The 72,089-nt window shown below is 44.5% G+C and overlaps 2 long non-coding RNA genes across 6 annotated transcripts; one reads left to right on the forward strand and one right to left on the reverse strand.

Annotated features, from left to right (window-relative positions):
* Positions 1-2,456: 2,456 nt before the first annotated feature.
* Positions 2,457-37,188, forward strand: LOC116994640. Of its 2 annotated transcripts, none has more exons than XR_004417538.1 (4): positions 2,457-2,694; positions 12,251-12,314; positions 18,305-18,366; positions 36,469-37,188. It is a non-coding gene; the product is annotated as an uncharacterized LOC116994640 (long non-coding RNA). The 2 variants fall into 2 exon arrangements; XR_004417539.1 differs by lacking the exon at positions 36,469-37,188 and adding an exon at positions 22,889-23,106.
* LOC116994641 lies at positions 19,486-53,304 on the reverse strand. Of its 4 annotated transcripts, XR_004417541.1 has the most exons (6): positions 53,216-53,304; positions 39,403-39,545; positions 37,183-37,374; positions 34,830-34,964; positions 25,455-25,527; positions 19,486-21,286 (listed from the first exon to the last, which is right to left on the reverse strand). It is a non-coding gene; the product is annotated as an uncharacterized LOC116994641 (long non-coding RNA). The 4 variants fall into 4 exon arrangements; XR_004417540.1 differs by lacking the exon at positions 53,216-53,304 and having other exon boundaries at positions 39,403-39,683; XR_004417542.1 differs by lacking the exons at positions 39,403-39,545; positions 53,216-53,304 and adding an exon at positions 38,188-38,362.
* Between the last annotated feature and the right edge of the window lie 18,785 nt (positions 53,305-72,089).

The following is a 72,089-nucleotide window of genomic DNA, read 5'->3' on the forward strand; positions in this document are numbered from 1 at the left end:
TCCACACTGCATCCATAAATGAGAACCTGATTCCTCTCTGCCACCAAGACAAATGCTGTTTTGTGTCCCTTCTTGCCCACGAAATTGCTGCATTCCCTGAGCCCCATGGAGACAGCAGCCAGAACTCCTCCTAAACCCTGTGCAAAGGTGGAGGCACTGTCCCTTTGGGTCTGCAGAGGTAAACGCCAAATGCCCCTCACCAGCCTGCACCAGCTCTGTCACTGCAGCCCAAAATTCCTGGAGCCCTAATAACTTTTCAAAGTGACCACACTTTCTCACAGTGTAGAAAAGGCTTTTCCATGATAAATGTAGGAAATGAAAACACAAAACAGGTGAGACTTGTCCATGATACAGCCTCCAGTGCAGAAAGTCCTGGCCTGCCAAGAATTTGGAGAGCCCACATCAGTACACATGCCCTGCTTCTCCCACCACTTCTGAGCACAGCATCAGGTGTGGAAGAAAGGTGGAAAAAAAGAACAGGGAAAAGCAGTTATTTAGGGAAGCACAGCTTGCATTTCATCTATGGTCATCCAGCGGCACACACTGCTCACTGGGAACAGCTTTGCCAGGAGAGAGCTGAGCCAGCTCCTGAACACTGTCTTTAGTTTCTGAAGTGGCCCTCATGAGCCAGGACAGCTGCACAGTTAATTCTTCTACACAAACCATTCCCACATTCATGCACATGATGCTGCCCTGTGGTTGGAGGTGAGAAGTTGCCTGTGGTTTGCTTCTGTCCCTTAGACGGCACACCCAGTGCAGGCAAAGAGAACACTCAGCACATCCAATGTGGACAAGGGACACTGAATTCAGCCTGCAAATAGCTCCCAAACACCCCAAGGCCGGGGTATTTGAAACCACAGCTGTGAAGGATGATAGCTTTAACTGTTCCAAAAGGAATGTCCCCTCTCAGCACTGAAATCCAGCATACAGCATCTCTGGGCTACATCCAGAGCAGTCCAGCCAGGATATGTATTTCTGCTTGTGTGCTTACAGCTGGGATTGAATCCTTACCCATGAAAAGCATTTTTGGGTTCTCTCTGGCTGTTTTGAAAGGACCATCTCACAGTGCCTCTGCAGTCAGGGGCTGCTGGCAGAGGCAGGCACATCTTTCTGCTCTCCTGTGGCTCACAGCAAGGCAGATCAAGGGACTCAAAACCTCAGACAGAGGTTTTGTAGTTTGTGGCTGGCTGAACTGGAGTCAAAGGCAGCCTTTCACTTGTCAAATTAGATCTCTCTGTGATGCTATCAAGCATTATGGCTCCTGAAGAAAGAATGGAGCTCTGGTGACATGCACAGAACCATTACGTTGGTTTTCACGTAGAAAGGCAAAGACAAGACAGATTTCTTAATTCCCATTCTTTTAAACCATTCTGAAGAGCAGAGTAAAGCTCTACCCCTCTTTTAAAAGACAAACACAACACCTCCATGATTTCTTGCTCCAAAGTGCACCTCTCTGGTGATGTACACCTTGCTTGGGAATTGCCTTGCCGGGTGGATGTCCTGTTGTGGTTTCTTTAATCAGCAAATAACACCACCCACAAACAATACCCCTTTAAACAGTCTAAGGCTACCAAAACAAAGTCTACAAAACAAGTGCAACACCAGAATTATGACAAGCCCATATGGGTTTAACCAGTAAGGACATGCCACCACTTCCATTCTTGGCCCCAGATTTCCCCACTCACCTCCCCAGGTGCAGCAGGATTAGGAAATACCACACAGCTGCTCTCCCCATGTCCAGTACCATGTTTTCGTTCTCCTGTGCTCACCCTCAGCCTGCTTCCCTTCCTCACCCATGCAGGAGTAAAAGTAAATAACTCTTACAATCAATTCACTACAAAGACAGAGGGTGCCCTCTCCTCCTTATCTTGATCTTTGGAGATGCATCTGTCTGCCATCTCCAAAGAGCTCTCCAAAGAGCAAAATTATTTCCAAAGAGCTCAGCCCCAGGCAGATTTTAGGCATGGAAAATGCCAGGTCAGACATGGAGAGCTGCAAAGAGCACTGAAGTCCAAGGCAGAGACAGCTAACTCCCACGTAAGACAGGAGATATCAAACTTAGCTACTCCTTACATGAAATAATAAATATTGGAAGGAAGTGTGCTTGTTTGACCAAATGTTGCCATTTTGCAGTTGATTTAAGAGCACCAAATTGAATTTGAAAATGCTATTATGAGAAAGGTTAAAAAAATAAATAAATTTGAGTAGATTAGCCTGAGGGGCTATTTTAATTTTCTCTGGGCTAGCTTGCTCACTCCTCAGAGTCAATGTAGATCAAAAGAATAATTTATAAGCCTTAATGAGAATATTGATTTTTAAGGTTCATTCTGTTCATGAGCAGGGAGGGAAGAAGCCCTGCAGGCTGTGCTCAGAGCCTTGTTGGAGGCTACAAACCTTCCTGGGACACATGCTGGGATGGGGAAGGTGCTCGGTGCTCAAGGCAGCACAGATAAACTCCCAGCAAAGATAGGAATCAGTGTTTCCAAACAGCCCACCGTCTAATTTGTACTTATGCAAAAGAGCCATCCCATAACACAAATCATGGAGCAATTAACATGCAGCACTCCAGCACAACTCTCCTTGCTCCTTTTTGAACTACCCTCAATGCCATTAATGAGAGCTAATTAAATCAATCGAGTCCCTGCCATACTGGAAGATGACTGGAGCAGTATCAGATCAGCTTTCTCAGGAACTGTAAGTATCAAGATGCACATTTATCATGCTGTCCTTCCAGCATACATCTGCTCTCACTGCTGCGTGTTCCATTTATCATATGTTGTCACCATCCCTACCCCCAATACATCTAGGTGTCAATTAATTCTTCCCTGTGCAGCTCCAGGAAAAATCCCTGTCTTAATATCCATCCAAGAGCTGTCCTTAGCCAGGAGCAGCAGTGCTCAGCCATGTCCCCCAAATTATGGCTGTGGCCATAACCTCTCTGTTTCTTTATTGCAAGTTATTAAACCCCCAAACCACCTCCATGCACTTGGGTAATTTTCAGGGGAAGCAGTAGAGGTTTGGATTCCTCTCTGCCTCTCTTCCCCCAGGCTTGACAGGATATTTGCAATGCAATTCACCAAAAGAAACTTTTCCGAGAAGAGTTTCCAGGAAAACCTCTCGAGTGAATGATTGCTGTGGACCTTTAAAATGCTTTTTATAATTGATGAATATTCAAATAACAGATTTATCTCCATGTTTTCAGTACTAGGCAATGGCATTTCTGCTATACCAGCAGCCCATGTGCCTCCTGCTCTATTACCATGAGTGTGCAAGGGAAGGAAAATCTTTTTCTGAACAGGAGCATCGTCTCTCATTATATTTTAACATTTGGTGTCTATTTATATTTCTGCTGTGTCTGGCTAACTCTCCTTTTTATTTACAAATCAGCTATATTAATGTGCTTTAATTTCAACACTCGTTGTTTATTTTAGAGATGAATCAGCTGGCAAAGGGAAGAAACCCTGCCTGAACAGAAAGCAGCTCCAGCTCCAACACCATAGACACACTTGTCCTTATTCAACAGCAGACTTAAAATTAGTGGGTTTTTGACTTCACAGATGTACCCCGTGGCATTTTTAATGTTTTAATTATAAAAATAATGACTTGCAGGTCAGAGAAGGAACAGATAACTAATGCAGTGTTAATTTAATGCCAGTCCTTGGCCATGGAAGTGCATCCCCTGCCTGGTCACCATGGAGAAGAGAGGTGGGGCAAAGGCTCAGGCAGAAGGACATGGAGAGAACACATGCATGAAAGCAGAGCCACACTGAGAATCTGTGTGGAATCCCACTCCAAAACCAAAACAATTACAAAAAGAACGTCTCACAAAAGTGAGTCACAAGCCCGAAATCTCCTCAAGAAGTATAAATGCCCAGGTGAATTTGCAGGTGACTTTATCCTGGCTCTATATCCACACAAGGAGTAAAAGGCATATGAATAACTCTTATGGCTTAATTTCTCCAAACCCAGCATTTTGAGGAAAAAAAAATTCAAAGTAATGCTCCAAATAAACTGCCTTACACTGGCATGAGACAGGCTGAACAGAGGATCAGTTCTTACCCCTCTGTGCAAAGGGCTTTCAGAGCCTCATCAGAACACAGCCAGGAATAATAATTTGGGTCATTACTATTAATTATTAGAGCTGTATGCAGGCTCCCAGCAGAGATGAATGCCTGGGGATCCCTTTTCACCCATCATCCAGCTGTAGAAGGACCCAAGAGAGGAAATCAAGGCTTTCTATGGCAGAAGAGATGACAGCATATAATTAGGCATCACCATACAGGAAAGCAAGCAGTTTTCAGTCTCTGTGACCTCTCTGGGCTCAAAGAATGACAGGGTTTTTAAATTCCCTTCCTCCATACCTAATTCCATCCACCACTGAGCACACAAAGGTGCTGCAGAAGAGACAAACAGAGCATTTCCCTGCTTTAGCATTGCTGCTCACAGAGCAGCAGCCAAGCCTGCCCTACGAAAACATTCAAGAGAGCTGATCATGAAGCAGAAAATCTTAAAAAAAAAAGGTGGAAACACCAATACATTTGCAGTATTTGCTTATTCTGATTTTTGCATGTTGGCACTCTCCTTCTTGCACCTGAAAAAATTTAACTTTTTGCCAATCTCAGGTTTTCTATTGTGAGAGTCATGGAGACCAAAGCCTCATTTCTTGTGGTGATGATCACCAAGACCTGATATGCAAAAACCAAGTTCCCTGTGGTGCAACATCTCACAGACAAACTTCAGTCCTGATCCCACCACATCAGTTTGCTCATCTAACACATCCCTACCTCTCTGTGCTCTGCTGCAGCAATTTTAAGGCCATGGCAGACTTGCTATCAAATAAATGCATTTGACTGCACAGGTCTGTCCAACTTCAGAGAGGATCAATGAAATTCTTTCCTTAGAGGAAGGACTTTGATGAAATTCTTGGTTCAATCCTTCTAATATCATTTCGTTGAGTAAATTTATGTGACTAAAAGGATTCTGTCAGTTGAAGGCATTTCATCAGGCACATGCACATAATTCTAGTGACAAAGTGATTTTTTGTCAACAAAATACTGCCTGGCACACGTACAGTTTGTTTAGCAGTGAGTGAGTACACAGTAAAGGCAGGAATCAGATCAGGAAGATTATGCTGTTATAAAGAGACAAGAAGGAGAGGGAAATTATCTGTTTGGTGCCAGACTGTGGGAAGTAGTTCACATTAAAGGAAAACGAGTTTACAAGGCACCTTCAGCTTCCTATGGGCCTTTACCATTGGCATAAATCACATCACTGACACAAAGCCTTGGTCACATCACATGGGGGTTTCATTTCCTACTCTGCTTTTGATCCTGCAGTCAGTAGATCTCTTTAATGTGTTAATTGCAAACTCCTCTGGTCTTTATCCAACATTTTTTTCTGTTTATTGGTGTGTCTGGCATTGGAAACATGTGCATAAGGCGATGGAATTCTTTTGCCTTTTGTGCAGCATCACACCTTCATCTAGTCAGCTTTGAAAAAGCACCAGAAGTTGAACTTTAGCCCCCAGACTGAAAACCTGAGGATATTGAAAGTAAAACACTCCTGGGTCAGCAGTCACAGCATCACAGAATGGTCTCGATTAGAAGGGACCTTTCAAGGCCCTCCAGTCCAATAGGTAGGGACATTTTCCACTGGATCAGGCTGGACAGAGCCCTGCAGCCTGGTCTGCAGAGTTTCCAGGGATTGGGCATCTAGCAGAAAACTGGCTGAGGTCTATGGAGCAGACAGGGAGCAGGGAGCTGGGTGCTGCAGCAAGTAAATCAGAAGTATAGGGAAAAGAAGAAAAAACAGGGAGGGAGAACACAGGTGCTCAGTTCTAAGGAAGTGGAGATGTGAGGGGAGCAAGGAAAGGAGTTTCTTGCAGCAAAAATGGAGTCCACAAAAAAAACCACCAAAAAACCCAAAAACAAAAACAAACCAAAAAAACCCCAAAAAACCAAAAACCAAACCAAACCAAAACACAGACCAAAACCCCACAAAAGAAGCAGTGAAGTCAACAGCAGAGAACAGAGCTATTAAGCATCACCTGTACTTAAGATGCTGGCAGGTAGAGGAAGAAGGAAATCTCAGAACAGAATGATTTATTTATTTGGTGGAAGTGATGTTGATTTCCAGCCATGCAGGAGCACCAGTAGGAACCCCCAGCTGGGGAGAGACCAGGCAGTGCACATCAGTGTTTGCACACCCAGGGTGAAGCAGCTTCTCCTGAGCCTTCAGGGTGCTACCAAAACATTTTCCTTTCCAGATCCTCCTGCTGAGGCTTCTTGTGTCCCTCAGCACTCGCCATTTCCTCACAGTGCCACACAGCAGTTCTAACTCATCTCTTTTCAGCACACCCTCTCTTCAAGTTACCCAGTAAAGCTCTTCACTCCTACAGTAATTCTGAATCCTTTGAGCAGTACTTGGGAGTTTTCAAGGGGAGCTGAAGTTTTCTGATAGGAGGAGCTTAACCAAAAAGCCCTGTTTTTCACATCTGGCAAGGAGGCTTTACATATCTGGGGAGAAATTAAATTAGTTGCATCCTTCTCCCTCCACAGCAGCACTTCAGCTGAAGCAGTAATGAAGAAAAATCTCACCAACTAGCCACTGGCAACCAGAATCATTCGTCTGCCATTGATCCACAGTGTGATTTACTGGGGTGGAAAATCAGGCAGAGGTCCCTCTGTAGGTTAGGGAAATCTCATCTCGTTCTTAGAGGTTCTGCTGGCCCTATCCTGCTTCCATGCCACCCTGGTGCATCCCCAGCTGCCCTGAGAGTGTGGCTATACCTTCTGAGCCAGAACTACTCACCAGAGAGGAAAATCCTCAGGGCTTGAGAGAAGGGGAGATTGTTCAGTTCTGTGCTCAGCTGCTGAGCCCAAGAGTCTGCAGGTTTAATCTCAGCCTGCCACAAAATGGGAAGAGATTCAGAATTCATCAAGCAATTTTTACAGACTCTCACACCCAAACATTTGCTTTGGAGAAGGATTTGCTCTCGCTCTGCTTGCTGACATTTGCATCTCTACACCAATAATTGAAAGCTGCAGCCTCACCAAAAAACGCCTTGAAATTTATGACTATTGTCATCAACAGGAACTGTAAAATTAAAACCCAAGACCCTCCCTCTCATCAGTTTTTCCATCCACAAGCCCAGCTCTGCCTAAATCATGCAAAAGCCATAAAAAGGAGCCACATACACCAACCCATAAATCCCAGCTGTCCTGTCTCCCCAGCTTAATGCCAAGTGATAAAGATGCCCCAGAGTTTATGTGGCTGCCACTGCCCCCCTCCTCCCCGCTTTGTTGATTGTATACATGAATAAAACCACAATGATCTCATTTGATTCCCTTAACCAGCAAAAGCAGGAGCTGGGACCCCCAGCCAGTGTAGCTGGATTGGCTCTCAGTGATTTTTAGATTGAAGCTCACTATTAGTGGATACAATTAAGATGCTGCTTCAGTTTAAAGATGAATTGGCCATGCAGCAACAAATTGTGAATGCTTACTGCTGCCATGCTGAGACAGGTAATCAGGGAATGAAGTTGTAATTGTGGCACCTCTTGTTTTGCTCCTGCTGGAGCACAGAATGAGAGATTCAATTTAACAAACAATTTGCCACACGGCTCATCCCTGCTGGGTGGGAAAGCAAAGCTTGCTGGCTAGGTTGTGTTCTGCTCCTTTTTAAACCTGTTACAAGCAAAACTGACCCTTGCTTGAACCTTTGCACCACAGCAGAAAGGAAGAGGAGAAGCCCAAGAGTATTGCTGATGGTGTATTTGAGAATATATCTTGGGCTTCATCCAGAGGTGATAAAAAAATAAACCCACATACTGGAAAGTATCTTCATCCTTTTGATACTTTTTGGGTCTTCAAGTTGAAGCTCCTGGATGATCTTGATCCCAATCATCCTGGCTTTGCAAGGCAAGGAATGCAGAGATGCTCTGCTAGACTCAAGGGGTTGGTATTTAAAGGACTCAAGAAAGAATTAGAACCAGAGATCTCCTGGATCAGACTCATAGAGCAGAGCTTCCTTAGCTTTGTTTACCTCTCTTTAGGATCCATCCTTGCACACAACCACTGTCTCAGAGTTTCTAGCTCAATCTTTGCTTCTCCAACAAGGTCAGTTCCATGGAGGAGATACAGCCAGGGCTTACAAACCCTCCCTGTTTCACTGTTGTTAGTGGTTCATGACCACACAGCTAACTCATTTAAACCCCCAAATCTCAGGGATTTTATTGTGTTTCTTTAAGGTTAAACATATATTTATGTGTTTTGAAATCTCAGAGCCAACCAGGACCAGCTGCTCTTGCCACTTTAGGATGTGGACATTGGCATCACCTCTTTTGTCAAAGGAAGGGCAAAGAAAGTTGTTCTCTAATAGTCTGACATAGAAAATGAGGGTATCAGCTGTACAGACAGGCCCCTCTGTTTGTAAGTTGCACAGTTTTTTCTCCTCACAACCATACAGGGATCACAGAAATCAGAGAGCACAGAGGAATGCTCAGTGGTTGGCAACTGCAGAGGTTCTGATAGAAACCTTATAGAAAAAAAAATAAATTAAAAAGAGCATCTTCTGTTTTCCTTCTGTCTTTTCTCTAAGTACTCCTACTCATGGTGTACAGAGAAGACATTTTCTTGCCTACAAGCATTATATGGGACCCAACATCAGCTGGATCCTGCTCTTCACCCCTTATCATCCTTGGAAAAGCCCCAAGGCATTCAACAGCACAATTTGATGGTACTTCAGGCAGGTGCAAATCAAAGGAGTGAAAAACTCAGCTAATTAAAATTTAGTGTTTGTATAGAGGCAAAAGCTGTGTGCTCTGACAAAACAGGAAGCAGAGAAGCACAAATGTTTTGCAATTTGTATGTGAGCAGTGCTGGGTACTTGGGGAAGGACGAGGGTGATTTTCTTTTAAGGGAATGATCTGGACTTTGAGAATGCTCCTGTCCAACATCTCCCAGGCAGCAGCCAGCCTGGCCTTATTACAGAACTTTCCCTTGCCCAAATATCTTGCAAGAGACCAAGCACTGGCCCAGATGTGGTATCCATAAGAGACCAGGAACTCTGAGGCAAGATGATGCCTCCTTATCAACGCTTATTAAATTGACACCATTGCAGGTAGCTACGAGGTTTCATTTCTTGCCCTTTTGTTACAAAAAAACCTTATTTTTTTAAACTTACTCTTAAGTAGCTAGCTCACCTCTCCAGGTGATAATTAACACATTTGACTTTTTAATAAAAACTATCCACAGGTTTCTGTTTAAAGGAGCAGAGAATGAACAGCAAGCCAGCGTTAGGATCCAACCCAGCACATATATTGAATATAAAGCTTTTGGGCTATTCAAATGAGTGTTTCAGGTGTGCTGATTTTGGTGTGAAGGCTGTACTTTGAAGCAGCCCCAAAGCTCAAGCCCTGAGCACAAAGGGGGTTGCAGAAAAAGTTTCTGAAGTTATTTAGCAGCTGGTACTTGGTTTGTAATCCCTGCTTGGCCCTTGACAGCAGGACCTGCTCTCTGGGCAAAGCTTGAGAGCTGAGTTTAGGTCAGCAAAAGGGCACAGACAGGGCAACTCATAATTTCTCCTTCAGGCTGCCACAGGTACCTAATTCAGGTGCAGGTTACAAGAAAAAAGTGACCTCTGTGTCCCAAAAGGCACCCATCTCTGATCCCCGAGCTGGCAAGAGACGAGACTGCAAATCTCCTTCCTTTCTGACACAGCTGGGTCATGTTCCTCTCTGCTCTACAGCCGGGCAGGGAAATCAGGCACAGTAAGGTCAAACACTCACCTTGCAAATGCTGGCACGAATACTTAATCTCTCTCCTGTGAGCAGTCTCTCCAGCTTCAATACAGCTGTAGATAAGATATTTAATCAAGGAGAGGAAAGATCTTTAACCCACTGCCTGCCTCCAAGGGGACTTGGGGGTGGGAGGCAGAGAGCACAATCCTCCACCGGCAGCACAGCTCCGGCACCAACCTGAACGTCACCACCACAATGATTTTAGTTGCACAAAGCCCTGGTAGAGCTGAGTCTTTCTGCTTTTCACACACAGGAGGTTGCAATCATATTTCCCAGCAAAGCACTCCTATTCCCCCAAGCCCCAGACACAGCGGTTAATGTTCTGCAGTTCAAGAAGCCATCAATTCTACCACCACAAAGGGAAAAACTCTAAAAATACCCCCTCAAAACAATCACACACAGTAAAAAGCAAAAAAAACCAAAACCAAACAAACAAAAAAACAAACAAAAAAAACCCCACTAAAAAACTCCTACCTCTCCAGGCTTGCTCTCTGCAACATAGGTGAGTTTCCAGGTTCTGCAGAGATGCCATGTGTCTCCCACCCAGGGAAAAACTCACCTGAGGCCACTGCAGATTGGGCAAGTCCATGCCCACCTCCAGTTCCCCCCAGCCTGGGCCAGTTACTGAGTGATTTAGGAACCCCTCCTTTTCTTCCTCATCCTCATCAGTGAGTGGAGCAGACACTTGAGAGGTACTGCCCCAAACCAGCCATTGCTTCTGGAAGCAGCAGGTGACCTCTTTTAGGACACCTCCTGTGCTGCCCCTTCCAGACACAGAGGGCTGAGCTTCCAAAAAATTACTAAAAATGGAATTTGTGCCCTAGTTAGAGCTGAGGAAAACCAGCTCCTAAGCCAAGCTGTTCAAGTTCATCATATTGTGGGAACACAAGCCCTGCTAATTTATAATCCTCTGGTTTTATCTTCTTGGGGCAGAAGACAAAGTTATACTGAAAACAGTACATCTCGGTTTGGAAACAAATGCATACGTTACTGCACTGAATTGTCTCAGCTAAAGGAGATGGAAATGAGATCATTTAAAAGCAGAGAGCTCTCCCCTATTGTTTCAGCAGAGTCATCTCTTCTACATAGCCAGGCAAGGGGCTCATTTTTGGGGAAAACAAGCACGTCTTTTACAATTATGGCCATTCAAAGCTGCTTCCTGCACACTAAATTGTTGCACATGAAGGATTCTCAGATGATGATTTAATTAAAAACACCTCCTTTCTTCAAGTTGAGATGTGCAAAACCTCTGTGAATGGCTGATGGATGATTTGCTGTTACCTTGCCGCTCGCTCTCGTTGTAATACCTTTTTTTTTTCAGAATTTTAATTGCTACCATTTGAGGATTATTGATTACTTGCAATTGCTCCTTTTCTCAGGCATCTCCCCAGTTATCTGCAGCTAAGTGATCTCTGCAAAAGACAAAAGCAGAGTGCTTCAGAACCTAATGGTTTTCCTTGGCTAAATGAACACTGATAGGCTGATACCTGGATGCTGCAGTGGCCTGAACTTTGAAAGAGAATGAGCCTGAAAATTTCTTTTCCTTAAGAAAAAACACAAAAATCACCAAAAAACCTTTTTATACACCAGTCACATTAAATAGAAACGAGACCAATGAAGCCTTTACAGCCTTTACTCCTGAGTGCAAAGAAAAATCCCCCCTCTGCCTTCCAGAGCAGGCATTCACTTCACACTGGTGCCATTCCCACAGCTTATAGCATAGAGGGATCCACAGCCACTAGATCCAGAGGAGCTGGACCAAAGGGGATTTTATTTTTTAAGCTCCTAATTCTGTCTGCTCTAATCAGCCCATTAGACAAAGAGTTTTGCTCAATTTACCAGAGCTCAGCTCACAAACTGTTTAGAGCTCGGACTTGGTTCTGGATTCTGGAGGAGCTGGAGACACACAGGGATTCTTTCCCACCCCTTTGTCTTATTTACAATCCAAATTCCACGGAAATATTTAAAACATGCAGGAGAATCACCCAGTGCAAAGCTCATTTTCCTCCTTAGGTCTTTTTCTTTGCATTTCAGGTACATTTAAAAGCTCACACATTTCAAAATACAGGGTCAAAAATGTTGTTACACAGGGACCATCAAGGGCAGCAAGCATGAAGCTGCCCTTTGCTGAAGGTTTAAGGTAATGCTTTCAGTTTAGTCTGAGAATTATGATCTCAGACTACAGCAAATGATCCTGTTAGAGTTCATCTGATAATTCTGGTACTTTGGTATAAAGATAGCATGATTAAACAAAAAAACATGCATCATTAGTTTCAGAGCAATTATTTTTAGAAACTGATCATCAGCTAAGTGGGAGCTCATTACCAGATTTTGTCTAGAAATAAGTTTTCCATAGTGAGTGCCTGCCCACAAGACTTAAATAACAAAAAGCTATGAAACATGGTGGTAAGACATTTGAGAAATTTTTTCCCTTCATTTTTTTCCCCCCAGTGTGTCCTTACACTGACCTGCAGCCCAGCGGGGAAGACAACACCACACTCAGCTCTGCAACCAGGTACCACTGTGCCATGGGAAATCCTTCTCATCCACAGACTGCACGAGCATCCCTCTGCCCTGGAAAATTGGAGACAAGAAGCTGGAGCAGCCAGAGGTTGCAGAAGTTAGAGAAGAGGTTCCAGCTGGGCAGTGGAGAGGAAAAAAAATAACAAAGGGTTCATGAGTTGAGATAAGGACTGGGAGAAAACAATTCAAGGGCAAAACAGGGGCAGCTTTAGTCACAAAGTGGATTTATTACTAACAGAATCAGAGGAGGATAATGAGAAGCAAAATATGCCCTTAAAACACCTTCTCCACCCCAGCTTTTCCCTCCTTCCCACCAACAGCTTAGGGAGACAGGGACTGGGGTTTGGTCAGTTCATCACTGAGATTTTCTTCTGCTGGTCCAGGAGAGATCTTCCCCTGTCAGACTGTAGGGTCCCTTCCCATGGGAGGCAGTTCTCCATGAACTTCCCTGGTGTGGTTCCACTCTCATGAGCAGCAGCCAAACTGCACCTGCTGGAACATGAGCCCATGGATCCATGGGCTGTGGGTGGATCTCTGCATCCCCCATGGATCCCATGGTCTGTGGGTGGATCTCTGCATCCCTGTGGATCTGCATGGGCCATGGGTGGATCTCTGCATCCTCCATGGATCCCCATGGGCTGCAGGGGCACAGCTGCCTCACCATGGTCTCACCACAGCCTGCAGAGGAATCTCAGCTCTGGCACCTGGAGCACCTCCTCCCACTTCTCCACTGACCTTGTTGTCTCCATGTTGTTTCCCTCACATGTTCTCACCTCCTCCTCTTCTCTGGCAAGAAGCAAAAACCCCCCATGACTTTGGTTTGATTTTCTTCTTAAATATGTTATCACAGAGGCATTACCAATGTCTCTATTTGGCCCAGCTTTGCCCAGCAGCATGTCCATCTGCAAAGGCATCAGGGATTGCTGCCAGATATGGTGGGAATTTCCAGCAGAGCTCACAGCAGCCACTTCTGTGGCCCCCCCTGCTTCCAAAAATCAGGCTGTGCAAAACCAACACACCCCTGCACTCTGCAACGGGCTCACAGATCCAGCAAACCTTCCTGTGGCAGAACCACTTGTAAAGGGTATTGCTGGAAATGCAAATGAAAGTGTAGCAGGCAGCAGGGAGAAATGCGAAGGGAATCTTGGGTATCTAATCTGGTTGGAAAAGACAGCTTGGGTATGCAGCTAATTGGGAACCAGGGGAAAAGCTTTCCCACCTGCAGGCAGCAAGCAGCTCAGGGAGAAAGGAGCTACAGGTTTTCTGCAAGAAAAAAGCTGACTGTTAAATTGAGTATAGTATGATGGTAAATGCATTTCATCACCAAATTATATATCTATTAAAATGTACAACAGAGAAAAAAGAGTAATTTCACAATTATAAGCCGCACCATTTTGACTAAAATTTTGGTCCGAACCCGGAAGTGTGGTGTACACTCCGGAGCGGCTTATATATGAATGAATTTCAGAAATTTGCCAACCTGGAAGTGCAAGCCTGCAGAAGCCACGAGCCGAGCCGCAGCCTGCCTGGCCCCAGCAGTGCCGGGGAAGCCCCGCATCGAGCGGAGCCTGCACAGCCCCAAGCCGAGCCAGCAAACCTCACAATCCCGTGATTCTGTTACCAATTGGCAATTTTGTGAAAGTTGCACGTGGATCCTCACTGCGAACAAAAGTGCGGCTTATAATTGTGAAATTGCTCTAAGTTTCAAGCTTTCTGGGCTTTTTTTTTCAATTTTCTAGGGAAAACTTTCTTCCTGCACATTGGGAGATACAGCACTGGTGGGAATGTTTTCACCTAAATAATGCCAGTAGGCTGAATAAATTAATTTTCTTACATTTTTTTATCAATAAAAAAAGAAATTAAATAGTGAGACTTATTTAGTAAAAATGATGGCCAGGAAAATGTTTTTTGTTTCATAACAATATGATTTTTTTCTACTACACAGAAAACAATTCTTATGGGTCTACATTCTGAAAAGAGTTGTTTATTCTGTAGAAAAAGATAAAGATTAACCATTAAATTTCTGGGGTGACCTTCATTATTAAATCTCTGCTCTACAGAGAGCAGCAGACACTCTGCTGGTAACTTCAGCTGCCTTTACTCTTGAGTGCTTCAGTCCCAAAAAGCAAGACTGACATCAAAACCAGGGAAAAAACATCATGAAAGGAACGGAGAGGTTCTTCTGGGTACAGGAGTCAACTTAAAAAGCTGGACCCTCCAGTCAGTTTGAGTCATGCATTTATCAACTGCAGTGACTTAAAGAATTAAGTGAAGACAGATCCCACTTATTTTCACCAAAAAAAGCAACATTTGGAAAGTTTTAACAGAGCAAAATATGACAGAGACACAGAGGAGCAAAGAGCAGGGTTGGAAGGAAGCAGCAGAGGATTTCTCAGTGGACTCCTTGAGGGCTCACTGTAAATATTATCCCTGTCCAGTTGGGGGAAGTTTCTTGAGGTGCTTTGGCAAATCATCTTTTTTTCTTGTTGTCATCAAAATATGATTTTTTTTTTAATGTGATTCCAACTCAAAAGTTTGGTTTGAGCCCAGCTTCTTTGGAAGGAAATAATTTTTTTTTTTTTGCTTTCAGTCAGGCCAGTGCTGGGCTGATGGCTAAGTGGACGGACAGTGAGTAAGGGTATCGTGCACACAGACATCAGAGAAGATAAAAGTCACTCCTGTGACTGCCATTAGGGACTTAGGGAAACTTGAGATGGTCCCACAAGCAGGGACAGGGAGGGCTTCACATCATCTCAGTGCCCTAATTAAGGGGCAGTTACAGAGTGGTTGTTGGTGTCTTCTCCCAAGGAACAAGTAATAGAACAAGAGGAAATGGTTTCAAGTTGCACCAGGGCATCTTTCAATTGGATGTTAGGAAAAAATTTCTTCAATGAAATGGTTGGGGTGGAGGGGTGGAGGTGGAGTCACCAGCCCCGGAGATGTTTAAAAGACATTTAGATGTTGTGCCTGGGGACATGAGTTAGTGGTGAGCCTGGCACTGCTGCTGGGTACAGGTTGGACTTGAAGATCTTAGGTTTCCAACCCAAATTGTGTAAGTAAGAAGAGTGATGCAGAGCACTCACATGGAAAGCTGGCTGTACTAGACAGGCATCTATATCTGATTTATCTGATATAAATTCAGATGATGTGGACATGAAACCTGCCCCTGGTGTAACACGGTTAGGCAAGGGCACGTGTTTGGCCACCTGAATAAACAATGTGAAGCACATTCACTGCTAACTGAAGTCACACATCAAGCCTTGGCTTGCTTCACCAATATGCCGGAAAAGAAAATCACCTTGTGGGATGGGAGAGCAGCCACTAGGTGGGATAACAGCCTAGCAGGCAATGTGCCTGAGAGATACATGCATCCAGCCTTGGGCCAGCATCACTCACAGGGGTCCCACAAATAAAGCCCTGTGCTCTGTGCCAAACCTGCCTTGGCCAGGGAGCAGGTTTAGGAGACCTCAACATGTCTTGAAATATTCACACATGTCCTCTGTTATTGCTCTGTTCACATTCAAGTGTTTTTATAGCTGTACTATTGCATAGTTCCATGACTTAACTTGCCACATTTCAAACATCCTAGCAGGGCTGTTTCAGAGCTTGAGAAGAAACTGCAAAACCATAGTAAAAGAAATGGACAAAACACTTGAAATCGAAGAATCTGGCTTAATTTGCATCAGAAGGAGTTTGACCTGTAGATTTTTCTTCTATGCTTAATGGAGTAAGGAAAAAAAAAAGTGATAGTCCCGCTTTAATATTTACAACACGTCTTTCATGCATCCTTAATGGCATTGTTTATAAAAAATGCATTAACTGTTCTGTTTTGCTGCAGGCAGGGGGGATCCTTTACAGGACAGGCAGCTTAATTTGGAACTTAACAATGACAGCATTCCACGAATTAATGTATCTGGGAGATGAACTCCAGAGCGAAGATGTAAGAGCAGGAGCTTGGCCTTTGCACATGAATATTCTTAAGGAGAAACAAGAGGTTTTATTCTCCTTACAGTTTAAAAACCAGATCAGAAAGCTCCCCAAAAGAGCAGGAGGGAAGCCAACTGCTAAGTAGGCTGTGTGGTGACAGGACAAAAGGAAATGGCTTTCAACAGTCAGTGGGCAGGGTCAGATTAAATATCAGGAAGGAATTCTTCCCTCTGTGGCTGTCCCATCCCTGGAAGTGTTCATGGCCAGGCTGGAGCACCCTGGTTTAGTGAAAGGTGTCCCTGCTTAGGGCAGGGGGAGTTGGAAGTAGAATCCATGGATTCCATTCCATTCCAACCCAAACCATTCCACGATTCCATGACATAGATAAAGTAAGACTTGATAAAAACCATCATCTTACCTAAACACACACAACACACACACACACACAACACACACACACACACACACGCGTGTGTGTGCACTCACACACACTTAGTTTTCCTTTCTCAGATTTTTATACTTGGAATTGTTGCATTCCCCTTATTTCTCTTTACACAAGAAGGCTCTGTACAAGGGGGTACAAAGAGGGACTGGGTTGTCCCAAACTTACAGCCAAATTATGAACTGCCCTCACATTTATTTTCTCCCAGGAGTGTCTATGACACTGCAAACCTTGGTTCCATTGACAGGTTGCCATAAAAAAAAAAAAATCCTTCTAGGCAATTAGAGTCCATCTAACAAAAGGCCTTACACTGAGGCTTCCGCTTGACTTTGCCAGGTAACAAAGTGATTTCTGCAAGCTAACCATTCAGTGATAAGTTGGGCATACATGTATGCAATACATAGTTGTGCATCCATGGTACTTTGATAACAGTGAAGATGCTCATTTGGCAGGAGGAGGCTGAAAATGCCTCTTACATGAGTTAAGGATCAAGAATCTATAATCCTGAGGAAAATGCAGGAGTAAAATATCAATAAATCCCAGGCAAATCCCAAACAAGCTGCACAAAACCAAAGCAAGCACATTTTTTCCAACCATAATCCTGTTCTGCAAAAGCAGTCTGAGCATAGAGGGGTGGTTTAAGATGTCAGGGGGGTGTGAATAGATCACTCTGACAACTAAATCAAGGATGAAAAATAATTTTGGGCGTCATAGCATTGACTTGCCTTCAAATGAGAGCCTCACTTGCCCCTGAATCTCTAACAGTAAAGATTATGGATCAGCATGAAAAGAATATTCTGGATGATCCAATGTCCCTTTCAGTGTGCAGAAGAATGAATTTGACTTTTTTAGCATTTTCAAAAGGATCTTGAATTACAAAACTAAATCAGAATTATTTTTGTGTATGAAACAATAAAAATGACAGATATCCCACTAAGCCTAGACTGCCAAAATCCTTGCTAGAAAACAACCAGGTATTAACAATTTTCAAATACAGAGCCACAACAAGATAAGTGTAGCAGAAAGGAATCATCAGAACATTTCAGAAACCACTGCTGGCACTGGCTGCTGTAATTTCTCACTTGTAACAATCAGGCATTATAAGGGAGCTTGTTCTTTTGGAAAGAACCAGCTCTTCTCTCTCTGTCTGTGACAAGTCAGGCTCAGCTAAAAATAGCAACCAGCAAGGAAAATAAATGCATCCCACCTTTCAAAAAGTCCTTTCCCCCACCTCTAATTTCAGCTGAAGATGCCCACAGAGCCATTCATGCTGCCAGACACCAGAAGGGGCCTCCATGTCCCCAGACTCACAGGGGCTTGGGATGGAAAGAAATGTTGAGAAATGGACACAACTCAGCCTCTCTGTGCCCCCTGCTCAGCTCCACTCCTGCTGCTCCTTCCCCCTGGCACCTCATTTTCTCACAGGATCTGTTTGTAAGGGGTGTGCAGGTTAAGAGCTGGGAGTTTAGGAGCTCTAAGGGCAGAGCCTTTGACAGGCTGAGAAGGGACGTGCAGGTCTCACAGGAACTCTGACCTGAGCCCTGATGTGCTCACACATCCAAAGTGCATCTTTTATTCTTCCTCAGCTTTCTCATCTTTTTTATCTTCCCCAGAAATGTCAGAAACACGGCCAAAGGACACAGGAGAGCCACAGGAACGAGAACCCTCTACAGTGGTAAGATTTCATGCTGTTTCTTTAATTTTTTGTCTGGCAACTGAAATATATTTCACCAGAAGGTGGGAAAGGACTTGGAACAAAATTGATCTTGGCTGAGCAAACATTTGACAACGTTCTGTGGGAAACAACCATCTGTCTTGGGAGATATCAACTCCAGGAGATATTGATGGCACTAAAAATATCTGCCTTAGTCCACAGTCCCACGGCATTCAGATTTCAAGCGTGGAAATCTTCAATCCTTCAGCAGCAAACCATTCTATTTATTTTTATTTTTGGAGTGTTGACTTACCAGGTGGGGAGTGAAAAGCTCTGGTTTGTTCAAGATGCAGCCACACAAGTTTCTGGTGCCTGGGATGAGTGGAAACTAGAGAGGAGCTGCAGAGAGATAATTAATATGGATTAAATGGAAAAAGGGCTTTGTGCTCTGCTTCACAAGTACAGGCCGTACACAGAGATGGATGTCTCTGTCTCAGAAGAGCTTCCTGGAGCAGTTTGGCAGGTTGGTTTCTTCTGAGAAACATGACAGGAGAGAGAAAAAAAAAAGGCCTCTTTGAAAGAAACTTTAAAAACATACCATGAATTCAAAACAGCTCTTCCCTCCTCACTGACAGGCTAACAGATTTATTGAAGCTGACAAAGAGTCCCCATCCCATGAATCATTAAGATTTAGACCATTTCACCTTCCATGTGTCACTAAAAAGTCAAGATTATATAAAGTTTTACAAGGGAAAAGGGAAGATGGGGTAGCTTAGCTTCCCCAATGGATGTTCTGCATAGAAGTTGGCACATCCATTTTTGTATCTCCTGCTGCCCAGGCAGGTGCTTTTCCATGGGCTTGCGAAGTAAGCAATCGTTATTTTTACCACAAACTGGAGATCTTACTCCAGGGCATATTCCATTTTGGAAAAGGCACTTTCTTGGTCATCAGGGGTCGCTGTAAGGAAAATCAGAGATGAAAGGATTACAGGTAAAAACCTTGAGTTGTTCTTCCATGCCTGCTCCAGTGCCTCTTGCTCACCCCACACCAACATCCACATGTCCTCACAAACAGCTCCAGCTGTAGCAAGAACAAAATCTTCTTTGCACAGGAACAACTTGCATTTTGCTCTTTGAATCCCTGCCCCATCATATATCCTGGGATAATTTTTAGGGTTGGCTGTTTTGGTTTTTTCTCATTTTCCAGTGGTTTTCTCCTTCTGGGGAGTTTTTTTTTAGCTGTGTCTTAGTTGGGTTAAGGGTTGTAGCCCAGGAGAGCAAATAACAAGTACCATGCACTCGTGCCAAGGACAAATGATCCTTTCTGCTGACACACCCTCCCTCCAGTGACTGCACACCACAAATCCTGGAGCCAGATTTGCTTTTTCCATCTTTAGTGTCTGCCAAAGAGGATCTCTGTTCTGTGGCCAGCATGGCAATCCCATGGGGACCACGCAGAATGCCTTGCAGAAGAATGACCGATCAGTACACTCACATGATTCAAAGAAATAATGCTAAATTCAGTCAGATGCTGCAGTGATGGAGGTAGAAAATACAATGACTGCTTCATCCAGATACACTCAGCTGGGTAAAGGAAAGGGGCTGCCCCAGTATAGGGACAGAAAAGGAGAATTCCCACTTCTGGAGTAGTTTAGGGGAAAAGCCCACAGTAAAACCCTTCAGGAAACACTAGCTTCATGGAACAGTGAATACTACACGTTGGGGAAAAGGCAGTCAGGGATTGTTTCCTGGGAAACTGGGGAACCATAAAGATGCTGGATCACAGTTAGGAAAGAAATGGAAACACCTGAAAGAGGAAGGCAAAAGGAAGGGATTTCTTCCTGCAGATACAGCACAAGAAGGAGACAAAAGGCTGATAGGATGCACACTTTTTAATGATTTTTTTTTTAAAGTAAGGTTTATTTCCATGACAGCTCTGAAATAGGGCAAAGTAGAAGGGCAATGCTGCATAATGTGAACGAGGAAAGGCAACTGTTTGGCTTTTTCATTTAAATGCATGAAAATCTTTGTGAGGTCTGTGTGTGCTGAGAGGAGGGGTATGAATTAAAAAAAAAAACTATGCTGAAGTAAACGATTACTCCAGTGAGAGAACAAACTCAAGCTGAAGGCTCATAAGCACAGCTCAAATTAGGAACTGTACTAATAGTCCCAAGCTGTGTTTCAGGTTGATGCTGAATTGAACTCTGACTCAACTAACACGTCAGCGAGACAGAATTTAACACCAGAAGATACTCTGTAGTTCTTCGGAAATGAAATATGAGACCATGGTCACAGGGACCCACATCCCCTGCAGGGATGGGATGGATGCAATTGCTGTGGAATGCAGCTGCCCATCCACAGGGATCTCCTGGCTCCACTGAGGTGGGTGCCCATGGCTGATGAGATCCCAAAATGTCTCTAAGAGCCACATCCTCCTGATCCTCTCTGCCTCCCCCATCCCATTCTTTTTTCCTGCAAGGGAAGGATGCAAACTGGCAAAGTGACTTACTGGGGAAAGAGTACAGGAAAGGAAAACCAACAGATTCAGGCCTGGCCATACCCATGCAGGGGTCAGGCACCCCAGAATGAAGGGACTTTGGTGGTGGCAGAGAAGCGCACATGCCTGACTTGCTGCTTAGTGGTGACACAGAGCCCTCAGTCTGTCCCCACCACCAGGGCTGGGTATCACCTGAGCTCTGGCTGCCTTCCTCCATCCTTTGCTGTGCTGGGGACATCTGTGTGCAAACTTGGAGGGTGACACACAGGGAGAAAACACTTGAGAGACACTGGACTGCTGCTCAAGACCAGAAGATACTTTTGGTGCTTTACCAACAAGAGACCTTGCTTTCTTTGTATCATCTTCTCTGGGTGTCCAAACACAAACAGGTTTCCTTTTAGCATCTGAGGGAAGATCATCGAAACTCACAAAGCACAGGCTGGTCTGAAAACAAAGGAAATTAAAATAATGGAGTTATAGAATGCTTAGAAGGGATCCTAAAGATTCTCTCATTCCAGCACTCTGCTATGGACAAGGACACCTTCTACTAAATCAGGCTGCTCAGAGCTCCATCCAACCTGGCCTTGACCACTTCCACAGATGGGGCATTCATAGCTTCTCTGGGCAACCTCTGCCAGTCCCTCACCACCCTCACAGCGAATTTCTTCCTAATATCTCATCCTTAGACAACTCTTTGTTCCTAAATCTCCAAAAAACAAATCCAGATGAAAGTAATTAATGTAAAGAACTGCATATGGTCACTAATAATACTTGGATTTCAGTTGTCCTGGTCAAACCAAAGTATTTTTGCCACATCATCAAATACACCCTATCTGTGATTCTTTATCCAGTAATGATTTGTTTGTACATGGCTTGGTGCACCCTGAAACATGCAGCTTACTAATCAACTCATAACCACCTGGGATGGCAATTAGCACAACAAATATGACTGATCATGGGTTGTACATGCCTGAATCACTGCAAAGAGGCAGCCTGGATGGTGTTTTAAGGAGAAAACTTGCATTTCAAGTTGAGAGCAGGGAAGCTGTCCAGGACTGACACGTGTGAAAAATCAGGCTCTGGTTGTGCAGGGAGCTGCAGGCTCAAGGTCCCCAGGCTTCATGATGGTCCAGTGGCAGCACAAGGATCTGCCTTTCAACATCACATCAAAGAGCTGGAACTCTCTTATCCCCTGGAAGAATGGCTGCCCAGTGCTGTCCCTCAAAGTTATCCTGCCAACAGACCAGGAACTGGAGGTTCCCAGTGCCTGGGAGCACTGAACCAAAGCAAAGATAAGCTAAATTTGGGTGAAAGACTTCACACTCTGTGCAGAAGGGCTGCTAAGCTGATACAAAGCTTTCTGATATCCTACCTACTGGGTTTGAGGCTCTTGGGAGTTGAGTGCCTTCCCTCCTTTACCTCCATGAAAAATTACAATGGCTGGGCACTGCTTGTGCAGCTCCACACTGTGCATTTCCTCGTGATGGGTGAATTTAACTCTGCTGGAAATGCAGAGGTGGGCTGCAAAGGATGAACTGTTCCCTGTCAGCATTTAAGCTCCTTCGTGCCTGCTCAAAGGCTTTGCCTAAGATCACTGACAATCTGCCCACTTCCATACCTAATTGTCATAAACATGTGAAAACAGGCAACAGTTCTCCCTTCATTATGCCAGTGTGCTTCTCATAGCATAATCATGATCAACAGACACATCAATCTCTTCTCACCATTTCCATTTTGCAAGTTTAGCTTCTTTTTCCACTAGTAAGGATTAAAAAAAGCAAAGAAAGAAACAGCACAAACCACCACCTTTTGAAGGGCGAGTCTGTCCATGCAGCAGTTGGTGACAAACAGCCTCTGACCTGCAGAATCAGACTCTGCAGTAGCCAACACCAGCAGAAATAAAATCACATGGTTTGAAAGAGAACTTGGTGCCCATCACAGGCAGCTCAGAGTCTGCACTTCATCAAGGGCCAATTTTCACTAGGATTAGTTAACCAGCCATTTCCTTCCTTGCTGGCTTTTAACCATTTATTGTTTATGGTGCAGCCTGGGAAGCTCTGCAATAGACACTAAAGCCTTTAGGAGAAGCAGCAGGAGTCACTCCACAGGAGTCAGTTAAAGCTCAGCATGTGCCCTTCATCTGGAAATCATAAAGCATCCCTGGAAACATGTAGCTGAGCCCAGAGCTGGAAGACAGAAACAGGAGGGCACCTTTCCTGCTCCCCACGGAGAGGGCTGCCAACTGCCAAGCATGACCTGTTCATTCCAGGTGATGTAAATGCAGACACTTTTCCTATTCTTATGCTAAGTTTGATTTAAAATTATGCTTTTTTCTGCACAGACTTTTATTCACTTCTCTCTCTCCTCCCTGTCTTTGAAGGTTGCCCGCCCTTGGGAGTCTTTCCTTCTTTCTCTATCCAAAAACATTTGCATTCTTCCTCAAAATGTTGCTGATACAGTCTCCTATCCCATCATCCCCAGCTTGCCAGTCATTGAATGCTTTTTGAGAAACAAAAATAAAGCAAATTTGAGATGTTTTAATAAAACTTATGATCCAGAGATGATATTTGCTTTGGATATTGTATAGAGAATTTAAGAAGCTGGGATCTCCCAGTTTTAGGAACTAAAGAGATGTTTTACACAGTACACTGCCTTTTTTGTAGAAATTATCAGAAAATGCTGGTCTGAAGTCTGGAGTATTTGTTACAGGACTAGTGAGTACCAGCAGCTGTGTGTGAGGTTTTGAGAAGGACAAAGGATCTCTGCAATTTGTGTCCAGTTTATTTGGTAAAGCAGCTTTGGATTTAGGAATGAGACCAGATAAGTTTGTGCCATTTTACAGGACAGCAAAGCCAGTGGCTCACTGACACCTCTAGGGCCTGGAGCACTGACTCCTGTGCCAGACAGCAGTGATGCTGGTGGAGGTGAGAAAAGACAAGAGTTCCAGGATTTTCCAGGGCTTCCCATTGCCATTGCCATTCCCAGTCTTTGGAGGCCTGGCCACCTCTCCAGGAGAACAAAGGCAAATATCCAACCGTGGTTCAATATAAATTATCAAAACTCCTCTGTCTTCTGGCAAATTGAGTAGTTTTTCAGGACAATTTAACTATTTGTGCCTCCATCTGGTCTGTTTGATGCTGTTAAATGCCAACTCAAAGTGAGTCTGTTTTGGAACAGCAGCTCTGGTAATAGATACACAGATCCTCTAATGAGATCACCACAGTTAGCAATGCAGATGAAGTTCCAGCTCCTGAGACCTGAGCCAGCACAAGGGTTGCACACCAAAGCTGGATTTCCAGGGTCTCTCAAAGCTGGAGTCCTTCTCACACAAGGAGCAGCAGTCCCAGAATGATGTCCTGTTTGCCACCTCTCAACCAGAAAAATCTCATTTTGGACATCCTGTGAATAAGCATGAATCCAAGCCCAAAGATTTGAAGAACAGTTTCCAGAAGTGACTCTTCTGCTCACCCCCTGCCCTGGCCAGGGGTGCTCCTGTGTTCCCAGGGACAGTCCCCAGCCCAAGGCTGGAATCCAGCCAGCTGCCACTCCACTCCCTTCAATCTAGCAATGGGCCCTGTGCTCTCAGCAGAGTCCAGCTCTGCTTCTCTCCCACACCAAAAAATCCCAGTATGATCAGCAATTCCCCCAGCTCACTCTGAGGAAGGTGAGCAGCACCACCCACACTTCACAAGTATTTCTGCCTGCCACTCCAAGAGCTCTGTGCATTTTTTCCACCTTGCCTTTTCTCACTGGAATTCAGAAGAATTCTGAAAAAGAAAAAAAAAACCCAAAAAAACCCAAAAACCCTCAAACCAATCTCATACACAGAACCTGACCAAAATTGGCAATGCCACTGCACTTGCCTCTTCCCCAGAGGGGAGGATGCAAAAACAAAAAAAAACATGGTAGATGTTTGTCATGGTGTTTAATGTGCTGCTGGAAGGGGTTCAGATCCTGTTGTGGTGAGAGCTCAGAAAGCTGCAGTGCAGAAGCCAAACACTTCAAGATGAGCTTTGTGTTTTGAAATTTTTCCAGATGATATCACAGAACTAATTCAGGCAAGAATAGGTCTCCCTAAGCAAGACAATGATAGAACATTATACTTTGCAATTACATTGAAATCACACTTACCTGAAAAGGCAATTCCTCAAGCAGAGTATCACAATAATTTGATTTTTTTCATCAAAGCGCAGAAAAGATGAAGAGCACTACAGCAAAATGCCTTCAGATGGAGATACAGGTTGTCCAGCCTATACAGATCTTTGGAAATTACAAGTGGCCTTCATATTTTCCAATATTTTTGAGTTAATACCTACCTCAGCTTGTTTCTAAATTGCAGTGACACACATGGTTAAATTCTCGGCTGTATTAAAAATACCCTGAGTGAATGTAAAGAAAAAAAAACCCAGCTCACAGTTTGTACATGTTGCATTATATCATCATTCGACTTTAGGATGTTGGAATTTATTTTATCAGAATTTGACACTATCTACTTGACTCAAACACACAAAAAATGTAATAAAACCACCAAAAATGTAATGCCTGTGAGCTTCAAAGTAGCACAAAGCTTTACTATTTTAACACTCTTTTTAATCTTAAAGGAACTGCTTACCCATTGATTCAGCCTGTTCATCCAGGATCATCCTGTCACTCAGAGTTTTAATGGATTTCTCTCTATGCTGTAGCTGAAAATAAACCAACAGATGTAAGACAAAATTTCATGGCCTCTGGTTAAGCTCATTGTAGCACAGCTCATTAAATATGCATCATGCTAATGAGAAAGCAGTAGCCTGCTGGCCAGAGTAGGTCTGCAAAGGTGTGGGGCAGCTCAGTGAGGGGAAAATTTCTCTCCTAAGGAAAGCAGAAACTGCTCCATACATCTGGTCTCAAGGCTTTGATTCAAGCAAGGTGTCATCCAACTCCTCCCAGGTGGGGCTGTTGTGTCCCCGGGGAGGGAATTCCCACCCTCAGAGATGGGCAGTGTTTGCCTGGTGCCTCTTACACAGTGCTCCACTAGACAAAACACAACACAAAAAACTCCTCGGCAAACACGGAGCCACGTCCAGCCTGTGACAGGAATATCCTGGAATGGTGCCTGCGACAGCAGGCTCAGATAGAGTGGGTACCCCTACAGTTCCCTACAACAATGACATGAGCTGTGGGAGGATTTTCCCAGAGGAGAGGGCCTACATCACCCTGAAATCCCATTCCTGTTGTAGCAACATTCCCCACAGCAAAGTGCAATTCCAGAATAGAAATCCTTCCATGCCAAAGCAACAAAACTCAATACGTTGTGAAACAACAAGTTGCCAAATCCCAGGATGCTACTTAGATACAATAAATTTTTTTAAAATTTGCTCATTATGTACTTTCTCTTACTGATGCCTTCAGATTTTGAATGTTCCATCTTTTATTCTGGGAGAAGGGAGACAGAGAAACTTGCCCTTTCTTTCTTTTTTTTTCTCTCCAGGTTGCATAAGATATTGCATAAGATACTTTGGAAACTGTGTAAGATGTTTGGGAAATCAGCAGGCAGATCTTCAGGTTCCTTCTTCATGTTGAATTTAGGATTACAGGGATCAGGTATAATTTCATTTTAAAAAAGAATTAAAGGGAGTAAAGATTAGCAGTCAAAATTAGCATGCAAAGTGGAAGTTGTATTTTTTTCTGTGCAAATATTAATTTTACAGAAAAGAAGTAGAAGCAGTTTTCTTAATAAAACAGCTTTTCCTTTTAACCAAAGACTATTAAAACAAAAAGCTCTTTGAAAAAAAAAAAACCCTAACTAAATATATCTGACAAAATATCCAAGTTCTTTCTTCTTTCCTTGCTTCCCCCGCTTCCTCCAACCCATTTTCTCTCCTTTAAGGGAATTGTTTTATTTTCTGTTCTTTTGTTGTCACATCTGGGAGGCTGTGTTGTTTCCTTCGATATATTTCAGGCAACCTGGCAACAGATGTATTGCAAAGCAAATTAGGATTCAGGCAGGCAATATGAAAGGCTAAAACAAGTTACTGAAAATCCACTAAAATTTGGGACAGAAGCTGGAGTTGGGAGCTGGTGCTTGGAGGCAGCTCTGTGGCAGCAGGGTCAGGTCTTTGCTGATCTCCTGCTTTACCTGGGGGCAGGTTCATCATCCCCTGTGTCACCAGGGGCTCTGCCACCCACCCAGGGTCTCTGAGCTCTGTTTGGAGCAAGAAGCAGCACACATCCTACTCAGTAGAGCAGCTCCCTAAAGGAAGAGTTGTTAAAAGAACCATTTGTGTAGCTGTTCTCTCCTTTTGACTCCAAATATAGCTCAGGAATGCACAGGGAGGACAGGATATCTGCAGGTGGGTGGAAGTGTCTGCATCAGCTTCTCAGTCAGCAATGCCCAAAGGCAGCTGACAGCTCAGCAGGCTGGAGAGGATTAACACATCCAGGGCAAAATGTAGCAAAAAAAGCTTTTTTTAAAAATTTCCCCTCCTGCCCATGCTGCCTTCCAAAGCACCAGGAGAGTGGGAACACATTAAAGAGATTGCATTCTACCAAGTGTCACATGGCACCATTAAATTGCAGATGTGCCAGCAGATAATTTAGATAAAGACCAAGAGGCACATAAGAGTTATCAGCCGTTGCTCCAAGGATGACAGGTTGTTGCCACAATTTCCTAAGAGAACTCTACATCTGTGAACTCCAAAACACCCTTTTGATTTTTTGCCCTCCCACCTGGCAACCTTCAGAAACTGGAGTTTAAGTTTCTTTTAAGTTGATGTGCTACAAAGGAACCAAAAGAAGGCCTCAAGGGGAAGATATTGGCTTCAGCTATTTGATCCAGGTTTTTACATTGCTGTTCTATGTCCAATTATGAGAAAAATAAATCCCTTTATCCTCCCATTCCCTACTTATTCAAAACTAGACCATTTTACCCAAATGGCCAAGCCACGATGCTTAACATTGACACTGTTTTCAGCCCCCTGGGAGTCAGATCCGAGAGATTTTCCTTTGAAGGACTAGTCAGAAAGGAGAGTGATTTGTGATTTGGCTGCTGCTGCTCTTATGAAGCCCTGTCTTAGTCACAAATGTTCCTCTTCCCGTAAGAAAAACGAGTGGTGAGCCCAGACAAGCATCCAGAAGCCTTCAGCTCTTCAGGGAGCAGCCTCCCATAGAGGAAAAACAGATCCACTCTCACCTTTGGTTGTCTTTGGCAGCCTAAGCAACGTCTTTGTCAAACAATAGGCTAAAAATATCTTTCAGTACCTGCAACTGCATTCTTCTATTTCTCAAGGTTGTTTTTTTTTTTTTTCCCTAAGTATATGCATAGACATAGGAAAGAAAAACCAACAGATGAGAGAAGATTATTACTGAAGATGATTACACAGCAATCTTGGTTAATGAGCTTGTAGCATACCTTACTTCCTTGGCTTGGCATCTCATTACTACATCAGATCCCTTTTGCTTTAAAAGACCAATAATTTCTGAAATTCAGGTGAACACCTCCTGTGCCTGGGCAGCAGAGTCACCACTGGGGCAAACAAGCTGCTCATCAGCCAGGAAAGGAAAGTGCTCCATAAACACTAAGTAATTCCTCTGAGAACTGTAAAGGCTAGAGCAAGGTGAAAACCTGAAGTAGCTTCACCCAGTGAAATGCAGCCAACCCCCTTTCTGCAGTCAATGGAGATCAGTGACTGTAGCACATTCAAATTTAGTGCTTCTTCCAGGAGCTACTCTTACAGGTTAAAATGCAACTTGTACTTTTACTCTGGAGTGCAGGTGGAGAGAGGGGATTCTGCCCCTCTGTGCTGAGACCCCACGTGTAGGGATGTGTCCAGATCTGGTGTCCCCAGCACAGGAAGGACATGGAGCTGTTGGAGTGAGGCCAGCGGAAGCCACCAGGATGATCGGAGGGATGGAGCAACTTTGCTTGAGGAAAGGCTGAGAGATTTGGGATTCAGCCTGAAGGCTCACAGGTGACCCAACTGTGACCTTCCAGTACCTGAAGGGAGCATACAAGAAAGATGGAGAGGGACTGTTCACTAGAGCATGGAGTGACAGGACAGGGCAGAATGCACCCAAACTGACAGAGAGTAGGTTTATACTGGATATTGGGAGTGAGTTCTTCCCTATAAGAGTAGTTAGGCACTGGCAGAGTTTGCCCAGAAAAGTTGGATGCCCCTGGATCCCCGTGGAAGTGTTCAAGGCCAGGCTGGTTGGGGCTCTCAGCAACCTGGGATAGGGGAAGGTGTCCCTGTCCACCTTTGGGAGGCTGGAATTAGGTGATCTTTAATGTCCCTTCCAAGCCAGGCCATTCTATGATTCTATGAAATACAAAACCACTGGAGTGACTTCAGTGACATTATCCTGACTGCCTTAACCTGGATTATAATAATTCTCTTCACACCACCACAGCTGCATCTCACAATGCCTCACTGGAACTTACCACACTCACACATGTACCTTACACTTCTTAAAAGGTCTTTGAACAAATAATCTTTTTACCCCACTGCAATAAAGCCACTCCAGAATTTTCAAGGTACTCAGCTTTCCAGCCAACCTCAGATGCCTTTTCTGAAATTTATATTGGAACATTGGGCAGAATCAGTTTTCTGCTCATTATTTGGGAAGGTTTGTCTTCATCACACCTTTTCTCACCTGAGTAACTGTATGCCATGCAAATGGTCTGCCTGTGGGTTCACAGAGCAGAATAAAGTCAGTGTGCTACACTTCACAGCCAAAATAACTAAATGGTGACTGGTGAAATGCTCATCTCAGAAACTAGTTCTGACAGGTCCCTGAGGGCTGCATATGCTGCTCAGTATCTCTGTCCATGATTTGGGGAGGAAAAAGAACAGATCCAAGTAACCACTAGTGATGTGTCACACATGATACATGACACACATACATGCAGCGACACAGGAATTAGTAGGACAACAAATAACAACAATACCCAGCCAAGTAAAAACAGAAAAGGCTGCTAGTGGAGACACTTCTAAGTTGCTCCATTAAATTCATGGGTAAAGGGAGCTACTGGGGATTTCCAGCCAGGTGGCTGAGAGGAGACTCTGCTGTTCCTCCTTGCCAAAGAGGGGCTCAGCTGCCCACTGCTGTGCTGTGCCTAATTCCTACCCCATGGCCTGGGGGCACCAAAACCAAGGGTGAGCTTCAGAGCAGCCAGCAGGCAAAGGAGATCAAGTGAGGAGACTGGTGGTTGGTAGATAAAAGAGGATACAGTAGTTTCACGAATACAAGCCGCACGGATTATAAGCCGCACCCCCGGTGCCTCGACAATGTTGCTGTCTTTGTCAATAGATAAGCCGCACCCCGAATATTAGCCGCACTTTCGTTCGTCGCGAGAATCCGTGCGCAGCTTTCACAAATTGGCCAATTAGTAACAGGATCGCGGCATAGCGGGCTTTACTGGCTCGGGGCGGGGCCAGGAAGGCTCGGCCCGCTCATGGTTGCCGACGGGGCCGGGTGGCCCAGCTCAGCGCCACGGCTCGGCGGGGCTGGCCGGGTGGTGCTGCCGCTGCCGCCGGGCTCGCTGGCCCCCCTCTCCCGTCAGCACCGCCCCGCTGCCGCATTCGCTAGCCCTGCCGGCAGGGCTGCCGCCGCCGCCACCAGGCTCGCCGGCCGCCCCCTCCCGTCTGCACCGCCGCCGCGTTTCCTCGCCCTGGCCGGCACTGCAGGCCCCTGCACCGCCGGGCTCCCCCACGCTGCTGGCCCCGATTCTGCTGGGCTTCCCCCGCTGCCAGGCAGCCCCACCCGCCGGGCTTCCTGCTTCTGCCATGCTCCCCTGCACTGCTAGCCCCAGTTCTCCCAGGCTCCCCCGCCCTGCTGGCCCGGGCTCTGCCGCCCCCCTGCCCCGCCCTGCTGGCTCAGGCTCTGCCGCCCGCCCCCACACTGCTGGCCCCGCCTCTGCCAGGCTTTCCCACCTCTGCCGGGGCCGGCCGGGCTCCAGCTTGGCTTGGGGCTGCCGCGGGCTCTCACTTCCGTGTTGGCAGCTTTTAGAATTTTGTTAATGTATTAGCCGCCCCCGAATATTGGCCGCACTTCCGGGTTTCCACCAAAATTTTGGTCAAATTGGTGCGGCTTGTATTCGTGAAATTACTGTAAATCCCAGTAAGAGAGGAGAGACTTTTCATAGTTCCATCAGAAAGTGAGAGGTGGGTCTAAGGACACTAAAGCAAATGGTATTACCAGATTAGGGTTTTAAAAATTTGTATTCATACACAAAACAAAGCAGAACTTTTCCCATCATTAAATTAAAAGTATGATCCCTTTAAAATTTTTCTATTGCTGAGAAAATGTTTGCAATTAATTTCATTAGCCCATTCCTGGCTGTCAGAAGTTCCTTCTGATGGCTGTGCCTGTTTAAAGGCTGCATCCAAATATTACAATACATAGTTTATTCGATGAAATCTTCCATAAAAACCTCCCAGTCTGCTGTGGAGTATCAAACATGCTAAAACAAACTCTCAGCCTTCATTAATTGACATGCTCATCCTCACTATAGTTACATGAAAAGTTAATTTTTGTCTTCCTAGTGCCTGTCATTTCTCACTGCAGAATAAATGATGCCTCAGCTTCTTAAAAATCCAGATCTGTTTCTGATACTGTTCCCATAAACTTTAGCCATTAACATCTGAAAGGATTTAATAAACCAAAGTTTCACAGTCTTATTACCTGATTACAGCTGTTCCTCAGCCCCACAGATCTGCTAAGTCATTTCTCATCACTACATAATTTTCAGGCTACTTCTCCCAATTTCATAGATGACAAAGCAGAAAGCTGCATAGCTCATGTAAATCACTGTACACCTAATGTCCCACCAAAAGTCTGCTGCTGAATCACAAATCAAGTTCCAGCCCTGCCAAGCCTCACTCTCTCCCATCCTAATGTGTAGTGGGAAAACACAGAATCACAGAATCATTAGGGAGGGCCCTCTGGAGATCATCCAGTCCAACCTCCTGCCAAGTCAGGATCACCTGGAGCAGGTGACACAGGAACACATCCAAGTGGGTTTGGGATGTCTCCAGAGAGGGAGACTGCATGACCTTTCTTGGCAGCTTTTCCAGTGCTCTGCCACCCTCAACATAAATAAGCTGTCCCTCATGTTGAGTGAAACCTTTTGTGGTTTAGTTTATGGCCATAAACTAATCATACCATGAAGGTCTGTCCATCTGACTGATCACAGACATCAATCTTCTTTCCCCTTTCTGAGCACACCAAACAGCCACAAATCAAAGGTCCTTTTCTGACCCATTTCTGGGGTCAGGAATGCAAAGTTCAGACTTTTCCTAGTTCAGAGAGAGAGAGAGAGCACACTTGTGTACAAGCTGGCATGTACATATGTCCAGAGAGGATTTGCAGTAATGCACAGATTCCCAGAAGCAGACTGTAACCTTGGTATCTGCTAGATACAACTTCCAATTGTGTTCATCCTACTCCTCATGATGTTTGTTCAGGGGAACAGAAGCTGTTTTGTGGAAGACAGAGCACAGCTGAAAACCTCCAGGATGCCCTGAATGGTCTGTACACAGTTGGCAAGAGGTGGGCAGAGCATCAGAGCTGTGGACACTAGGATGGGATGGCTTAGAGATGTCACTTGTGCGGCACAAGAAGGGGCTGAGCCTGTACTCCCAAAGTGGCCTTGGGTTCATCCCCTTGCCCCAGCTATTCCAGGGAGCACCTGGACTCCTCTGCCATACACAGCACAAGGCCCTTTCTGGCCTTACCAAAGCCCAACACCAACCAAATTCAGCCTGGCCAAATTAAAATGTCTTTGTTTTCTCCTTGTCCAAGCATGCTTTGAGTTTTCCATTCCATCTCCTCTCCAGCTCTTTAAACTTTGCAGCTACAAGAACAAAACTTCCCAAACATTTCCCTGCTTGTCTTTCCACTGGTCTTAAATGCTAATGTATTGTGTAACTCTGCCTGTGCCCAGGGACCCTTTACATTATTTAAAGGCTGTCAGTCAGGTGTGAACCTTTCCATTGATTTCCATTCACTTCTCATCCTCTCCTGGATGCATTAGGCAGCTGCAGCCTGCCACTGGTGTTGAAGAATAACAATTCCATTTGTTTGAACCTGACTTAGAGCCACTCCGCTTTCGCAGCCCATATAATTCTCCTTACTGCGGTTCGTGTGACATTAATGACAAAATAAATAATTCAGCATGGTTTTCACCCAAATGTAGCCCTGTCAGAGACTAATATACAATCTTAGCTAGCTTATTTAACAAAACAAGCCCCTGAATGATGCTTTTAAAGGCTGAAACTCTCATTTTAATGGAATTTGGTGGCAAAACTCCTCCAAGATCCAGCAGTAACTAACAGGCACGGTCTGCCCACCCTTGTTCCTGCCAGCCCCCCTTCTCATTTGGCCCTGATATTTATGCTCTGCACCCACCCAGCAGGTCTGTATCCTCTTACCCTGCACATCTTAAGCTGGCTTTTTATGAAGCTGCACTTTACTTGAAGGGGCCATAAACTGAAGCTGAGCAGCACCAGGGTAATGCACAGGGTAACTAGGAGAGAAGAGAACACTTAGTTCCCTAATGATACCTGACAGTGAGGCTGCAGGAATGAAACCACTCCTGCTCTTGCTCTCAGGGTGGTGGGTTTAGTGACACACCAAGCATTTCAGGAGATCTGTTTGGCTACAGGAGCTCTACAACAGGATCACTATTAAAAAGAAACAAACAAAAAAAAATAACAAAACACTAATTTTTTTGGACATTCATAACAAAGTTTCCAGTACCTTCACTGAGGCCAGGATAATGGTTTTCAATACCCACTCCCTCAGTCCCAATACAGCATGTTTTCTCTCCATTTCTCACGCACTCATTCCTACTTGTCCTATGTTCATAACGCTGTCCCTGAGCTGCTGTGCTAAAACTGGTGGCAGTAGCTGTAGAATTTATGCATAAAGGAACACTCCCACTAAGAAAAATCTTGCAATCTTTTCCTTAAAGCAGTGCTGAGTTCTGTTTAGCCTTAGAAGTGTATTTGTTCCAAAATGATCTCAGGGTTGACTTGGGAGTAAGACCCTTATTTCCTCATGACTTTGTGTTCACCTACTTTTCTTCTTTTTACAGGAAAACCACTTAGTTTCTCTGTAAGCAACACATTCAGAGACAGTAGATACATCATTCCAAATTATTCTCCCCTGGAGCAAGGTCAATTTGATATTCAGATTGGCTTTTCATTCATCCTGGGGCTGCAAAGTGATTTAGTTTTCTTTCAGCTTCAATCTACCTAAACTGTGGGTATCTGATTTTTGATTTTGCAGACTAGACTGCTATCCAGGGTGTTTTTTTCCTCTTTGTCCATGGAGCCTGTTTTTTCTGTTATGAAACAGAAAGACATCAGGTGTGTCCATCAGGTAGCTGAGGAAATAAAGCCTAATGAATTCTCATGGAGAGGGGAATCACTAAAGTTTGTGATTTCAAAATAACAAATTTCTCATTTCCCTCAAAATAGGATGGTAATGAACAGATGATGCATTTCAAAGTATATTCTAAGGAAAATGGCTAATGGTTTCCTTGGAGCTAGAAATTATGCTCAGGAAAGGGATGCATCTGGCCCCAAAAGCAACCGTGATCGTGAAGGAGTGAGAGACGAGCAATGCATCCTTTTGGGTTCCTGCCCCCGCCCCAGCTATAACACACTGACCACAAAGTTTCGAACAACCCAGGTCCCTTGGCAGCTCACACCTCCCTTGGGAATCCCTTCACAGCCCCACTCCACCATGCTTTAGCCCCTTCCTTGTTCTCCCTGCATGAATCCTGACCCTAAAAATAACCATAACTGTACTACAACCATAAAGTAACTCCTATATCACCTTGCAAAGAGGTGTGTCCAAAAAAATCACAGGCTCCTTAACACAAATAGCTTGGTTTAAAGTCCTGATTGGCTAAATAGTGGTGTTAGTTCAGAGGCTATTGAGTTTTTAAGCCAAAAGCTAGAGTTTAATATGAAGTCTTAGTTCAGAATGACATTAAATTTACCTGCTCAGTAGAGATTATATTCACATCAGCGACATCAGCACAACCAGGAACAAGCAGACAGAGGGGCTCAGAAAATTTCCTTAAAATCAAGGAAACTCACACAGTCAGCATATCAGCACTGGTCTCATAATGCATCTGATATGGAAACAAAAATCAAAGTGGCGTTTTTGTATACATGATCCAAGGAAAACACTGCATCCAGCAGAGAACACCTGATGGCACAGTGGAGCGCTTGCAAAGGGTTCTATTCCTGCCTCTGCACACAGTTTTCAGCCTGATTTGCTCAGTACCAGGTTTAGTTTAGCAGTTCATTTAGTCTGAATTGAATGCAATACTTACAGAAGCAAATGTGGGATTGACACAAATACAAATTAATTGCTCAGATCTGGAGTTATGACAATGACACCAGGAAATGGTGTTTTAAAAGAGGAGAAAGGGAAATCTAAAAAAAACCCCAAACAAACAAAAAGAAATCACTGTTCCTTTTATTTGAGTTCTTTATATTTTCAGCTTCTAAAAACGTTACCTCAGTTAACTCCCTGCACTAAACTTTTTTAATGGTAGGAATAAAGTTGTTTTTTTTTACAAATAAAAAAAGCATTTGTCTTGACATAGCGGTCCTACTACCATATTAAAGGCACCTCCCAGAGCAGAGCTGTTCCAGATTAGATAGAATTTTCATTGAAACCGGACGCTGGGCTGCACTTTTCATTTCCATGCACCACAGCAGCCAGGAGCAGCTGGCAGGGATCCTTCAGGAGCAGCGCTGTGCTGCTAAGTGGATTGCCTGCACTCAGCAGTGCAGCAACTCCCAGTGATCCCATACATTTTAGCCCAGCAAACACTCACCAGTGTCTGATCTTGTTCAGCACACCCTGTGGATGCTGCTGACTTCCCTCACACCTTGGTCCCCCCAGAAAGGGTCACAACAAAGGTGGAGCTCAGTGCAGGTTCTGGCTCCTTGCAGCAATGGCAATTTTGCTCCTCTGAAACAATCACTGAGGCGTTTTGAAGGCTGAAATCTGGTGAAATTAAGCCTGACAATGAGAAGCATTTTGCTGCTTTGCTCCTGGCTCTCCTACCCAGCTGGGACATCAGCATCCCACATTTTCCTCTTCATGCTGCACTTTCCCTTGCCCACCAGCTTTGGGGTTGGAGAGGTTGGTGATGATGCTTTCCAAGCCCTTGTGCCAGCTTGATCACAAAGATCAGGGTGACTCAGTGACTCAGGCATTGGTTTCTTTGAGAAGATGCTCTTTGAACCCAGCATCCCTGGCACCACCAATGAAATGCTCACAACAAAATGCTCTTGTGTCCCACAGAGCCAGGAGTCAGTCCTGCTACCAAAGCCATGCTCTGCCTCCTCCCAAACCTCAGAGACACTCGGGTGGCTCTGTCAGCACAGCTCAACAGGAGCATGAATACACATGAGGACAGCAAAGAGCAACCTGCACAGCCAGCCCTCCTCTAAATGCTGCCAGAATATTTATAACCTCACTGTTCTGCCCAGGGAGCTGCAGACTAATTTAGGTCCCTTTTTCCTGCTTACTTCTCTTTCCTCAAACACATCAGAGTTTTCTATCATTAATCTTCAGACTCTCGTACTTGTAGTGTCCTGAACCTGTGTTTCTCTTTATAGGCACAAGCTGTCCTCATCCTGCATGGAGCAGCTAACCTGGTCACCTATCCTGACAACACTCAGCTCCACAGGATGGCCCATGACAAGGAATAAATCATTCCCAGGTGTCTGTGCACGCACTTGAACAAGGTTCAAAGAAGTGGTTTCACACGAGTGGTTTCCCAGCCCCAGCTATATCCTCCCATCTTGATTTCAGAGTGATTTCCAGAATTATTCCTACTCTTTCAGTCATTTTCACCAGACCAGAGGCTGGTCCTGCTCTGCACAAGTGATTGTGCTGTTGATTTCATCCTCCCTAAGCTCAGCCAGCGCAGTTCTGTGCCCTGGCATGATATTAAATGCAAAGAGATTTTAGGAAGTTAACTATGAGGCCATGGTAAAGGATTTTTCAGCAAAATCAGGACCAGATTTGAAAAAACATTCAAGTCCTGACAGGAGCAGCAACACTAAACAGAGATAAGGTGAATACTGCAGGAAGGCATTTTGTTAATAAAAACCCCAAAACCAAGAGTTTACTGACTGAAACCACTGACCCTCAGTGAAACTGGAATGGGAAAATTATCAAAATGTTTTCATTTTGTATTTCAAATTATAACTCCTAAGTAAGTACCTAGGTAAAGGTATTGTAAAAAAACAACCAAACAGGTATTGAAAAGTCCAACAAAAATCAAGGACTTTTAGTTTTGCTAGCTAACAAATAACTCAATTACTCACCCAGCACTAACATGAGGGCAAAGAGCCACAGCGTTCCCTGCCATCAGTGTGGGGGAGATTTAGGTGGGTAATTCCATTAGCACTGTCGAAGTCCCTTCACATAAATCTTTGTGGCATTAATGAGGAAATGAGGCATCAACAATGTAAGAAATTTCGTTCCTTAGCTCCACTCCAGGATCTCAAGCAAGAACACTGAAATCACAAATTATTCCAAATATTATTTTAAAAAAGATGACCTCTCTCCAGTGCCTCAAAGGGTGAATAAAATAGCAGCTACCTGAGTGACAGACACCTATTTACCTGAAATGTCTGTGTGCAAGGCCACAAGGTGCACCTCCCATCAGAAGACAGGAGCTCAGCAGACTGCAGCTGAAGGAAAGGACAGCAGACAGCCAGGGCTAAGGGGAGGGGACCACAGAACCCTGCACACATTCTCTTCTTCAATACCTGGAAGGATTTTTTTTATTTTTTTTTTTTTCTGTTGCAGTGACTAGATGAGGTTTTGGTTCTACAATGCTTTTCCAAAGGTACTGAGGGAAAAAACCAGACCAAAACAGCAAGTCTAGTTCTTGTTATCTCTTCCTTCTGGCCTACCAATGCTCCTCACTTACGACATTCACAATTTCAAATGAGCTTCTGATTGTGCGTCAAGCCTTCAGGAGCACATGTCCTGGTTTAAGAGGACAGTATTGCCAGGAAAAGGAAATTCAGGAACTCTCAGGCAAAAAAAGGTATAGGTTGGGAATAACAGTTCTTTACTGATATATTTACTAGACAAACAAAAACAGCATCAGCTATGTGAAAGAGAACAAAAAATCCAGTGACAGAACAGAACGAAACTCAGTCTCAGCCCCTTTTTCCAGTCACCGATGCCCCTCCTCGTCCGCATAGTCGAGATGGAAGCAGGGCAGGGCAGCCTCTCAGTCGCGGCTGCTGCAGGAGCAGGGGGCAAGGCGGCAGCGCCGTCCCAGGTAGAAGAAAAGGTGAGGAAAGAACTCTGCTCACCGTGGGCGTCCCAGTTCCCAGTTGTTCAGAGGAAGCAGGAAGCTTTAGCAGTCCCAGTCCAAAGGAGCCTGCTCTCACCACGAAGAAGAAACAACCTCTCTCCCCCGCTGGCCCGGAGAGCTGCGAGTGCCCTCCTACTCACCGAAGGACAAAAGCAGGACTCCACCTTTCCCTAATGGAGCCATCGGGCTGTTCCAGCCGTTCCTTTGTCTTCAGCTCTTAACGGCTAATAGGGGAACCACCCCGGCCAGCTTAACATAATAATGGGAAAAATTTCTAAACCTCGCCAGCCCACAACAGCACACTAAGGGAAGATACACCTGGACATGTGAATCACAGATCCGGCACTGTTCTGCTGGGCTGCTCATTTTAAACTTTGATCCTCAGTCTGAGATGCAAAAGCAGTGAACAAAGGAAATTCTCTCTCCCCTCCCAACCAAATCCTCAGCTCTTTCCTGCTGTTTGGATGTGAGTCCACATCTCATCCTGGCAGGCACATCCCCCATGCGCTGCCATCACTGTACTGAAAGAAGAAGAGTTCCATAATCCACTCCTCTTCCACTCAGCTGAGTTTGGAAGGTGGAGACATATTTCTGAGTGTTTATTTTTGCCTTCCCAGTGCTACTACTGCTCGGGAAGAAAAGCTTTACAGCTCTACAGCTGGCTGGACCTGCTTTGAGCAGTGCTGTGTCTCTCAGCTCTGCCAGAGCAGGAGTTGGAGCAGCTGACACCACCCCAGAACCTCTCCCAACATCTTTAATCCTAGTGGCTTTACAAACCATTTTTGCAACTGTGTTGGGAGCTCCAGATAATTGCATGTCTCATGATATTGGGTGCGGTTTTTAATGAAACCGGCAGCTCCTGGGGAATGAAGGAATCCCAGGGTTGATACAAAAACAATTAAGTCTTCTAATTGCAGCTGCAACCTGAGAACACTCAGCAAGAAAATCCTCAAGGATGGAAATCTGAAGGTAAATAAAAGGACCCTCTTCCTTCCCTGCGCAATTTTTTGTGTAAGAAAATGCTCTCAGGGTTTTCAAACTAATGACATGGGAGGCCTGAGTCACACATACAAAGCTTCCGCTAAGAAGTACTAATATTAATGTGGAACAGGCTGGCAGGGAGAGAAGATAACAATGGCTTTAAGCATTAATAATGGCTTATTTTTCTTCTAATAATGAGATTAAAGCTCTTGGAAGCAGGTAAAACACATACCTTGTCAGCAGCCATTGGAATCAGGGTGACACAAGGCAGTTTAACAGACAGGCAGAATTACCAGTTGCATTCCTTTGACACTGATATATCACCAGGGTCTGAGTTCAGTAGGATTCAGGGATTACAAGGCTGCTCTGGAGTACCTGGAATAGAAGAAAAACACACCTGAAGTTTAAATGACAACTAGAGCACTGTAACTTACGTCAGGTTTAGGTCTGGAAATTAATATCCTACCCTTGCCTAAATCTTGGACCCTAGGAGTCAGTAAGAAATGAAACCTGCAGTATTTATGATTTAATGGGAAAGGGTTTGTCTGTTTTCACAAATGCAGCTGGCTTGCCAAGGAAGGGAATAAGGGTGGCCAGAGTCTTCTATTCTGACTGTAAGTCAGATGATTCTTTTTCCCTGTTGTTTTCTGGTTATTAAATTCAAGTTGAAAAGGCAGTTTTCCTTATGTTTACACACCCACACAGTTAATTGGAAGTAAAAAGATGTCTGTTTATGGCCAGGAGTGCTACCCCTGTTTGGGAGAAACAGGCTATTGTGCAAAATTAATGTAATTGTTTTCCATAGCCCAAAGAACATCAGGAATAATTTCTTATAGCAGAGGAGCAGATTTATGCTGAAGTGTCCCTTGAAATTTCTCATTTAAAGGCTGATGGCTCTAATGACTGCCTTCAAATTGCTATCAGTAAAAGTCCATGCAAAAATGAAATTCAGTGTGCAATTTGGCAAACAGCTGTATGCTCCCAGCCTTCAGCCCCTAATCTAATCTGGGCTCTAATTTCTCTTTGTGCAGATTTGCAGTGTTCACAGGCTTGATCTTAATAAGGCCATTAGAACAAGGAGATTTCCTCAGAAGGAGATTCTGGGTGCAGGCAGCTGGCACTGGGCCAGCCCCATCCCTCACTAGTGTCATTCAGGCATCAAGGGATGTTTGAATTTCCGTCTTCCCAGCAGGTCCCTGGCTGACCCCAGCACACAAAGCTCAGTCCCAGCTCAGCCTGGATGGGCGTGCTGAGCCAGAATGGGGAGCTGCTCCCAAGCCTGGGAGAGCCTCCCTCTCTCCAAGCAGTCAGCATTTCATGGTGCATTCCCTGCTGACCCAGAGCTGCCTGGATGGTGCAGAAGTCAGAGAACTCCCTGCTCTTCCATTCCACCTTCCCTTGGGGATGAGCTGCCTGTGATCAAATGGAATCAAATGTCTGTGTTTATGAGACGTTTTGACTGACAAATCATTTTCTCTGTCAGGCTGAGATACGACAATGATGATAACTCAAATTTCTCCAGTCAAATGGCTTTGGAAAGCTTTCTTGCCATTACAGTCCATGAATGTCAGTGGGTTTAGCTAAGTGCAGGCAAAGACTGATGGCAGCACTTTATGCATCTCCTTTTCCCACCAGAGAGCTCTCTCTAATTCTGCCTGGCAGGTTCTGCCCCAAGAAGGAGGAAGGAAGACACTAAACATTACTCTTATGATTTTCACTTTATTAAATTTATCTTTGCTTTGTCCATTAAAAACAGGTTGCAAAAGATACTCCTCTGAGTTAAGCACTGAATTAATTTCCTTCTGAAAAGAGAGAACTCCCTGAAATACTGAGGTGTCTAAACAACTGAAATATACTTCCCGAGTAAGTAATGACATTACTATTAACAGAACATTCAAAACAACATCATTAGAAAAAATAAAACCCTGTAACAGAATTACAACTCATTGAAGCAAATGGGTGAATGCAAATCCTGAGACTGAGTTTTGTTTATCTGCCAGCTGTTTCTGGGACAGAAGTCCCAGAATTCCCTTGTGGGAAAGCCCAGGAGCTTGCCACTGCTGCCACATTTAGCCTGTACCATCCACAGACAGCTCTAAGCTACAATTTGAAGCCTTGCTTTGCAAAGATAAAAGATGGAACTGGCTTTTATTTGCTGTTTGAACCCTTTCATCAGTCTTCAAAATCAAGAAGAGTGTGGCAGTTCTGCTTAGCATAAAGCAAAAAAAACAGCTGAGGAGAGCTCAGACATAATGCTGAATTACCATCCATCACTCCATATCTTTGCCTTCCTGTTTTTGCAAGTATGGCTGCACTGCCTCCTTCCGTGGCCCCTTCTCTGCTTATTTTCTTTCCAGGAAATAAGGAAATAAGGAAAGCAGAAAGGGAGAAGGAAAAAAGCACAGAACACTCCTCTGTGTGGAAGGAGGAAGAAGGGGGAGAAAGAAGAAGCAAACCTGGGGGAGAAAGAGGAAGAAAACCTGGGAAAGAGCATAAGGCTGAATAATGTGCTGGGAAAAAAAAACCCACAGCAGCTGGATTTGCTAAGTGAGAAAGGAATATAACAGCAAACTGAAAACTAGCCCCAAAAGACCATTTCTGGAGGAATTTAATGGAAATATGAACAAACTAAATATTGGTAAGAAAACAGTGCAAGTAAAGCAACAGGATAAACAGGCAGAGCTACAGTGAAGGAACATAGATAATTCTCCTTATTAAAAAAGACAACATTTTTTGCTGGAGGAAAGGAGCAAAGGCTATTGACAAAGACATTTCAACTAGAAGCCACTGAAACCACTGGAAGCTTTTGCAGTGTCTTAAACAGACTCTTTACCAGACCCTCAGCCCTTCTTGAGCAAATAATCTGTGGGATGAACCAGGTGTGCAACAGCCATGGGCTGCTTTCATGTTACCTTCAACAATGCAAAAATAATCCACAATGTAGAATTTAAGATGCATCATTCATGCCTAGCAATTACCAATTCATGTGAAGATAACTAGCCCAAACCAGGAAACTGTGAGTTGGAACCAATGCTTATCCGAGATTTGTTTCCTTAGAGAAGTCCAGGTATCTGGATGTGTCCAGCACTGAGGTGTCAGGGGAGGCGCTTTGCTTTCATTCCCTCTCCAGCACACATTTGTGCAGAACAGGCACCAAGAGAGGAGCTCCTTGGCAGGAGGGTCAGGGACAATTGATCAAATTCTAGACTTTGGGCTGCTGAAGGACTGCTGAAAGGTATCAAGCTGTGGTGGTGATGGGTGGAAATGTGCTACCCTTTGGTAGCCACCAGTTAGCAAAACATCCCTGCTTTGGTTTAAGTGTGTGCAAGCAAAACCCTCCAGACCTGACACAATGGGACCTGCTAAACAAAAAGTTTGTGCCAACGGAGGAACTCAATCATTCCTACTGCAGACTAAAGAGAGTGAAAGGGTTTTCTACATGTGGAGAATTCGCCACTGTATCCTGCTGTTGGAGTTTCCCCACTTCTAATAATAATTTGTTACCACCAATGCAATAATCTTACTTTTAAAAAATAATTTACAAAAGAATCTTATCTGCTGTAATATTTCACAAACAACAAATGCACTTATGATGATGATACAGTAAAGAAACTCCCCAGAGTGCTTCCAGAGAGACTGATAGACTTTGCCATGGTCTGTGGGAACTTAGCCTTCATTAAGGTAAAGCTAAATTACCTTACAAATAACTTATCCAAATAACAGCTCCTTGATTTTTAACTGATAGATTATGCAGACATTAATTAGCTCCAGGTCTGGCCTTTGCTTTTGACTTTCAGAAGGTAAACTTTATCATGCTTCTCCTCTTACTGAGTTTCTCAGATACATCCATACTCATAAAATAAAAAGTAAAAAGGAAAAAAAATCTCATTCCCGGCTAAGCACTGATGATTCCTCATGCTTCATGAAAGATTGAACACAACTCTTAATAAATTTGTTTGTAGTGCACCAATTTCATTTTGCCTCGTCCCATGGAAGCAGATTTCAATTTGGTGGGCTGGAAGATGAGGGATTATTTATGGCTAGATGTCTGGGTCTGTAGTCAGCTGCAAAGCCATAAATTTGGAGGACAGCACAGTAACCTCATCTTCAGTTAATTTCCTGGAAAATCTGAAAATTTTGTTCTGGTTGATCGCCGACAAAGATATAATAACAATAAAATGACCCAAGATGGCCAAACCAAATTTAATAGTTTCCCTAAAGATAATTTTTATCAGAGCTCTGTAGGACTTCATTCGCTGATCCAATACCACTCCCTACATACAACCAGAGAAAATTCACTTTCATACCCTGATCATATTTGTTTGGCCTTGACTCCTGTAGCTGTGTTTAGCTCTCAGATGCATGTCTTTTATAAGAAATACCTTTGTATCCAAGGGCTGAATTTCACCCAGAGAGGTTGTTCAATGAGGTTTCATTTTGAGAGATGATCAAAGGCCATGGCCTTATCACTCAGTTCTGCTCCAGCTCCCCAGAGATGGTGGGTATAAACTTGAAATAAAGTTCCAGCTTTCCATTACTGTCATAAAATGAGTTGTAGAACCATCTTTCTTCATTTGCCTTAATTAAAAATATATCTTCTGACTCATGGGAAAAAAAAAAAAAAGAGAGAACTCCTATCCATAGGTGATTAATGAACCTGCAGTTTAGTCAATAACTTCCAGGGGCCTTTCTGCCCAAAGTCCTGCTTCATTTGCTGCCCTTTGTATTAACAAATTTTATGATTTCTACATTAAGCCTGAAGTATCTGGCACAGATACAGAAGGAGAATTTAGGTATTTTCTAAAGGACCAGCTTTCAGCAGGACATATGGAAAAACATTTTACGGATATTTCCCATAACATATTAGAGTTTTGCATGAAAAACTCAAAAAAATAGTATTTCAATTTCCCATTTCTTAGCAAGTATTTCTTGTTCTGTTTGACTTCAAAAAATCAAAATGCAAGTGAGACAAAATTAATTCCAGCTGTTTCCTCTTCTTATTCATAGGTAATTTTCATAATAATAAGTGAAACATTATAATTTAATTCTTGCCCTTCCCCAATTAGTCTTTTCTTTATTAGTCCCAGCTCTAGCCTCATGAGATCCTTATTGTTTTCTAAAAATACATCTCGTCAATTCACAGTGGGGGAAACTTCAAGCTTTTAAAGCTAAAACCAGACAACAAAGGACAGCACCAAAAACAAGAGCAAGAAGGAAAAAGCTTGCTATTCTGTTTTTTCTGCTTGTTTGGATTTGTTGTGGGGTTTTTTGTTTGTTTTTAAACGTGGTGTTTAAAAACAGTCATTCCTGAGGAAAGCAGAGGACAGTGCTTGTTTTAGGGTTGAACACAGCTCAAGCAGCCCTAGAGCTGTGGGTGTGCATTACAGATCTGTACCTCTCTGCCTGCACATATCTCCAAGCGTCTCCTACCTGTGTGCAAAGCAGCTTTTCAAAACCTTAGCAGGCAGTGTGAAGGATGTGTTTCCAGAGGAGGTCCACTCCATTTAGAGAAACTCCATAACCAATAGCTTTTTAATAGATCTTTTTTTTTAAGCACTCAGTAGCACTTTCTGAGATGTCTCTGGCCAGGCTGTCAAAGCAGTTTAGCACCCCCAAAAGAATCAGCTAGCCTAGAAGCTCCACTGTTAATTTTAGTGGCTAAATGACCTCAATCATGCGAGCGAGCTCTTTGGGAAAGCCTGGTCACAAAGCTTTCATCTCAACTGGCTGCTCCTCAAGCAAGTGCTAAATGCCTTCTGACACTGTCCTCCTACTTCTGTGCCCTAACATATGCACTCTCCTTATTTATAGAAAGTGTGAGGTTCACATCCATCAGGCTGAGTCCCTGGGGACCCAAGTGGCACTCAGTTTTTGCCGATGCTTCTCCTAGGCTCTGGGAGCAAAGGCTATGCAGGAGAGGGCAACAGCTCCCAGTTAACTCCCATCCAGGAATATTTCTGGAAGTACTAACAGCTAACAAGAGTAGGAGGGAAGAGGCTGGTGAGCTGGTGAGGCCCACCATGCAGAGGGAGAACCCCACTGTATCTGCTGCAGAAATCATCCTCCAGCCACCTGCAAGGACTGGATAATTTGGAAAGGTCTGCAGTGCATTCCTGCCTTGCTCGAGGGCTGGGGGATGCAGAACAGCAAAGCCTATCTCCAAAATACAGGGTATTTAGTGTTGCAAACACAGCCTTAAGTCCGACATCAAATAAAATTCTACCTGTGCTCAAATAATGAAAATGCGATGACCACCAATTGTAAACCACACCCACATCACAGAACAATTTTGCCCAGTTGGTTTAGTGGAACTAACCAATAATTCAGCAGAAATTTGAAGTTACTATTTACCCATAAACCTTTATTTACTACATCTATTATAAACCTAATTTACTATTAGACATTAGTGGGAAAAAAAAGTCTTCTTTTAGAGCTACTTGTAATTTCTTTCGTATTGTATGTGCGGTAAAATAAATTAGTATAGACAAACTCCATGTGAAGATGCACCAGTGTCTATGCAAGGATGGACACACTACTTTTTGCAGGTGCAAACAAATGAACTGAGGTGTTCAAATACAGGGAAAAGAAGCCATCATCATGCAAGTAGCCCTCTTCACCAGATGTAGGCAGGCAAGAAAATTCCCTTTGTCTAAGGCCACAGTGCATTCTGGTGGGCACCGAGCTCTCAGATAGCTCAATCATCACATAAATAAACCCTAATTGGCATTCCCAAATGTTTTGAAATCGTGTTGCACTCCAAAAAGTTATGCCTCTGGAGATAACAGGGAAAAAAAAAATCATCAAAGATCATTTGCAATTAGAAGTAACAACCCCATGCCCAACTGGTGCATGTCAGCGGGTAAAAACAGCGTCAGCCCAAATGGTAAATGCCTTTTGGTTTGTCAGGAATTGAATGTGCAGCACTGAGCTGGTGGTTATTGCAGGCTCTGATCAGCAAAGCAGACAGTCATTTGCCTTGTTATCATGCTGCCTGCATGATAACAAGGCAACAGCATCAAACAGCCATTAAAAGACACCCTGCTCACCCCCAAAGGGAACAAGGTAGAGTGTCTGAAAACCTCCTCGTTAACAAGCTAACCTTTGAGTCTGGTGAGGAGGCAAGGAAGCATTTACCAGCCACTCTATCAATAATTACGGAGAGGAAAATCATAGTTCATTGTCTACCTCAGTGTGGGGAGATAAACAAGGCAGGCCTGGGGCGAGCAGCCCTTCCACGGCAGCTCCCAAACATGGGCAACAGCTGCCAAAAAGGCAATTATCCATGGAGCTGATCAATCCAGGCTTGATGTATGTTTGGAAAATACCCCAAAGCCCTTCTGCTGGTAACAGGAGTCTCTGTGGCACACACCCCACTCAGGGACCCTGAAATACCCTGGTAAACAGCAACCTGAAGGGCCCCACACATGGGTGGGCAGTGGGATTGTACACCAGGGCTAAAGACTCAAACACTGTGATTTTTGTTCCCTAGAGCTGTGATGTTTCCCCTTTGAACACATAGGGATGGGGACCTAGTTTTAAGCAGAAGGTAGTAACTCAATTCCCTATTTTTCATATTTCTTTCTACTGTGTCACCCAGGAGGACTTAAAAAACTAACTATGCTTCAGCATGCAGCCACCCACCTTTGTTGCAAGCCTAAATCCTGCTCCCATTTTTAGCGTAACTCCATTTTATGGTCTCCAGCCTCATTGCCCTGAAGGAGGGAGGAGCCCACCTGAGCCTTCACCAGACTCCCTGGGGATTTTTACCCTCCTTCAGCTCAGCTTTTGCATCAAACCACCAGTTATCTTTTCAATTAATTGTGGGTATCATAGTGGTTGACAGGACAACCTTACTACCAAGGGATAATTTAATATGACTAGACCGTAATCAAAGTGTTAATAGCCTCAAAATTTAATCTGTGCAGAAGTAGGATTTATAAAAAGGAAAGGATAACCAGGGCCCAGATGAATAATGTTAGTTGTAACATTACAGCTAGTTGTAATAGAATAATTAGTTGTGATATCCAGAAATAAAAATTACACTGCTTGAAGTTCCAGGACGTGTGCCAAAAAGGGGTTGTTAGTCACAGCGATGAGGAGCAGTTACACAGTCCATTATCTCATGAACTGCAGGGCCCAGAAACGAATCCTGCATGTCACAGGAAAATTGAGACTCTGCATTTTTAGCAATACACAGCTTTTCATTTTAGCCCTCAAACCAGATATTTTCTCACTATTGGAATTCTGTGCCTTCCCATCCAGAGAAAGGTATCCTCAGAAGCCCTCCTGGCTGAGCTGCACTTTCCCTTTGGGCATGGTCCCAGCTTCTCCCTCCTGTGGCAGATGAAGCTCACCCCTGGCATCGCCACCTGCTCCCTTCCTCCATCCTCACCAGTCTTGTGGAGAAAAAAAAAGCTCAAACCACATTAAATCCCAGCCTGTTCTGTTTTTTTCCTTGTAGGTCAAGGATGCTGAGTGATGGTTTGGCTGCCTCCATCCACAGGTGCTGTGTCTTCATGGGGTTAGGCAGTCCCTGCTGCTCCCTGGCTCAGTGTTCAGGGCCAAGTGCTTTAATCATAGAATTTGTTAGGTTGGAAGGGTACTTAAAGCTCATCTTGTTCCAACCTTCCACCAGAGCAGGTTGCTCAGAGTCCCAGCCAATCTAATCCTCTCTAGTCTAGCAACACACTTCTACACCCAAAGTGCCCAAGGCAGAAATAAAGCTGGTGCTCAGCATCACAGTGAGAAAGCAAGAAGCTTGGACAACAGCAAAAATGATGTGACTAATTTTTTTTTCTCTTTTTAAATTATTAAGTCAGCCAGTTTTTATCATCTCACTGTTACTCATTCACTTGCATGACAGACACAGAAACAATTGCTTGGCCTGGTAGGCATTTTTTTAAAAATTACTTTGAATGACTTCTGTATAATAAAAGTTACTCTAAAACCATTTTCTGCTTTTTAGGTAGTGATAAAGAAATTAAATGCTTTTTTAGGTTTGTTTATCCATTTCCTCCAGCATACTTTCTTTTCTTCCTCTTCTTGCAGTGCCAAAAAGAAAAAAAAAAGTGAGTCTGTGAAGGAGGAAAACTGGTAAAGATAACTTTGTCTAGGGAAAACAGGCAGGAAAAAGAAAATAGAAGCTGTGATTTTTTTTTTTTTTTTTTAAAGAGAAATCACCTGGGATTGAAACAACTGAAACTTTTGTCTCCTTCTCAGACACACACATCCCCTCACCCCTTTTTTCTTCCTGGTCCTGGCTGGCTTGCACCTTCTGGCAGGCACGTAGGTGCTTGTTTTGCTGTTGCTGCACAGGATGGAGTCACCAGAAGTGATGTTCCCAGGAGATGTTTTGTGTAGGGATAACAACTGTGTGCTGCAGTCCTGCTCTATCCTCCCTGTGCTGTACGTCAGAAAAGACACCACTGAACACATCTGGGGAAATGCTTCCCCACATGGACACCAGAACCCTACCTCAGAGGCAATTAAACACTGCTCATACACCTATCTTTTGTGGCTGGAACTAAACAAATGCTGCACTGAGCCAAAAAAAAAAAAAATCTCACAATGGCCTCATTTTTCTAGCAATGATGCCTTAGCCGAGGCCTGTGTGGCCCAGAAAGGAAAAAGGTTACCTTTTTCTGGAATTCCCTCAACCTGCTTATCTGCTTCTTCTCCCGAACCATCTGCCAGTTTCAGACACCTGTTATAATATATCAATTTGTCTTGCCCTGGTTCCTGGAGTCTATCAGCAACCTGAGCAATTGGTATTGTCAGCAAATTATTCATTAACTGAAATATTCAGTTTCAGCTAACTTAAGACTAATTGTGTATTTAATTCCTATCTAGCAAGATCAAATCAATCAAAAAAAAAGACCATGGGTAAATATCAAAGATCAATAGGTAACAAATGAAAACCTCAATTAAAGTCTTATCTGAACACTAACAAAAAACACTAAGTTAAAAAAAGGAGATTATTTCATATCAGGTCATTCTGATTATCCTCCTGCTGTCTCCCCAGTGCAACAAACACTTGATGAAAAGGCTGGAGTACATTTTTGGCATCGTGAGAGAGCCTCTCTCCCTCCGCACTTGGCAGAGACCTCATGCAGGCAGTTCAATGCCACTTCCAGGGTGAAGAGTGACCTCACAAAAATGGTATTTTCCTGCACACTTTCCCCTGTGAATTGGGAGCTGCAGCTACTGACCTCCCTGGCAAGGAGAAAATTTTGCTGCTGTTTGTGCAGAAGCATCAGAGCTGTAAAAGAGGGAGCAGGAGATTGTTCCCTCCTGTGTGTCATCAGCAGAGGTAAATAACATCTCTGCATCTCTACTGTGCAAGCCAGAGGGTAATTAGGGGGATCTGCACAGGCCTTTGTGTTGATGAGCTGATAATCTGTTCCTGCCCTTGAAGGTTCAGACCCTGTGCTGTCCCCAATCCCTGCCGTGGCTTTGGCACTGCCAGGCGAAGGAGAGTGTGAGACAAGGAAAGCAAAAGCACTGCAGCTGATTTTAAACTGTGCTCAGGTACACAACTTTTAACAAAATCAAGGCCAAGCAGATACATCAATAAGTTAAACTCTAATGAGGTCAAGAAAGAAGAAGGAAAAAACCCAAACCAATAAATCAATCTTATCAGACCAATACACATGATCTTGGTGAGATTAATGGGGTGTGTTTTGTTGGCAGGGAAGATCAGGGGCTCAGCCTGGAGAAGGGGGCAAACACCACCAACTTCAGGATGCTGCCAAGAAAACTCAAACAGCAGAACTACTTCCCCAACACATGGCAGCCAGGCACCGCTGCCCAGCTCACAGGCACTAGGATATCGCACCTGTAACAATGAGGAGACCTCGGTGGGAAGCTCAGACAGGAACAGGATAGACATTGGGAATTCCTGTACACTTTCCTACCCTCCAGCTCACCTGTCCTACACCCTATTTATGCCATCACCTGCCAGTCACTTTCCTCTGGCTGTTCCTGTCACCTGAGGGCTCCTTTCCCCACCTGAATGCTGTTTTCTGCATTAGCTCCTTCCTACATTAGTCACGACAAAAGTGTCCCGATGCAGTGCTGAGTCTGCACAGAGGAGATAGCAATCCTAAATGTAAGTATCTCTAAACTGAAAAAGCATTTTTGCTTCCAAATACCATGCTGGACCCCTCACAACACACATGCATGGATGGGATCTGCTGCCCTGTGCTCTGAAATCAGTGCACATAAATAACAGCTTGGTTACAGCAACTGGGCTTCTCCAAAAAATAAACAAACCCACCCAAGGGTTATGTGATGTGACCCAATCCTTTGTTTTTGGGACTTCTGATAATTAATAAAAACCAATTTTATTTCACGCCTATGAGGTATCCCAACTCTTGAAGCATCTGCACTTTTTCCCTCCAGATCCTGATGCTTCTCACTGAGCCAGCCTGCAGCCAGACAGGAGGCAGTCCAATGCCAGGTGTCCTTTTTTTTTTTTTTTTTTTTTTTTTTTTTTTTTTTTTTTTTTTTAAATTCTGCTTCCCACTGCACTGGAAAGTGCCAGCAGAGCAAAGGAAGGAGGCAGCAGCATCTCCTGCACATCTGTCCCACTGCCCAGCTCTCAGCCGCACATGAGGCTGAAGCCAAAAGACCTAATGAAGCAGAGAACAGCTACACTCCTGACATAAAAGGCATGCCAAGCTTTCATCTTCTGAGAGGTTAAAAATAAACAGTTTAGCTTTCAACAAAGTGGTCTGATTAGAGGCAAAGAAAACTACACTGATTTCCATGGAAATGGAATATTTTGTTGCAGCTACTTGATCTTGTTGAAATGTATTAAGAACACAAAAGAGTGCAATTTCAATATCTGGAGAGTGGTAGTATACTTTAAAAATTTAAATTAAATTGATTTCTTTTAAAAGAAAGCTGGCTGATTTTAGTTTCTTAATTAGTTCATTACCACTGCAAATGGAGCATGTTCTTATAAGCTTATGGCAGGATATTACAGAAACAGCTGCAACCCACAACAGAAGAGATACAGACATAGGCAATACCTGTACATAAAGATCAGAGACTTAAACATGCTCTTAGGCCCTCTATCTCCTCCCTAAAACCAGCAAAGAATTGTTCTTTAACTTGTAAGTCTTTCTAAATTTAAACCCATTACAAAACAGACCCTAGTTTCTATGGAAGAAGGATCAATCCGTAAATTTTGTTTGCTTTTTTGAACATGCTTCCTAAGAATGAGACCTGCCTACACATGCTCTGGAAGCAAAATAACACAATTAGCTTGAGTTCTCATCTCATTACTGTGGTAGGTATCTCCATAGGGAGGTTTCCTCAGAATGAGCTGCGTCCTATTTCAGTTTAACTCAGATAGTAACGAAATAATCACTCAAAAATGGGCCAGCACTGCCATGACCTTCACTGTGATAAATACTAAATTCAGGTGTGAAGGAAAGGCTGCTTCACTGACACAGTTGTTCTCTTTGTAGATGTGCCCCAGGGTAGGACCACCTCCAACATTTCCACACACATCACTGGGACATTGCCACAGCACGGCCCAGCTGAAATTTTCTATCAAAAAAAAAGTTTAAAATATCCAGAATCTTTGTTCTTCACTAAAATAACACATTGTGATGGTGACAAGAAAAAAAAAATCCTTTTCTTCTTCCATTTCATCAAAGTGAAATTTCAACAGAAACAATAAACCCTTTAGATTTTTATTTTGACAGTGTGACATTTTTTTTACGTCAATTTTATATTATTGTAATTTTAGGTGACAGAGCAACTTAAGCTTCTAACCAAAAGGCTGCTGTATTTTTATCTGTGTATTGTGTTTTCCCATATGCTTGCATCCAGTAGTGATGACCCAGGAAAGCAAGCAGAGCCAGGAAAGATTTGCCCACAAACCACCAGAGCCCTGACTGAGGACAGATTTCCACTGCAGACAAGTCACACTGGATATTGGTCAGTATAAATATCATTGATACTGCTGCTCAAGGGGACCTTGCCTTGCCTTTTTTCTTTTCCTCGTGAATTCAGCCCTGCAGTTCCCCTTGCATTAGGCTGAAGGTTCTGTTTCCTATATGTTTATTAAGAAAGATTGTCCATGGATACATTTAGGAATGGGTCTACAAGCTGTTGAAACACCTAATTTCCAGTGCCTGCTAATTTTCACAGCCCTGATGAAGCTGTTGGAGCTCTTTATTGAATGCACAGAAGGCAGCAGCAATGGCAGCCACTCATTGAGAAGCACAGATGAGAAGAGTGGGACCTCTGTGAGTGGCTGTGGCTCCTGAGAAATCAGAGCCTATTAACAGAGGAGCCTGGTGAGTACAGCTGATGGGGGAATTGTTGGCAAACAACAACCTGGGTAAGGATATAGGAACCCCATTATGGCCATTACACAATTCTTCCTTTTTTTGTTAGTTCTCTTCTGCTTACAGACACTTTTTCTTTGCCATTTCCTGATTCTCTCTTCTCAAATAGGTGAATACTACAGTTTGATAAGCTGGGTCAGCTAAAAGCTCCTCAGTGTTTGGTACTTGCAGCCCCACAGATTCACTCTGCAGACTTAATTGTAGTAAGAAGTGGCTTAAGAGCAGCAGTGCCCTGTAGAGTTGTTAGGGTGAAATACAGAGATCTCATCCACAGATAAAAGGAAGAACACCACCAGTAATGACAGAAAACGCACTCATCAGCTATATTTTCACTCGTGCTGCACCAAGAAAGAAAAGAAAAGGTGTATTCAGTTCCCCACTTTAGTAATTTTGCTTTTAACAACACCTGACTTTGTATTCAATCAGCAGACCCTATTACATGCAGCATTTTTTTGGACACCTGGTGGTTTTGCCTGCACACAAAGCCTTCTACTCCTGGCCAAATACATTTGTGCTTCACTGCCTGCAGGCAGATCATCCGAGGAGAGCAGAGCAGAGCCTGCCAGCCCCAGACTTCCCCAAACAAAGCATTAACTATGCATCAGCAGCTTTTATATACAGACCTTGTTCCTAGATCACTTTCCCCTCTGTGTCACTTGTACAGACATGCTGCATCTTACCTACCTGGTCAGTGTGTTGGTGGTTTTCCTGTGCACCTTTGACATTTCACATCTCCTATCCAGCTGAAGGGCACTGCCATTCGGATGGTGCTGAACAGGATCCTCCCTGGAAATTTAAACAGATAGTGGGGAAAATTGTAATGAGGCTCTTGGGCATAACCCCCAGCTCACACAGATTAACCACTTCTTTGCTATGTTGGTTTTTTAAAAAAGCTAAAACCCTTTTGAAAAAAGCCTGAAGTAATGATAATTGATTGAGACCTTCCTGAAATGAATTTGAGCTCAATAAAATTGTGGCCTAGGGAAGAGCTGAACCTTCACTGTGCAGAGGAATCCAGCTTTCTTAGGAGGTGGGAGGTTAATTTGCTACAGCCTGATTCAGCAATAAAGCAATAAATACAAAATCTTCCTCAGACCTTTCAGACACCAGCACTTGAGAAGCACTGAGAACAGATAAGCACCCTTCTTTTAAACAGAAATCTCAATTCCCACTGGTTTGACCAAATTGACTCAGCATTTGACTACACTTGTGCAGGACAGAGCTATTTATATATTTATTTAGTATGGTAGGGGGCCAGCAGGCTGTGGTTAAAAGTGGGGCACAGCTTTTGGGGGTCATTCACAGTCAGGGTCCCACATGAGGATTAGTTTGCAGCTCTCTCTCCTACCCCTGAGGCAGGAAGGGGCTGAGTAATGGGTGATTGTCCTGGGACACTGGCTTTCCCTGCCTTTTCTCCAAGAATTAAAGGCAGGAGGAAAAGGGCTTCTCTTAACTAGGAAACAGTGTGTGTCCAGTTTAGCTGACTCTCTCGAAAAAGCAGGAGCAAACTTGGCTTCCTATTTCTAACCGTTCTCATAGAAGGCAGGCTACAGGTAAGTAGTATTTAGGTCAGCAGAATCACATTTATAAGCCATAAATCAAATCCAGCAGACTTTGGACATGTATTTGTAGTTTATAGACCACAACTTTGAAGGTCCTGTGAATCCTGATGGTGAGCTGCTGGATTTTGTTTCCAGGGCATTTAGGAAGCAAATCAAGAAACTCCAGCAGCCCCAGAGGGGTCTGTCATCTGCCACGGGGATATGCAGTATGCTGACACTTTCAACAGCAAAGAACACATGCAGCATTTTGTTCACAAAATCCCAGCTTTTTGTGAAATAAAACTGTGTTATGCAGATGATAGTGCCAAGCTGCTGCTGTATTCCCTGTGTGCAGGACTCCTGCATTCCTAAATTTTGTCCTCATCCCTAAGTCTTACTGTTGGAAGCCTGAAGCCTAGGAGTTTTGAACTTTCTATGCTTTCTGGCACTGACCCTCAAAAGAACACTGCTTTTGACTTGAGGCCTTGGGAAAGCCTTCCAAGTTTGAGTAATAGAGTTAAAATCACTGGTGTGTGGTTTGAAGTAGTAGTTTTTGGTTAGTTAAAAAGTACTGCAGTGTACCTCACAGGTATTTGGTCATTAGGTCAAAAAATATGAGTAATATAAATATTAGTTTTAATTAAATAGTTGGACTTTAAAAAACATTATAACTAACTAAATCTATCTCCATTTTCTCACTTTTAACTTATTAACTAAAAATACTATAAAATTCATTATACTTTAAATAAAAATTAATAAGTAACCAAATCCAAATACAAAAATCCTATCTCTCATATTTAAATCCTAACTGTATATAAAAACAAAACAAAAAAACACCCAAACCACTAATATACAATCCCACTAATATCTTACATCCCTAAGTTTTGTCCTCATTGCACACAGACATTTTGCTTTCTGTATTGCCCTTCCCTTTGAATCCCTCAGTTGTCTTACATGATGCTCAGTGCCACTCATGGAGTCTGATGAGGATCTTTTCATTCCCTCTCCTGCATCTCATCAAGTTCTCAAAATAGAAAAGAAAAGAGTTTCTACATGACTACAAAGCAGCCCCCATGTGTGGGAAATAGCAATTCCCATGAAAAAAAAGATAGAGGAACTGGCCATGTTCCCTTAAAAGGGGATGAAATGTTTATCCTTTGGTTAACAGAGGAGGAGATGTGTTTGAAACAAATTACTGGTGTGTCCACTAAAATAAACTTTCTAAAGGAGTCCACTGATATACAAATGCTTACATTCAGGAACAAATATCACTCGAAAATGGCACAGTGCTCACATCCATCACATTTGGCACAGTCAACAGGCACTAGAGCTGCTCCCATCTGAAGGCAAACATGACCTGCAGATGTTTCCCTTCCTCCTTGATTCCCCCTCTGCACAGCACTGTTTGTCTCTGGGTTCCTCTCAGTGCAGGCTCTTGGCAGTTTGAAGAGAACAGTAATTGCTACTTCAGTGATGGAGGGGAAAATAAAAGGAGCACCCTGCCTCTTGTTTGCACAATTGTCTCCCTTTAAATGGAATGAGGAGATTGGATGAATTTCTGCCTTGGAAGGATGGGAGCTGTGAGCCTCTTGTGATGTGCCTGTGTGAGCCAGCCCTCCTTCCCTGCTGGCTTTACATGGATCTTGTCACTGCTGGCCGCTCCATGTGGGAAAGCAGCACAGCTCTGGGTGCAGAGCTGGGATTCCCTCTCCCTGCAGCAGCAGTTCCTTGATTTTCCAGCTGTTTGTTCATTGTTGCAGGGAAGGACCGGGCTGACTCAAACCATCTCATATTAGAGCTTGCTGTGTCTGCCTGATGATCAAAAGAGGGATTTGTAGCTGCCTGGGGTGCATGAGGATCCTGGGCTGTGGTGACAAACAGCCTGGCTGAGATACAGATAAGAGAAATGTGCTTGTTTAGCCACCTGAGATTTGAAAGCTCTCAGCCTGTTGAGAAAGAGCACATCCAGCACTCCTCAGGCAGGGACAAGATCCACTCCAGAAGAACATGGGAAAGAGGAAAGTTTTGTTCTTGGAAGTACCTAGAAATTTTACAAAGCTTCCCTGCTCTATGCTGCCTAAAATATTCATGAGATGTGGAGATTAAGTAACAGAGACAGCGTGTGATGGAGAAACAGAGATTACAAGTGATACCCCAATGTCAGACAGGAAAAAAACTCTGAGATATCCACATCCTCTCCAAATGAAAATGTATTGAAAATGGGCAGTCCTTGCAGCCATTTCTGTGCTGAAATGCACTAGTGGGGGTCAAAAAATATGAGCCTGTCCAGGTATTGTTTCCCCCATACCCATGTCACCAGCATCTTTAAAAGAACAGAGAAAAAGAAAACAAACAAACAAAAAAATAAAAGCCCTGCTATGCTCTGTGGGATAACACCCAGGGTAACAGTAAAATGGCCCAACTGCAGATGGTAATTACAAGAAAGGACAACATTTCCCCCCTCCCCTCCTTTTCCTGTAAGCCTGCTCGTGGCTCACTGGCTGGGGACCTGCAGAGGTTTGGGAAGGCAATGCATCTGCCTTCTTGGAAGAGAAGAGTGGGTTTTTATCACACAGAGATATAGGTAATTTTCTCTTCCCTTCATGCGGAATGTAGGCTCTTCCCTTAATAAATTACTGCTGGTCCTGATAACACATCCAATAGAAGTTACACTGTATCTTTCACTGACATTTTTGGGTCAAAGTTGTCTCACTGAGTTTCTGCTCTGGAAAATCTGTTCTCTGCAAAGAAGACACCCACCTCTCAAAGGAAGGCTCCTGGGAGTCCTACATCCCTCACAGGACAGCTGGAAAATTGGGCTTGGCAAAGCTGTGTTTTTAAGCATTGCAGATAATCCTGCTGAGCTGTGTATGGGATGTGAGTGCAGGTCGTGGGGCACACACTGAAATAGTGACTCTGCTGTCTGTAATTGCATAAGCAGCTTCTCAAAAGGGTGGGGAGACACATCCCAGGAAATTTGCTGTCTGAGGTTATGAAGATAGTAGATATTTTTAGAAATCAGTTCCACTGCCAGAAAATGGGGTGGAAAAACTCTCCCATGGAAGCTAGAAGAGACAAACTCAGGAATGTTGGGACCGCGAGAAAACAGAGTGATGAGAAAGATGGATAAATGCTAGGGGAAGACTCCTTTCATAAAACAATCTGTCGTGGGGAATGTGAAAGTTAAGTTGGCTCTTAGAATGAGGAATCCCACCCACAGCTGCTTTTCTGGGGAAGGGGATTATCTTGGCTTTGCTTCCCTACCATTTTTAAAAATACAGGCAATTTACAGTAATTTCACGAGTACAAGGCGCACTGGAGTATAAGGTGCACTTCCGGGTGTTGGCAGATTTCCAAACTTTGTCCATATATAAGGTGCACTGGCGTATAAGGTGCACTTTTTTTTTTTCAGTGAGGATCCATGCACAACAAAGTAATGAACTAGTAATGGAATTGCGCGATTGCGGGGTTTACTGACTTGGCTCGGGGCTGGGTGGGCTCAGCCCTGCTCGGGGCTTCCACCAGGGCCGGGCGAACTCGGCTCGGCTCAGGGCTGCTGCGGGCTCACACTTCCGGGTTGGCAAATTTCCGAACTTTGTCCATATATAAGGCGCTCTGGGGTATAAGGTGCACTTCCGGGTTCGGACCATAATTTTAGTCAAAAGGGTGCGCCTTATACGTATGCAATTACTGTAATTAATCATTGCTACTTTCCTAATTGTTGAGGCTATTCTCAGAGTCTCCCAAGATTTTCCAGGCTCTGCAGTGTTGGCCTGGAGTAAGGATTGCTCAATTAGCAGCAAAATATAGCAGGCAGTGAGATGTGGGACTCAGTGCCCTGATCAAATAGGAATTCTAACAGTTTATGAAACACTGATGCAATTCTGCTGAGATGGAGCCAGAAAAGGGATTTATTTTGCCTGTTCTGTTCCTGCAGATTCACCTGGATTTTTCCAGAGGATGTGAGCACAGTCTTTGCTTGTTCTGTACCACAAGACCTCCTGCAGTGCTGCTCTGTGCTGTGCTCTGCAGGGACCACTTTTCCCAGGCTGTGTGAAATTACATCTTAGCCTTGAAGTTCAACAACTTTCAGCTCCTCTGATGGAAGAAACCCGTCTACCAATAACCAAAAGTAGCCTCGCCCCATCTGTAGGGTTACAGTCTGTTCAGAATCCCAAAAACTTGTGTTTGGCACACCACTAGTTTCTCTTCCTGGGAATTATAGCTGTACATCTCAATACATAAAAGGCATCTGATTTTTCACAGGTGTGACTTCAAATTGTAAAAATAAAGCTGAGAAGGGCTCAGAGCTTCCAGGGCTTGTTAAAACAGTCCAGCCTTGAAATTATGTAAAGAAGGGGAAACAAAAAACAATTAAACCCCCTTTAGCTTAATTGTAAGCTTTTGTATTTTCCTACTCAGAAGTTTAGTCAAGCAAGCAGCACAAAACAACCACAGATCTGAGATGAGCAAATAATGCAATATTCCTGTGGAAGATGCAAATCTTACCCTCCCTCCCCTGCTCCCCAGCTTTGAGTGCCCCTCTGACCCCCAGGCATTTAATTTTTCAATAGAATACTCACTTCTGGGCTGCAGGTAGGTAACAAAACATTCATGTCAGGGATTTCATCACATCTGTGCACAGTGCCTGCACCCAAAAGCAAGCTCAGAGCAGAGGAGAGGTGTCCAGGTGTCTGCCAGCTGATGCTCAAGTCTAACATCTGTCTCAGAGGTGTGTGTGGGGCTGGGGGAAGACACAGGACTGTCTCTGGATGCCTCACCCTGCAGAGACACCAACACTGCCCACCAGGACCGGTGCCAGATCTCTGATTTTAGCACACACTCACCAGTGGGGAATCTTTGTTTTTGCAAGCCCTCCTCCACCTCCTTACTGCTCCAAAATGACCCAACAACCTGAAGCAGCCATTTGGACTTGAAATTTCTGCTGGAAAAGTAGGCTTACAAGATAAATGCTGAGGGATGGAGAGTGTTAGACAGCTACAGGCATCACTGCAAACCCTTCTGATAACAACAGATTCAGACCAGTGTATTGTGTCTTGCACAATATTAATAGCTTGGATCTCTTCAGAGGGTTGGCAGAGATCTAAAGTTGTATTAATGTCTTTTTCTTGCCTCTTCAATAAAAAAAACCAAAACAAAAAACCCAACTATCTTTAAAGTGAGGTCCTAAGCTGTCATGAATTCTCACTAGATATGCTGTAATTGCTATTCCAAAAAGAGCAAAGTGCAGAGACAATTGCAGGAATAGAAAAGTGAAGCTGTTTTGGAGATTTAAAGCAACCAATACCTGTGTTATGTCCTCTCCCTTCCAGATGGCTTGTGTCTGAATTGCTTTCTGCTGCCATTTTTTAAATTTTACTTTTTTTTTACAAGTAACTTAATGATTTTTTTATGGCATGATGTGATGAAATCTGAACTGATGTTACATTTCACTAATGTACAGCTCCCTTGAGCCAATATCAATTTTGTCTGTGATGGCAGAGGTCAGCTGAGGGGCTCTCCCCTTAGCTCTGTCACAACCTCTTGAGTTTCCAGGACACTTATAAATAAATCAGACACTCACATTTCAAGCAGGGAGTCAGATTCTGAAGAGTATCTCCTGACCCATGAAAAGCAATTTTTACTTGAATGATACTTCAATCAAAACTGACCAAGGATGACCTGACCTGGGCCTTGAATATGAGCAGATATAACATCTGTTGAGGGTGCAGTGGCTGTTTCTCAGTCTGAACTCACTGCAGTCTGTACAACTCAACTCCTAACCCAGGGCTCCCTCAGCCAGTGCTCCTGCCATCACATTCCTTGGGGACTCTGTGCCACAGGCCAGGGGACACCTCTTCCAGGACTGTGACCTGCCATAAGGACACTTTTGTTTAGGGGACACCAAATCCCACAGGGTGACCCTCTCTCTCTGCACCCTGGGTGACACTGGCTGACCTGCAGAATTAAAGTCTTCCTTCCCTGCTGGACTCCTTTTCCCATTTTGGAACTACAACTTGGGACTTCCTGGGAGAGTGATAAACCCTCCTGGCCCCCAAGAGGGAGGATGTGCTTCCCAGAGCCCACCCAGGGGCACTCTTAGCACATTGGTGTTGCCACAGGACCAGGCTGAGGCTCCTTGGCAGCTTCCCTGGAAGGATGTCAGCCCCAAAACCCATAAATAAATCACTGTAAGTTTTTTGGATGAATGCTATTGATTGGTGTCTTCAGCAATGTGAACTTGGAATTCTTTGACTGTTGTACTAGGTAGATAAACCTCCTGTTTTACAAATACAGGGCAGACTAATCTGTGAAAATCCCTAATTACTAGGGGATAAATAATACTAATATACTAAATACTAATAAAACATTATTATTATTATTATTATTATGTTTTACTGAGTCTATCTGGGCTTTCACACTTCCCCATACCCTTAGCTGAACTCAACAAATTATATTTTCTGAGATGTATTTCCTGTAGAGCATCTACTAGCTCACCCTTAATATGCTCAAGCTTGACAGGCATTTCCCCTTCTCATTTTTTCTGGCCAAAGCCTTCTTGCTTCTGCCTGTGATGAAGCTAAAATCATCCTCTGGAGGCAGAGTTCAGAAAGGGTTGCATGTCAGGGCAGGGGGAAAATGCAGATTTGCTCTTTAGCTTGGATGTTGCCAGTGCCAGCAACCCCCTGAATCCCCCCTTCCTTTGCATCTGACAGCTCCCTCCCACATCCCTCTGAATTTGTGTTGAGTTAAATCAGTGTGTACGCAAAGCACATTGAGGACTTGCAAGCAGTTACAGATGCAAAATGCTGCATTTCACACCCAGAGTGATCAGGCACAGCCAGTCTGGGCTTACATTTGCACTGGGGCAGGCTGGGGAGTCATCCTATCCTGCTGCCTGCCCCAAAACAACGAGGCTGGAACCTTCTGCTAATCAACGCATTGTTAACCAGAACCAGGAGGTCCAGAAGGGGCTGCTGGCCCTTGAGAGTAGGGGAAAAAAAACAGCAATAAAGTCTGCATTTTCCTGGTTTGTTCTCTCCTCCTCTGTAATTATTCAGCTCTAAAATGTCATGGAAACAACTTTTTTTTCCTCCCTTTTTTTCCTTTTTCCACAGCCATACTTACTAGGTAATACTTCAGCTTCAAATGTCTTATCTCACAAAGAAGAATGGAGCAGTGGGACTGACCTTGACCTTAAGCTTAAACGATCCTTAATTTAAATGCCAGATCTCCAAGAGACCCAAACCACATCACTGAGGCTCTGGGAAGTTAAAAGGAAAAACTAGTAACTTTCTACTTCTCTTACAAACTGTGAGGATTAAGATACCATGGATTATGAGTTTCTCAGCTCTTCAGTAATGTCTTCCTTCATCAGCAAGATCTGGCAAGATTAGGTGATTAATTTAGTTGCTGATGTGGGAAATCTTCGAGTTCAGAGGATTTTTCTTGTCCTTACCTGAACTCTCCCTGAAGAGAAATTTTTCAACTGAGTAATGATTCACTCCATTCCAAGTTATAGGTCTCAAGGGAAGGATATTTAGAGTTTTAATTCTCAACAGTCACATCTAATTCCTCAGTGAAAGATGCTGTGACATCACAAGAATGAAATTGGTTACTTAGATGGAAAACAAGCTTAAAATCTGTCATAAAGACCAGCTAAAAAAGGTGGTTAAAGGGCCAACATAAAAGAAAAATAAAGTAGACACATAAAGTAGAAACCAACACAGCAGCTGAGAAAAGGGGAGCAAAAAACCCATAAAGTCAGAAATCTGTGGAATTCATTGCTCTGATAGATTCTCCATTTAATTTTGGGTCAGATGGCTTGCATCAGGCTTGTTTCTCTTGATCCCTGAGAGTCTTAAGGCTGGGTAACAATCTCCAGCCCTTGAGAGGCTTCAGCACAGCCAGGAGAGCTCTCCTTTGGAAAGCACTGTGGTTTCCATCACCAGTGAGACTGGTTCCAATTTGCAGAGTTCACTCAAAACCAGACACCTAGAACATCTCTGGGACTTCTTGACAACCCTAGCATTGCTCAGCTTGAGGACACTTTATTAATGGGATTTTTAAATGGAATTTCTCATGGAAAGTCTAATTGCAGGTAAAATCCTGAAAGCCATGGAGGAAATTTGAAATCACAAAGTAGCTTTCTCCCATTCCATGATTAAGCATCTGCACTGAGCAGAAAACTAATGGTCCTTCTTGAGTAATAGCTTCTCTGGAGGGGAAGTAATTAGTCATGCTCTCTAATATTGCAAATGTAATAACACTGATAAGAAATTCAATGTAGAAATACAGCTCCAGAGCAGTTCTTTGTAATATCCCAAGATACTGGACTGGATCTGGGCGTTCCTTAGCTTTTTAGCCCGTATGTAAAGGATGAACCACCTGCAAATACCACCTGGCAGGCAGCAGCTGCTCTCCTTATGGCCAAAAGTGCTCTGTGGGACACAGAGGGACCTGGCAGAGGTGGCCACTTTCTCTGTGCATCCATGTCCCTGCTGCTGCTCCCTTCTCCAGGGTCCTTCACAACATCTTTTCCAAGCACATTCCTGGAAAGCATCTCCAAAATTAATTTTACCCAATGCAGGACAAATGCTGGGAGGCCAGCACTAAACTTCCAAACAGATTTGGGCTGGCACCCAAGGGCATATTTGGGTGCCAAACACCCATTTGGTGGGAGGATTTCAGTGCCTGAAGCTGTGAGTTTCTTTCTCATAAGAAACCCTGCATCCTTTTCTAGTGTTCCCCTCTGAGTAAAACTTCCACCCAATCCCAAATTCTTGCTCTGCAAAGATGAATTACGCTCCCATTTCTTCTCTGTTGTTGCCAGGGCTCATTTTTCCTATTGTTCTTCTGTAGATTAGGGTAATTCATTCAGAAATGAAATTCAATCCCATACAATGGGCTTGGCAAAACTAAATGCTGTTGAGGAGAGCATGGGGCATGACAATCCTTCTGAAAAATGGGAATTTCACTGTAATTTCTTTTGGTCAAGTTTCATAATTCATTTTTAAGGGAGCTCTTTAGAAACACAGTCTCTGTGCTTAACTCCACCTTAATTATAAAAAAATGTGCAAACCTTTTTATTTATTACCTCCTTTTCCATGCTTATTTTTCTCCAGTTGTTAATAATTTTAATTAACACCAGAATTTCTCAGCAGCACATCATCTCCTTTTTCATTACAAATGTTAATTGCAGACTCAAATAAAAGGTGAAGAAGAAATTGAAGTAAACATCAAAAGAAGCTCAACACTATTGGATGTGCAGAAGAACAATTACTTGCACAGTTGTTTTATTAGGGCTTTAGTTGATTAACAGGAAAGCTTTAAACTGACTGTTGTATGTCTTTCTTCCTCTATGTATTTTTAAAACAATATATGCACATCTTTTTTTCTTTCCCAAAGAAATGCTTTTTACCCAGATGCACCTTGCTCAGAACCGCTCACAGAGCTGAAGCACACTCAGAACCTAAGCTCTGATCTACATTTTAATTTCCAGTTCTTATTTTGGAAGATTTTATCAGTACTACTCATACCAAATACTGAGGGCTTCTAAAGCCTTGACCTAACAAGAGTCATTTATCTCTACGCACAGATACATGGTATGAACAGATGGACACAGTAGCACTTTCCACCGAAACAAAGGGTTGAGAAAAGGAGGCAGGTGACGCCTCTGAAGGCCAGCTGTAGCATCCAATCCTACTGCCTAACAATTTGGGATGGTTTGTGTCAGGAGAGACCTCAAAGACAACAGGTTCAACCCCCCTGCCATGGGCAGGGACAGCTCCTGCTAGCTCAGGCTGCCCAGAGCCCTGTCCAACCTGGCCTTTCACACCACTTAGAGGTCAGCAGAAGCAGGCAAAGAGCTTGGCAAGACAGAAATCCCTGAGGCTTTCCCAGGACACAGGGAGGTTGTGGGTAGGTGTTTCACACCAAAGAGCATCTGAGCACTGAGGGGTGAGGTGTTCCCCAGGAGGAGAAAGAGCAAGGGCAGCAGCACTGCTGTGTTCAGCACAGCTGAACTCCCTGAAATCTTCACCAGCAAGGAGGAGTAGTAGGAGGAGGAGGAGGTTGCCCTTCATTGTAATAGGAGCTGCAACATCTGCAGCTGCATCCTCAGGTGGGTGTAGAGGCACAGGGGAGCCCTGCTGGCTCACAGAGGAGCCGGTGTGACAGAAAAATGGAGCTGACAGCTTGAGATGGAGATCTCTAATTCTCCTAGCTTCTCCTGCTCCTGAGTCAGAACATCCCATCCTTGTCCTCAAGCCACAGCAAAAACACCACCGCAGAAAAGTGTGGCTGCTGGTCTGATCTCCTTTCAAAGGTGCAGAGTATTCCTGATGTCACCTGTCCCTAGTTTTCCCCAAAGCTCAAAGCTCGTTCCAGGCAAGGGAGGCACTCCTGGACAAGTAGAATTCCTGGACAAGCACCTCTGTACCCCACCAGAGCTGCTCAGAATCCACTTAACATGTGCCACTTGAGCCCTTGGTGCCCTGCTGGATTCACATGGAATCTGTGCAGCCCTGGGGAAACCCATCTTTTAACACCCAGAATTTTCCTGCATTGCAGATTCAGGCTTAGGCTACAGGCAAAGGACATGTCACTGCAGGTGCTTTTTCTATCACTGAATCTCCCCTAAAACATTCACCCCTTCCTATTTTCCAGGTTAAGTTTCTTAATAATTTGTATGTATTCTCTGTTCCTTCTGTGGTTTTTTAGTATATTCTGATTTGTGCTATTCAACATCAATATCAACTTGGTTTTCAAGAAATTTTTGCCTCATTAAGGTTTTTCATGAAAAAAAAAAAGAATAAGTGGACTAAAGGTTACTAAAGACTCCTGCCCTACTCTACAGTCCAGCACAATTCCATCCTAAAAAGAATCAGCACTGGGGAATCCCTCAGGAAAAGTTCATTTGATTAAACCACAGTATTTCCAAAGTCTTTCCAATTTAACCCTTCAGAAGGAGCCTCAGGAGGGATACTGTAGCCTCAACTCTTCATTTTTCCTGCCCATTGGAGTCCACTTCATGTTGGCTTGGTCCCCAATTACCCTTCACAGTCACACCCCCTCTCTTCCCTGCACAGCCCATGAACAACAGCAGATGAATCAAAGCCCCCAGCCCCTTCCCCATCACCTTCAGCCAGTAAAGAGAAAGAACAAAATCAGATTTTTGGAATTTTTACTGAATGGGCACAGAGGGTCTGTGCAGGATTGGGTGTTGAGGCAGATCCTGGCAGCTCCAAAGGCTGCTCAGAGTATGCTGATGAAATTCCCTGTTTTGCTCACCATTGTTTCACTCTGCACTTTGACTTCTCAAGTTTTCAGTTTTGTTGCTTCCCCTGTTTCCCTGCCAACCTTCCTCAGCTCCCAACACTTGCTCTCTCTTTCAACTCTTGTGTACTCCCCTGTGAAATGCTGCTCTCCTCTCTTGAGGATTTTCTTCTTCTCAGGGTTTCTTTTTTTTTTTCTCTTTCTAATTTCCATTTTTCCAAAAGGAAATACAACCTCTTTTGCTTTAATTACTGTTCCAGTTAGCATCCTCCAGCCTTCTACTAACCCCTTTCATTTTCACTACTTCCTCCCAGCGGACCTGGCCGACTCAATTTCATAATTCTCTAAAATTTACTTTCCTAAATGTGGTTCTGTGTGCATAATTCATCCATAAATTGGATTTGCTTCCTACTGGGATAATCAAACATTCTTCTGTAGCCTTTTTTTTTTTTTTTTCCTCACACCTGTTGTTCTTCTCTCCTTCCAGGTAATTATGCACAAAATGCTACGCATTTGGGGCAGGAAAGTGGGAGAAAGCAGATCATGCTACAAAATCCACATTTCCCTCTCCTTACTGAGACTTCCCCTTTTTCCTGTAACCAAATACATTAATTTAATTCAATAGGGCTGACATTTCTAAGCAAAATAAAGTAGACATTGCTTTATGGTAAAATGTGAGTTAGGCAGAGCCAGATCTTGAGCTGATGTAAATCAGAACAGACCTATTGTCTTCAGAGCTTTAAATCTCTTGAGTCTTTTTCTTGCTTTTCTTTCTCTTAAAATTGTAAGCTGACTGACTTAGCACATTATTTTTTGAGCCATTAATAGAGTGGAGTCTAATTTGGAAGCAAAGCTAACACCCAGGAAAACCAAGCAGCACAGATGACAAAATTATCACACCTTCCCTGGTACTGGCAAGAAGAAAGAGGGCTGAAGGCTTGCACATGTGGCTTACTCTCATTAGTGTGAAAACTAGTGTGCTTTGAGGGGGGGAAAATGTATTTTATTATTCAAATTGGATTCCTTTTTCATATCAATTTATGACATGACATCCATTTTGTGAGTCTCTCAGGAGGGAAACGTGCTCACACAGATCTTCAGCATGGGTGTATTTGTCAAATGATCACAAGACAAACCGTGATGAATAACATGCACACAAATGTGTTGCCTTTACAAGTCTGTTGTGGGTTGTCGAGGTTTAGAAATTTTTCCCATTATTATGTTAAGCTAGCCGGGATGGCTCTCCTATTAGCCGTTAAGAGCTGGAGACAAAGGACTAGCTGAAGCAACCTGATGGCCCCATTAGGGAAAAGTGGAGTCCTGCTTTTGTTTTCGGCAAGTAAGAGGACACTGGGGGTAGGAGAACTCTTACAGCTCGCCGGCCGAACTCGAGGAGAGAGGTTCCGTTTCTCCTGTTGGGATCAGGCTTCTTGGATTTGGACTGCTAAAGCTTCCTGCTTCCTCTGAACAACTGGGAACTGGGATGCCCACGGTGAGCAGCGTTCCTTCCTCACCCTTTCTTCCACCTGGGGCGATGAGGCCACCTGGGGCGATGAGGCCACCTGGCCCCCTCCCCTGCCCCTGCAGCAGCCGCGACTGAGAAGCCGCCCGCCCTGGTCCATCGGAGAGCCATCGGTGACTGAAAAAGGGACTGGGACTGAATTCCGTTCTGTTCTGTCACTTTTTTTTTTTTCTTTCATATAGCTGATGCTGTTTTTGTTTGTCTTATAAATATATCAGTAAAGAACTGTTATTCCCAACCTATACCTTTTTTGTGCCTGCGAGTTCCTGAATTTCCTTTTCCTGGCAATACTGTCCCTTTAAACCGGGGCAGATCTTGGCGCCCAACGTGGGGCATGAGGTTAAGGAATAACAGTTCTTCGGTTGCCTGAGATTGTTTTTTTTTGTGTGTGCTAGCAACATGTGGTCCAGTTTAATCTGGTTTGGGCTGCACGTGTTCATACATGTATATCTCCCATTTGCAAACCCTTACATAAGCATGGGCCCTGTAACTAAGGCTACTGTGACTGTTATCGAACTTGCTTTATGGGTTGATAAGGTGAGGAATTCATGGATTTTTAACTTCCTTTGGACGGCGGGTACATGGATTCAGGGATACCACACACTAAATGCATGTTTTTGGGATTACTTTAATAATGGCACCTACTGTGAGGGAATAACACCAGGGGAAATTTTCTCCCAACCCCTCACCCAAATTTTTGAGTCTACCCCACCAGTTTTTGAAGGGTTTAGATTTCCTCTGAATGCTAATGATATCGTACAGTGGCTGGTGTTACTGATAGGCTTGTCCTATTTAACATTAAGAGAAAACGGGGGATTGAGCTGGATAACAACTCTGATACCTACTCCAGGAAATAGGGATGCTGCCCCAGAGCCTGACCCTGCCCCAGAGACTAGGGATGCTGCCACAGAGCCTGACCCTGCCCCAGAGACTAGGGATGCTGCCCCAGAGCCTGACCCTGCCCCACAGCCCATCTCAGAAAGAAACCACCCGGAGTGGGTGGGGCTTCTAGTGAAGCAGATGAGTGAGATGGGCCAGCTGATGAAGGAGTACCTCTCCCCAGCTGGTGAGAAGCCCTGCCATAAAGGGGGAGAATCCAGTGATGCTGTAGTGGAACCCATAGGTGTTACATCTGCCCAGGGTCCAGCTGAATTGCAAGGGCACTCACAGCCAGCAGCAGTCGCCCCTGTAGAAACTAGGAAGTCTAAAATGAAAGCAAGGCACCTAGACAAAGAGGACCAGAGAGGAGGGCCCTCACAACCAGCAGGGGAGCCAGAGGTTGAAATCATCACTGAGTCCCTGTCTTATGAAAATCTCTGCAATCTGCGGAAAGATATTGCACGACGGGGCCGGGAGGATTTGACAACTTGGTTACTTTGGATCTGGGACCTTATGGGTACAGGTGTGCACTTGGATGGTACAGAGGCAAGGAATTTGGGATCCTTGTCCCAGGACTCAGGTGTGGACCAAATATTCGTAAGGGAGCCAGGTCCACTTCCCCTCTGGGAGCGGCTTTTAATGAGTGTAAGAGAGAGGTTTGTCAACAGAGAAAGAATGCAGGAGTACCATAATAGAATGCATTGGAAAACCGTTGAGGAAGGGATTCAACAGCTGAGAGAGGTGGTGGTACTGGAGGTACTCTTTGGGAGGGATGGACAGCATGACAATGACCCTGACAAGGTCAGGTGCACAGGTCACATGCTGTGGAACCTGGCAAACCGAGGGCCATCTCAATACACCACCTTCATTGCAATGATTAATGCTGATGAGCACCGAGAAACAGTGAGCTCTGTTGCTAACAAGCTTAGGGATTTTCACAGTATGATGAATGGTGTAGTGCAGGCCCAGGTTTCTTCCGTGGTCCAGGAGATGAGGGGGATGAGGGAGGAGATCAGGGAGGTGAGGGGGATGAGAGGTGACATAAGTGAGATGAGGGAGGAGATCAGGAAGATCAAGGCAGCACCAGTGCGAGCCTCATACCCCAAGGTTACAGCCCCGCGCCCCTCAGCTAGTGGAAGAGGGTACACCCCACGAGCTGACAAATGGTTTTTCCTGCGTGACCATGGGGAAGACATGGGAAAATGGGATGGGAAACCCACTTCTGTCTTGGCAGCACAGGTGCGTCAACTCAGGGAGGGAAATGCTAACCAAGGGAGCTACACTAAAGTGAAGGTAGCCTCAACCTCCCATGACCAAGGTGCTGGGCATTACAGAAGGGAGGATGATCTGTCAGACCCACTTGAAGGAACCTCCACTATGTATGTTCAGGAAAGGAGTAATAGCCAGGGCTAGAGGGGCCCTGCCTCTAGCCAGGGAGAGGCACGGGATAACAGAGTCTATTGGATGGTGTGGGTCCGATGGCCTGGCACATCAGAACCACAAGAATACAGGGTATTAGTTGATACTGGTTCACAATGCACTCTAATACCATCAGAACATGTGGGGGAAGAGCGTGTTTCCGTTGTTGGGGTGACGGGGGGATCACAGGAATTGTCTTTGCTGGAAGCTGAGGTGAGCCTGACAGGAGAGGGGTGGCAGAAACATCCGATTGTAACTGGCCCAGAGGCACCGCCCATTCTAGGCATAGATTTTCTCAGGAGTGGCTACTACAAAGACCCAAAGGGATACAGATGGGCTTTTGGAATAGCTGCTGTAGTGGCAGAGGGCATTAAGCAGTTGAACACCTTGCCTGGACTGTCAGAAAACCCATCTGCAGTGGGACTCCTGAAGGTGGAAGAGCAACAAGTGCCAATTGCCACCTCAACAGTGCACCGCCGGAAGTACCGGACGAATCGAGATGCTGTGATCCCCATCCACAAGATGATCCGTGAGCTGGAGAGCCAAGGGGTGGTCAGCAAAACCCACTCACCCTTCAACAGCCCCATCTGGCCCATGTGCAAGTCTGATGGAGAATGGAGATTGACTGTGGACTATTGTGCATTGAACAAAGTGACTCCACCGCTGAGCGCTGCCGTGCCGGACATGCTGGAACTCCAGTACGAGCTGGAGTCCAAGGCAGCAAGGTGGTATGCCACCATTGACATTGCCAACGCATTTTTCTCCATTCCCCTGGCAGCAGAGTGCAGGCCTCAGTTTGCCTTTACATGGAGGGGCATGCAGTACACGTGGAATCGTCTGCCCCAGGGGTGGAAACACAGCCCCACCATCTGTCATGGACTGATCCAGGCTGCACTGGAAAAGGGTGAGGCTCCAGAACACCTGCAATACATAGATGACATCATTGTGTGGGGGAACACGGCAGTGGAGGTATTTGAGAAAGGAGAAAAGATCATACAGATTCTGCTGAGAGCCAGCTTTGCCATTAAAAAGAGCAAAGTCAAAGGACCTGCCTGAGAGATCCAGTTCCTGGGAGTAAAGTGGCAAGATGGACGGCGCCAGATCCCCACTGAGGTCATCAATAAGATCACCGCAATGTCTCCACCAACCAGCAAGAAGGAAACACAAGCTTTCCTAGGTGCCATAGGCTTTTGGAGAATGCACATTCCTGAGTACAGCCAGATTGTGAGCCCTCTCTACCTGGTCACCCGTAAGAAGAATGATTTCCACTGGGGTGCTGAGCAGCAGCAAGCCTTTGCCCAGATCAAGCAGGAGATCGCTCATGCAGTGGCCCTTGGCCCAGTCAGGACGGGACCAGAGGTAAAGAATGTGCTTTATTCTGCAGCCGGGAACCATGGCTTGTCCTGGAGCCTTTGGCAGAAGGTGCCTGGGGAGACTCGAGGCCGACCTCTGGGATTCTGGAGCCGGAGCTACAGAGGGTCTGAAGCCAACTACACTCCCACAGAGAAGGAGATCTTGGCTGCCTATGAAGGAGTCCAAGCTGCCTCAGAGGTGATTGGGACAGAAGCACAACTCCTCCTAGCACCCCGACTACCAGTGCTGGGGTGGATGTTCAAAGGAAAGGTTCCCTCTACCCACCAGGCCACCGACGCCACATGGAGCAAGTGGATTGCCCTCATCACGCAACGCGCCCGCATCGGAAACCCAAATCGCCCTGGGATTTTGGAGATAATTACGAACTGGCCAGAAGGTGAAAATTTTGGTCTTGCCAATGATGAGGAGCAAGAACAAGTGAGCCGCGCTGAGGAAGCCCCACCGTATAACCAACTGCCAGCAGATGAAACATGCTACACTCTTTTCACCGACGGCTCCTGCCGCGTTGTGTGGATGAACCGGAAGTGGAAAGCAGCCGTATGGAGCCCCACACAACACGTTGCACAAGCTACTGAAGGAGAAGGTGGATCAAGTCAATTTGCTGAACTCAAAGCTGTTCAGCTGGCCCTGGACATTGCTGAAAGAGAGAAGTGGCCAAAGCTCTACCTTTATACTGACTCATGGATGGTAGCCAATGCTCTGTGGGGTTGGCTGGAAAGGTGGAAAAAGGCAAACTGGCAACGTATGGGAAAACCAATCTGGGCTGCCGACGAGTGGAAAGACATTGCCACCCAGGTAGAGAAGCTACCTGTGAAAGTTCGTCATGTGGATGCCCATGTCCCAAAGAGTCGGGCTAATGAGGAACACCAACACAACGAGCAGGTTGATCAGGCCTCAAAGATAGAGGTGTCACAAATAGACCTGGATTGGCAACACAAGGGAGAATTGTTCCTGGCTCGATGGGCCCATGACGCCTCAGGTCATCAGGGCAGAGATGCCACCTATAAGTGGGTACGAGATCGAGGGGTGGATCTAACCATGGACAGTATCTCTCAAGTCATCCATGACCGTGATACGTGCGCTGCCATCAAACAGGCCAAGCGAGTGAAGCCCCTCTGGTATGGTGGGCGTTGGTCCAAATATAAGTACGGGGAGGCCTGGCAGATTGACTACATCACACTGCCTCAGACCCGCCAAGGCAAGTGCTACGTGCTGACCATGGTGGAAGCCACCACCAGATGGTTGGAGACCTACCCTGTGCCTCATGCCACTGCTCGGAACACCATCCTGGGCCTTGAGAAACAGGTCCTTTGGAGGCATGGCACCCCTGAGAGAATTGAGTCAGACAACGGGACTCATTTCAAGAACAGCCTCATAAACAGCTGGGCTAGGGAACACGGCATTGAGTGGGTGTACCACATCCCCTACCATGCACCAGCAGCTGGGAAGGTCGAACGGTGCAATGGCCTGCTTAAAACCACCTTGAAGGCACTTGGTGGGGGGACTTTCAAGAACTGGGAAAGTAATCTAGCAAAGGCCACATGGT

The sequence above is a fragment of the Catharus ustulatus genome, chromosome 3 (assembly GCF_009819885.2).
Source record: "Catharus ustulatus isolate bCatUst1 chromosome 3, bCatUst1.pri.v2, whole genome shotgun sequence".
NCBI lineage: Eukaryota > Metazoa > Chordata > Aves > Passeriformes > Turdidae > Catharus > Catharus ustulatus.